Source organism: Trichomycterus rosablanca, chromosome 1, assembly GCF_030014385.1.
Source record: "Trichomycterus rosablanca isolate fTriRos1 chromosome 1, fTriRos1.hap1, whole genome shotgun sequence".
NCBI lineage: Eukaryota > Metazoa > Chordata > Actinopteri > Siluriformes > Trichomycteridae > Trichomycterus > Trichomycterus rosablanca.
Genome location: NC_085988.1, coordinates 71137959 through 71210047, shown reverse-complemented (window position 1 = coordinate 71210047; position 72089 = coordinate 71137959). Strand labels below are relative to the sequence as shown.

The following is a 72089-nucleotide window of genomic DNA, read 5'->3' as shown; positions in this document are numbered from 1 at the left end:
ACACCATTCCAGTGAGGTGTTTGGAAGTCTCTGGGATACTGGACCCCTCTGATCTATTTAATAATAGTGATGTCTGTTCAGATATTTCACACTTAAACAAAAAAGGAAAGATTCTTACACAACATGGCAAAAACAGTGGACTCAAGAATATATTTTAATGTGTTGCTGTCATACAGTCAGATTGCAGGAATTTGGAATTGGTCCCTCTTTGTTGCTGTAACAGTCTCTATATTTTAGGTAGAATTTTTAATAGATTTTGGAACATAGATGTAGGGATATAGGGCTGTAATGCCTGGCTTATTGGCTGTGCTTAAATCAATCCCAAAAGTGTTGTATTGTATTGAGGCAAGGTCAGTTCAGAACTTCTATGCCAAACTCACAAGTCATTTCATTATGGACCTCACTTTGCGTATGGCAGCATTATTGTGTTAGAATTACTGTGTTCAAGGCTTATGTGTGGCTGCTCAACAATGGAAACCCAATTCATGCAGCTCCTGACAATAATCTTGTGCTGATTTTGACAATTTGGCATTTGGCAGTAAGTCTTGCAACCCAGGACAGATGAGGCAAAATCGTGAACCTTGGTGCAGATTGCCGCTTTGCTCGGCGCTTGGCTTAAGCGTTGTGGTAAAACATCATCAAAGTGCATCACTACACGAATTCGCATTCATGTGGAATAACAGTCAAATTCACTCTGAAAGCTCCACATGTATCTGTGTTTAGTTGTATTTTCCTTATTGTTTCACTTTTAAACTTGCGTTTTATAGTTTGGGGTGCTGAGCGACACCGGAACTTCTCTTAATTATATCTTAATCATAAGTTCTCTCCACTAACTGAATTCCTCGGTCGTTGTTTTACTACAATAAGTCACGTGAAGTTTTGTTCATGTTAGGCATTGTTTATACAGCCTGAGTCGCTTTTACTACGTCATATCAAACAGTTCGTCTCATTGGAGACACTTTAAAAGGTCAGCAGCAAACTGGGTCAAAAATCAATCAGATGAGCGGCGCGATAAGTGCAAAAATCAGCAAGCTGAGCAGCACCACCACACTTCATAGGAAACAACGGCACAGCCAAAGCGGTTTTGCTGCTTTCACATGAATGCACCCTAAAACACATCTGGTAGATTTCTAATGCAACTGAAAACCATGACCACCAGGGTACAGTTAGAGGGGGCATGGTGGCACAGCAGGAAATATTGCTCGGTTTAGATTATGTCCTCCCTGTGCCTGTATAAGTTACATATGTGTAGGAGATTTGGTTACTCTATGTATGTGGTGCATTAGACCTGTCCTGTCCAGGGATTTGTACCCAGTACTTCTGAAATGGACCAGGGGCCCACTACAGCTCTGTGATGTGTTGTTTTAGCAGCGAAAAGATGATCTGGCTTTTCCTCTCTCAGACACTCATGTCAATTATGTCTGTAAAGTACCTGACCTGGCTGGTATTGAATTTGAGATTTGATGGACTTGATGGCCCAGCAGTGGTTGACTGCTGTACCAAACCGAACCTTAAACCTGGTAAATTGTAACTAATGAGGAAAATCAGCTGAAAATCTGGTTTTCACATTGACTAAGAAACTAGCTTAAAAAATAAATAAAATAAATCTGTCTGTCTGTAATACAATTAGCTTGAAATGGCAGACTATAAAGGTGCCTACAATTGTGAGGACAACATTGTATTACTGCAAGCTGTAAATACGCTAAATTAGATGCATTTAAAAGCTGCAGTACAAATATACATTGAAATATTATAGTTTAAGTAGAGCAGTTTGATATCTATCTGAGCTGCCTTTTGGTGCTCAGTGATAAACCAAAGATTGATGAAGGAGCTAGCAGCACAAATAACCCATCCTTGCCTCACCAGGCCAAGATTTATGTGGGCATGAAATTAAAAAATTTAAATAATGCCAGTGGCCTAAATAGAACCCCCCAGGGTACAGTGCAGAGGTAACCTGAAGCCCTTGCATCATGGTGCATGCCATGGGCAAATAAAGTTCACTCCCCTATATAGACTGCACTAGCCAGGCCCAGGCATGTGAGTCTATTTCAAAAGTTGTTAATTAACACTGACACCTGGGCCCGCACTCGTCTCTCCAGGTCCAGCCGTGAGAGAGGAGAGGGCATCAAGGCCATCGAGACTGTCATAGACACTAAGCAAGTGCACATGAACAAAAGACCCAGCATTACCACTACAATAGCAAAGTGTCAATGATTTGAAGATACAGTGCTTCATTAAAATACAACCCCAAATCAGGAGAAGTTAAGACAGCATGGAAAATGCAAATAATAAAAAAACACAAAGTTTCTTACATTGCAGGCAGGATGAACCTGAGATATTTCATGTTTTATCTGCTCACCTTCATTTCATTTATTAATAAACATCTATTCCTGCATTTCAGGCCTGCAACACATTCCAAAAAAAGGGACAGTAAAGCATTTACCACTTTGTAATGTTGCATCTCCTTTTCAACACTTAAAAGACGTTTTGGCACCAAGGATACCAAGTGATTTAGTGTTTCAGCTTTTATTTTGTCCCATTCTTCCTGCAAACACATCTTAAGATGTGCAACAGTACGGGGTCGTCGTCACATTTTTCGTTTCAAAATTCTTCACACATTCTCTATTAGGGACAGGTCAGGACTGCAGGCAGGCCAGTCCAGTACCCGTACCCTCTTCTTCTGCAGCCATGCCTTTGTAATGTGTGCAGCATGTGGTTTTGCATTGTCTTGTTGAAAAATGCACGGACGACCCTGGAAAAGATGACGTCTTGAAGGCAGCATATGTTGCTCTCAGATCTCAATGTACTTTTCTGCATTAATGCTGCCATCACAGAAGTGTAAATGACCTTTGCCAAGGGCACTGACACAGCCCCATACCATGACAGACCCTGGCTTTTAGACTGATAACAGTCTTGATGGACCTTTTCGTCTTTGGTCCAGAGCACACAGCGTCCATTTTTCCAAAAAAGACCTGGAATGCTGATTCATCTGACCACAATACATGTTGTCACTGTGTGATGGTCCATCCTAGATGCCTCCGAGCCCAGAGAAGTCGTTGCCGCTTCTGGACATGTTTAACATAAGGCTTCTTTTTTGTACAGTAAAGTTATAAGTGGCATTTGTGCATGTAACTCTGTATTGTAGAGCTTGAAAAAGGTTTGCCAAAGTAATCCCTCACCCATGTGGTTATATCAGCTATTGTTGAGTAGCGGTTCTTGATGCAGTGGGCGTTCAGCTTAAGCTTGCACCCTTGACCTTTACTCACTGAAATTCCTCCCGATTCCTTGAATGGTTTAATGATATTCTGCACTGTAGAGAGAGAAATATGCAAATCCCTTCCATCTGTCTTTGAGGTTCATTGTTTTTAAACATTTCATTCATTTTCTCACACATTTGTTGACAAACTGGAGATCCTCTGATCATCTTTGCTCATCTTTCCTGGATGCTGCTTTTGTACCAAACCATGATTACAATCACCTGTTGACATCACCCGTTTGGAATAACATCATTATTTAGTTTTTCCACCTCATTACTAGCCCTAAATTGCCCCCGTCCCAACTTTTCTTTTGGAATGTGTTGCAGGCCTGCAATGCAGGGATGGAGGTATATTAACAAATGAAATAAAGTTGAGCAAACAAAACATGAAATATCTTAGGTTCATCCTGTCTGCAATCAAATAAAAGTCAAAGTAAATGTAAGAAACACTGCATTTTTATTTTATTAGCATTTTCCATACTGTCCCAACTTTTTCTGATTTGTGGTTTGGAATTAATTAAACTTATGTTGGGATCTGACTACAGTCACATTTAGAGTAAATGATTGAATAAGTGAGAAATTGGCACCATGTCTAAGGTGCACTCCTGCCTTGAGCCTAGTGTTTCTGGGTGGCATCAGACCCTTTTGCAACCTTTTCTAACTATGGTTTGGAGTTACAGATCTTAAATATTAGTAAAATGCAAATCCAAACCAATCTGGTACATTTCAAGTGACTGGCATGTGAAAGGAAGAGAGGGTTATACAAGTACTGTAGACAGAGACAGTGGTAGAGATTAACAGATGACATAACAGACAGGAGGTTAACAGTGAGACAGATGGCACTGGGCAGCAGAAAGCATGAACATTAGTTGTCAAAAACCATAGTACAGCTAACCCACCACTTATGTGCCTGGATTTCCATTTTATCCTGATTTAGACACACACACACACACATGACATGTTTACACAGTCATCACATGAAGCAGACGTTCACGCTCTGTGTTCATAAGTGTTACTAGTGCATGAGCATTCAGGTGGGAGGATAAAATCTTGAAATATGCAGTGCAGCAGTTGTATTTCTAAATAATTCATAAATACAAGGAAGGATGTCAGCTAATGCAGCTTATCAAATGACTCCTACAAAGAAATTTTCCCTTGGTCGACCCTCTTTTCAAACCAAATCATAAAACAAATTCATCGGCTTATTGTGTGTTATATTCGAAACAGTGTAATTTGAATATTCTATTAAAATTGGTGCATCATGAAGAGGAGAATCTGACAGCAGAAGACTACAGCCTGTTGAGTAGTTTTCTAATCAAGCATTGGCAAAAATTACACTTGCAAAAATTGCAACAATTAGTATCATCAGTTCTGAAACGATTACAAAGTGGAATTAAAAGGAAAGGTGATGTAACACACAGGTAAACATTCATATGTGCCTTTTTTTGACTACATTTTAAATGTGATTATACTGTATAATAAATCAAGTTGGTCAAGAAGAATTTCTTGGTACTATTGTTAGTTAAACTTAGTTTAAAGAACATAACTAAATCCATATAAACCATATACAGTCAAGCCGGAAAGTCTGCACACCCCTTTCACCTTCTCCAGGTTTTATTATGTTACAGACTCATTCTATTATAGATTGAGTTCTTTTTTGCCTCAAACATCTACACACAATCACCAATAATTATGAAGTGAAAACAGGGTTTAGAAAATATTCAATTTTATTTTACTGACAAACATCATTTATTTGGGGTTACATATCTGCACACACCCTTAGCCTAATACTTGGTTGATGCATCTTTGGCAGCAATTACAGCTTAAAGGTGTCTTGGGAAAGAAGCTACGAACTTGGCACATCTGTTTCTGGAAATTTTTGCCCAATCCTCTTGCCATGTCCCTGCAAGCTGCAAGTTAGATGGGGAGCGTCGGTACACAGCCATTTTCAGCTCCTTCCACAGATGTATGATTGGATTCAGGTCTGGGCTCTGGCTGGGCCACTCAAGGACTTTCTCTGAAGTCACTCCTTTGTTCTCTTGGCTGTGTGCTTCGGGTCGTTGTCATGTTGGAAGGTAAACCTTTGCCCCAGTCTGAGGTCCAGAGAGCTCTGGAGCAGGTTTTCTTCAAGGATCTCGGTGTACTTAGCTGCATTAATTTTTTTTTCTATCAGGACTAGTCACCCCGGTCCCACTGCTAAAAAACATCCCCACATCATGATGCTGCCACCGCCATGCTTCATTGTAGGGATGGCATTAGCCAGGTGATGAGCGATGTCTGGTTTCCTCCAGACGTGACGCTTGGTATTCAGGCCAAAAATTCTTGTTTTATCAGACCAGAGAATCTCGTTTCTCATGGTTTGAGAGTCCTCTAGGTGCCTTTTGGCAAACTCCAAGCGGGCTGTCACGTGCCATCTGGCCACTCTACCATAAAGCCGTGATTTATGGAGTGCTGCCTGGATGGTTGATCTTCTGATAGGTTCTCCCATCTCCACAAGGACATGCTGGAGCTCTGTCAGAGTGACTGCTCACCTTCCTGGCCAAGGCCCGTCTTCCCCAATCGCTCAGTTTGGCCGGGGGGCCAGGTCTAGGAAAATTTTTGGTGGTTCCAAATGTCTTCCATTTATGAATGATGGTGGCCACTGTGCTCTTTGTGACCTGTAAAGCTGCAGCAATTTTTCTGTACCCTTCTCCAGATCTATGCCTTCATATAATCCTGTTCCTGAGGTCTGCAGATAATTCCTTTGACCCCATGTCTTTGGACTGTGGGAGGAAACCGGAGCTCCCGGAGGAAACCCACGCAGACACGGGGAGAACATGCAAACTCCACACAGAAAGGACCCGGACCGTCCCACCTGGGGATCGAACCCAGGACCTTCTTGCTTCTTATCCACCGTGCCGCCCCTACTACAAGTAAGCCATAGCAGAAACCCTTATCCAATGCAATCTACAATTGTAACCATATACAGTTCAAGCAATTGAGAGTTAAGAGCCTTGCTCAAGGGCCCATTGTTGGCAACTTGGCAAGGGTGGAACTTGAGCCAATGACCTTTTGAGTAGTCCAGTCTTCTAGCTACTACAATAGTCCTACTACAATTGGTTTCCTCAGTTCCCCAAAGATTACTGAATAATTGTTAAATGAAAAGGTGATATAGTCATTTTTTTTAACATCTTGCTTCCATCAACTTCTTCTTCTTCTTTCTTCTTTATTTCCTTTTATGTCTTAAGGTACATCAGCTAATGAGTGTCTTGATTGTAGTTGATCAGCCGCAACTGCCGCAACTTCCCTGGACCATTTGTTCTAGAGATTTTCTTATTATTCCATAGAAAGCTTGTTTCTTTGAGGCCGGATTGCAAGCCCAGCACCAAACACTTCCTCTTTTATATCCAGGCTTGTTTGCACTCTTATTAAATCTGTTATTAAATCCTACATTTGTCTGTATTTACTTACTTTTTTTTGGAATTAGGGATTCAGACTGCATGCCTTTTAGGCAAATATAATTCTGACATGAAACCACAGAGTATGTGTGCTTGGGAAGACATGGGGGAAGGGTCACAGGTGCTACAGGTAGCACAAATGGTCACTAATGTCTTTGATATTTTTGTTGTGCCTGTGAAACCTTGCTGTAAAAAAATGTCAACAAGTGGCAAAACCACTCTCAGGCACTTGGGCAGGGTTTGCTGATTCATAAACATCTCAGGTTTCCTAATCTACTCCTAAAACCAATAAAGCATACATAAACACACACACTCTCGATCAAGAGTGCATTGCACTGATTCCAGTAAATGAATGAGCAGTCTCTGTGCTAAGCCATTAAGAGCTGCCTGCAGTCCAAGTTACATGAGATAGAGTGTTGATAGCTGAGAGAGTGTAATAACAGCATTTTTAAATACACTAATCTTGTTCCTTCTTTATATTGTGTATCTGTGCACTTTGGGTATGAACAGATCATGGCTACTGGCTAAGTGCCAGATAAAAAACAATAAAGTGCATCTTAGATGGACCACCACAGAGCAGGTATTATTTAGGTGGTGGATCATTCTCAGCACTGCAGTGACACTGACATGGTGGTGGTGTGTTAGTGTGTGTTGTGCTGGTATGAGAGGATCAGGCACAGCAGCACTGCTGGAGTTTTTACATACCTTGTCCACTCTATTAGACACTCCTATGTAAGTCAGAGACAATCGCTAATCTATTGCTGTTGTTTGAGTTGGTCATCTTCTAGCTGGCTGTTGCACATCTTAAGACATGTTTGCAAGAAGAATGGGACAAAATAAAACATAACACATTAAATTGCTTGGTATCCTCTGTGCCAAAATCTCTTTTAAGTGTGGTGAAAAGGACTACACTTTTTGAAGGACATGAATTTCCATCTGACATTCTATAAAGCAAGTCCTGCACTAGTGCTGAAAATAATCACATTCTCTATTTTGGCTGTGTACTGAACCACATGCAAATGTACTGAATAGTATGTAAAATTAGTGCACAACATATTGCTCCTAGGTAATACAGAGTATGTAATTCATGACCAGACGGCAAGCTCTATTAGCAATTCAGTTGGGTAGAAATGCTATTTTACAAATATGGTCTAGAGTAAAGTAAAACAGATATTAGATGCCTTCAATTACTGTCTGTGAGAAGTTTTGCATTTCCGTGCTGCATCTGTTTTTCTTTTACCTCCTAAAACATGCCTGTAGCTGAACTGGCTGCCCCAAATTGCCCCTATGTATGAGTAAGTGAGCGGATGGATGGAGTTAGTGATGCACTAAAATATCCTGGCACCCTGTTCAAGGAGTATTCCTGACGTGAACCCAGTGTCCCCAGATAGACTTCAGACCCACCATGACCCTGGTTGTTGCACTTAGTTCATTATTATTTATTATTGTAATATTCTGTATTGTGAAATGTTCTTACCATGCCACTATATTTTTCCAATAACACCTACTACTAGTTACAATGTTTATTTAACATTTATTTATTTACATTCGTTTACCACTTTATTCTGACTAGGTTGCATTGGGTCTGGAGCCTTCCAGAAACATTAGGTATAATGTGGGAAATTACATGATGGACAGGATAATCATGGACATTATACACTTTACCTTTAAGAATAGTCAAATCACATTTTTGTGATTTGTTGTGGTATGAGCTGAATGGTCATGCGGTGATGTACAGGGAGACTGCTATTTGTCAGGATGTCACAGATGCTTTTTAATTAGCCCATGCTTTTTTATTAGTCACACAAGAAATTTACATTAATCAATAAGCACTCATCACTAATCAATAGTCAACTCAAATTTCAAAAAATAAACTTTATATACACACATAAACAAATAAATCACTAATTCAAGAGAATGCTCAGTCACATTAAGTCTATATATGCTCTTAACAACACACCAAAGCATAGACTAGTGCAAAACATCCCTTCAGTAGCCCCAAGCTGCCAGCAAGCCATCTTAAGCTTAACTAAAGCTGGTAATCTATCCTGTAGATTATTACCTAAAAAGAACAGAATACTACAAGAAACCTAAAAAAGCTTGTTCCCACAGACTGTAAGGATTGAACCTGGGTCACTGGAGGTGTTCCACACCAACACTACCTGCTGTGCCACTATGCTGCCCATTTCATAACTGCTATTATACAATGAACAATTGACCTTAAGCATGACCCTAAGCTGATTTAGTACTGGCTGTTCCATTGTGTGTAGTGCAGATCAACTAACCTTGAAGTTTACCAAATGCACTGCACTAGAACATCACCTAGGAAATGAGACATGGCTAAAAATAAAAGTATCATTCAGTGCAGGCCTTTGTACAGGGACAGCTGCGCTGTGTTTGTTCTAGAGAAGAAGGCAAATTCTACTTTGATTTTTAAAACCCCATCACCAAGGGGACTTTGTATCTGGCAAACCACCACAATCCAGCTGTGTTCTGAGGAACATGTCTACATGACTTCTCTTTAAAAACTTGAGACCATATGAGCTTGAATTTGAACATTTGAGACTAATATATACACAAGCCAGACAGTTTGATCCCTAATGTCAACTCACAGACCACAAGTTAAAACCCTTGACTTAGTGCATGTAGCATTGAACCACTGTGATTCTGTGGTACTGTATGTTAGTACACCGATCAGCTATAACATTAAAACCCCCTCCTTGTTTCTACACTCACTGTCCATTTTATCAGCTCCACTTACCCCACTTACCATATAGGAGCACTTTGTAGTTCTACAATTACTGACTGTAGTACATCTGTTTCTCAGCATGCTTTGTTAACCTAGGAATAAGTTTACCAACCTGAGAATAGTCCACCAACCAAAAACATTTAACCAACATCTTTTAGATAAAGGTCTAAAAGATAACCAACTCAAACAGCAGCAATAGATGAGCGATCGTCTCTGACTTTACATCTACAAGGTGGACCAACCAGGTAGGAGTGTCTAATAGAGTGGACAGTAAGTGGACACGGCATTTTAAAACTCCAGCAGCGCTGCTGTGTCTGATCCAATCATACCAGTATAACACACACTAACACACCACCATGTCATTGTCACTGCAGTGCTGAGAATCATCCTCCACCTAAATAGTACCTGCTGGGGGTCCTGACCATTGAAGAACAGGGTGAAAACAGTCTAAAAAGCATGCAGAGAAACAGATAGACTACCATCAGTAATTGTAGAACTACAAAGTGCTTCTATATGGTAAGTGGAGCTGAAATGGACAGTGAGTGTAGAAACAAGGAGGTGGTTTTAATGTTATGGCTGATCAGTGTACGTAGCAACAGTTGTTTCACTTGTTAATAATGCAATCTAAGACAGGTTTATTGTAACTGGGCTATTGCTGTGGTGTCCCATCCTGTAACATAATCAGCTAATCATGCAAAAGGATTGGTGTGTATATATATACAGTGTATCACAAAAGTGAGTACACCCCTCACATTTCTGCAAATATTTCATTATCATCTTTTCATGGGACAACACTATAGACATGAAACTTGGATATAACTTAGAGTAGTCAGTGTACAACTTGTATAGCAGTGTAGATTTACTGTCTTCTGAAAATAACTCAACACACAGCCATTCATGTCTAAATAGCTGGCAACATAAGTGAGTACACCCCACAGTGAACATGTCCAAATTGTGCCCAAATGTGTCGTTGTCCCTCCCTGGTGTCATGTGTCAAGGTCCCAGGTGTAAATGGGGAGCAGGGCTGTTAAATTTGGTGTTTTGGGTACAATTCTCTCATGCTGGCCACTGGATATTCAACATGGCACCTCATGGCAAAGAACTCTCTGAGGATGTGAGAAATAGAATTGTTGCTCTCCACAAAGATGGCCTGGGCTATAAGAAGATTGCTAACACCCTGAAACTGAGCTACAGCATGGTGGCCAAGGTCATACAGCGGTTTTCCAGAACAGGTTCCACTCGGAACAGGCTTCGCCAGGGTCGACCAAAGAAGTTGAGTCCACGTGTTCGGCGTCATATCCAGAGGTTGGCTTTAAAAAATAGACACATGAGTGCTGCCAGCATTGCTGCAGAGGTTGAAGACGTGGGAGGTTAGCCTGTCAGTGCTCAGACCATACGCCGCACACTGCATCAACTCGGTCTGCATGGTCGTCATCCCAGAAGGAAGCTGACGCACAAGAAAGCCCGCAAACAGTTTACTGAAGACAAGCAGTCCAAGAACATGGATTACTGGAATGCCCTGTGGTCTGACGAGACCAAGATAAACTTGTTTGGCTCAGATGGTGTCCAGCATGTGTGGCGGCGCCCTGGTGAGAAGTACCAAGACAACTGTATCTTGCCCACAGTCAAGCATGGTGGTGGTAGCATCATGGTCTTGGGCTGCATGAGTGTTGCTGGCACTGGGGAGCTGCAGTTCATTGAGGGAAACATGAATTCCAACATGTACTGTGACATTCTGAAACAGAGCATGATCCCCTCCCTTCGAAAACAGTTTTCCAACAGGATAACAACCCCAAACACAACCTCCAAGATGACAACTGCCTTGCTGAGGAAGCTGAAGGTAAAGGTGATGGACTAAACCCAATTGAGCACCTGTGGCGCATCCTCAAGTGGAAGGTGGAGGAGTTCAAGGTGTCTAACATCCACCAGCTCCGTGATGTCATCATGGAGGAGTGGAAGAGGATTCCAGTAGCAACCTGTGCAGCTCTGGTGAATTCCATGCCCAGGAGGGTTAAGGCAGTGCTGGATAATAATGGTGGTCATACAAAATATTGACACTTTGGGCACAATTTGGACATGTTCACTGTGGGGTGTACTCACTTATGTTGCCAGACATTTAGACATTAATGGCTGTGTGTTGAGTTATTTTCAGAAGACAGTAAATCTACACTGCTATACAAGTTGTACACTGACTACTCTAAGTTATATCCAAGTTTTATTTCTATAGTGTTGTCCCATGAAAAGATATAATAAAATATTTGCAGAAATGTGAGGGGTGTACTCACTTTTGTGATACACTGTATATATGTGAAAGAATATATATATATATATATATATATATATATATATATATATATATATATATATATATATATATATGTATATATATATATATATATATATATATATATGTATATATATACATACCACCCACGTGCAGCCCTTAGCTTTTTCACCTATGCACTCTGAACAGGCGCCTCTCTTTCTGCCAATCAGGGTCCTTACACAGCGTTTGAAAACCCCACCCACATACTCCAGTAATCCCGCCCTAGCAGAAACGTGTCAATTATGCCCGCTAGATGGCGCCCAGCCGATTGGTGGCAGCACTGAGTTTCGAGCCAAGGGGTTCAGAATCTCTGCACTGGTGTGCTAGCGGAATATCCCGCTGCGCCACCTGGGCACGGATTGGTATATTTTTGGTATATTTTTTTCATTTAAATTTGCCTTAAGTAGGTGATTAGGCACTTTTTACTTGGAAAGGTGACGTTATTTAGACTTGAAATGGTGAACAGTGTCACAGCTTTACTTTCCACAAGGTTTATAATTTTACACTGTGGTTGGGCATTGCTCTGTTTGATAAACTTTTACACTACAGCCGTATTAACAGGACAAATAAACAGAACATTGATGAATACTTAATCATTATAAAATATTTTACAACTTTCAAAAAGCATGATCTGTGGAGGTTATGTGACATGTTAACCGCACATGCTGTATTTTTAATGCTGCATTTAAGTTCCTTCATGCAGCTTGTCGGTCTGCATGTAAATAGAGTAAGCAAGTTGCAAGACATCTGATGACAGTCACAGAATGTTTACAAGAAATAGAAGCACTAAAATAATAATGGGTTGCAGTTTCTGCAGCTCATGTAAAGCAAATCTGTAGCACCTTTATCTGTCCACATTTTCCTCATGCTTGGGGGGAGTGAAAGTAATGGCAGGCTGCTGCACTTCTGAAGCAATTCCAGGTTAAGTGCTTTGCTCAGTGGCATAAAAGAACCTACGACAACCTTATCAAATTACAAAGCATTTGCTATGTGGTTGTTTATTATGTAACATATAATTTTATTCATGTATCCCATGACATTTGTATATTTAGATTTACATGTATGACATTTGGCAGACGCTCATATACAGAGGGACTAACAGAAGTGACTTACAGATATACTGTATTACTGTATAATAGTGCAGATCACCCACAATCTAAAGGTGAAAAGAGAAAAAGGAGTATCCAGCAAAAGGTGCAAAAGCCAATATCTCTAATGGTATGGGGGTACAGCAGTGTCCATGTCATAGGTGACTTGCAGCCACATTAAAATTCCACTGAAGCAGAGGCTTATATTTGGATTTTAGAGTAACATATGCAAAATATTTTCCAGGGATGCCCATATTTTTTCAGCAATATGATGGCTTCATAGACACCAAGTATGTGTGATTGACTGGCTTGCCTGCATTCCAGATCTGTCTCCTGATGAAAATATAGCTTAAGTCTTGTATATTAACTTAAGAATAAATGTAACTTGCAAAACTGCAACAATTAGTATCTGCAGTTCTGAAATGATTCAAAAGTGTAATAATTATGACAGGTAATATAATACAGTGGTGAGTTACTCTGTTGAAAGTCCTTTTTAATGTGTTACAAGCATCAAATTTAAAATTGGTCAATATTTACAAATACTGCTGAATTGGTCAGTGAAAGCATTGGAAATCTTTAAACTTTTATTGTTAAAATGTTTAAGAGAATCAACAAAATACAGACTCTTCTTTTTACTTCATTTTACAAAATATCACATTTCTGGAACTGTGTTAGGGCATCATTTTTCTAAGTGCTTAAAAATAGATTTAGGTCGGGGTTTAAAGATGCTCAGCTAAAAATCAGCCAAGGAAAAGTTCATTTTCTCCCAGGATGCCAGTACAAAAAGGTCTTGATACGTGTTTTGGAAGGTGGCATGTCAAGCCATGCCACACTTGTAGCTAAATAGGCTTAAGGCCTTTAGAGTTACAAAAACACATTAGGTTATTTAGGTTACAAAACACATTTATTTACATTTGAAGCGCTACATGATATAGCTCCAAGGTATCAGGGTGAATTAATTAGGCACTACAATAAGGCATGTTTATTTCATTTACACACAGAAGGCTCCTTTTAGTTTCTTAAATGTAAACGTTCTCATATGTGGCTTCACAGCTATGAAAGATAGGATTTATACACTTTCCATTTTCAAATCCACATTTCAAATGTAACTATTTACACAGGCTTATGAATAGTTCTTAGACCAGGGGAACATGCTCTCGTCCCAGGGGTCTGTGGTCTGTAGCAGTCTGATGCAAGCCTGTTAACTAAGCATTCGAGTTACATCTTGGGTCTTCAAGCTTTGCTGCAATTCTTTCTTAAACAAAGATGTAAAACATTGAACTCTTTTGCAGTAATCTAGTATTTTGAGTTGCTATCATTCTGCCTCACACATACAATCACTCAGGTTTGGTGGGAGAGGTGGATACTGATGTTTCTGTGGCTGTGTTATTTTCTGATTTTCCCTTTCAAATGTGTTGTTATGTTTAGTAGGTACCAGAGTTACATGGTGTACCATACTCAATGGTCTTCTGTTTGTTTAATTTGGACTGTGTTGTGCTTTTTGTAACTTCTTTTGGAGTTCTAATGTCTACCTTCCCACATACCTAATTCTAGACCCTTTGGAATTAAGGTTGCCATGCCACCAATGACATTCCTGCTAAACTTTTGAATAAAATGACCTTTGAAGTGATTGCACCCACTCTATAATGTGACCAAAAGTATGCAAACACCCCACCTAATTATATGCTTCAAACTTTGTAGCAACAGTTTGAGAAAAGACCATCCATCAAAAAGGGGCTGGCTATGGGGTATATTAATTATTTGAGTGGTGCTGAGATGGGCTTAGGTTCAGAGAACTTGGTGGCATTTCTGCATAGAATTAATAGCTTACTCTTTTTCTTGATGCAGTGGTGGACTGTATTAACTGACAATGCTTTTCTGAAGCACTTTTAGAGTATGTGGCAATACTTATTATAATTGCATGTCAGTTTCTCATGCAATGGCAACTGGGGGTAGAAAAAAAAATGCAAATACACCATTGGTTTCTGGCTTTGCCAAAAAATATTGCAACACAAATATCTTTTTTATCTAGACATAGTGGAACAATGCTTGTATTTTTTTTTTATCTCTTTCTTAGCACAGTTTATTAAGACCATGCACAGTCTATTAGAACAGTCTATTAGAGCAAATTAATTATATATGCTGCAGTACATTAGCTGCCTGTCCATGGTGTATTCTTGCCTTGCGCTGTGTTCTTGGGTGGCGCTGGATCCATCATGACCCTGACCAGAATAATGTGGTTAATGGAAATAACTGAATAAATTAACTAGTCATTCAAACTAGATATTTGTTAGCAGGTTCTCGCTGACTTTAAACATATTTGGATCAAAATCTTGGCTTGTATGCAGGTCCTCTGGTTTCCTGCTTTCTCGGGGGTGTAGGCTGGTTAAAAATACCTGCCTTCACTTGACAGACTTAGTAGTTCCTGCAAATCAAAGCAGCCCACAATCTTAGCCTCACACATTCCTAATATGGGGAGCGGCCTGGCCCAAGCCACTAGGTTCTCAATTTCTAGGAAGAGTTAATTATCCTTTCATCAGGCAACTCTAGTTATCTGGATTGATAGCAATCATCAGATCAGAAAAAAACACATTTCCAAATACCAGTTTGGTGTCACATTTATGAGCCTATTTTCATATGTCAGAGTGCATAATGTAAAGAAATGCCAAGACATATGTATATACCAAGTGTGTGTTTGATTTAACTTAAGTGAACCTTAAAACTAATAACCTAATGAGCCTCTTTATTGACTTAATAACCTAATGAGCCTCTTTATTGCCTTAATAACCTAATGAGCCCCTTATTGACTTAATATTCTAATGATCAACTTAATTGTCTAAACTACTGGTCTTCTCAACCACTTAACTGGTATACACATTTAGTCAAGTAATGACGAAGGCTGGGGCATTAATCAATGATTACCTGTGACATTTGTGGCTGGCATACAAAAATTTCATGAATTTCAAGAATGTATTAATGGCTTTTCCATTATGTCACTAAAGAACACAGATGAACATTTAAAGATCTACAGGCCTCAAAGGTCAATGTACACTATTCCACAATAAAAATACACTGGGCAAAAATGGCATGGAAACCACTGCTGACCACCCTCAGTTTTTGGTTAATATCCTGTGGACTTATGAGTGAAAGGTGATAGGAAATATTTTGGATGATGTGGGCCCTGTTACATCCAGTGTAAAGCTAAAACCACATTTCACCACATTCCACTATTAGAACATCATACCAAAAGTCAAACATGCTGGTCTGGGCCTGCTTTTCCCATTTAGATACTGTGGCAAGACCTTAAACCCCTTCAATGTAGCTAAATTAAAACAATTCAGCCAAGAACAGTGAGTCAAAATTCCTCTACAGCAATGTGCAAAACTCATCACAAGTTATAACAAACGTTTGGTAGCAGTTGCTGCCAATTGTGGCACCACCAGTTATTGGGTTAATAGAGCAGATTACTTTTTTACATGGGTGATAAAGATTTAGAATACAGTGGTACCTAACTCAACGTCCTTTAAACTCAAAATCTTTGAAACCCTTGAAGCCCTTCATTAAGAAATTTGTACCCTTAAACTCAACGTTTCCCTTAAACTCAACATGTTCAGTTTGTTGTTAAAATGTATTTATTAATTTCAAATTTACAATAAACACTCACTTTGTTCAGCGCTCGGCTTGAGCGGTGCAGTAAAATGTCATCAAAGTGTGAATATGAGACGAAACTGCATTTGTGTGGAATAACAGTCAGATTTACTCTGAAAGCTCCACATGTGTCTGTGTTTAGCTGGATTTTCCTCACTGTTTCACTTTTAAACTTGTGGTACAGCCTGGGGTTCTGAGAAATTGTAAGAATCAGCTTTTTATTTTAGTGTTTTATATTATATTTGTGTTATTTTCAGTGTATAAGTGTCAAAAACAACACCATTATTTTACATAAGCCTAAAATATATACAGTTCCACGGGACCATGGAATGCATTAACAGGTTTCCCAAACATCCTTATGGAAAAAAAATACCTTGAAACTCAACGTCTTTTAAACTCAAAGCCAGTCCCAGAACAGTTACCACTGTAATAATAAATGGAATGATAATTTAAAATCTGCATTTTGTGTCCAGTCGTGTTGTCTTTATCTTGTATTAAAATTGATTGAAATAACAGAAACCTCATGTGGAGGCAAATATTTTTCACAGCACTATAGGTACAAAAACCTACTAACAGTGACCTCATGCCAGAAGCCAAGTAGGTTGAGTTAGGCAAACCGTGCGAATGACATATGAATGTCCTTTCCTCTAGAGACCAGTACAGCTGTGTGTTTCATTCAATATGGCTTTAAGACTTGCTGCAGCAGATTTTATAGTGCACATAAGCACTACAGCTGACTGCAGCTACAATAGGTCAGGCGGCATTCATTACAGTCAGTACTTTGTGGCATCCACTCTCAGAATCATCACCCAGCTGACTTCTTAGAAAGCCTGCGACTTGTATAATGGAGTAAAACTGGGCCATGTGGTGGCACAGCCAACAAAGGCATTGGTGCTATTACTGTACTACAAACAAGGTAAGGGTCTGGTAAGCACCCTTTGCACTTGGTACATTGGTGCACTATGACATTTCTATTAATTTTGACAATGTTTTGAAAAGAATGTCTTTAATAAAGCATAACAGGATAGTGTGAAATTCTACTTAATGAATGTTATATTTGTTCTATGTACTAAATAATTTCTTAAGGCGTGTTCACACTGGCAGCGTCAGTCAACAAAGCAGTTGGATGTCATTCTTTTTTAATTAGAGCTGGTGATTTCCAGCAAGAGGAGGCAGCGCAAATGAAAAGTGGGTGGAGTCTGCAATGCAACAACATGACCAAAGCTTACCTTTATTTACATTAGAAGTGAAACGCTGTGCTGTTTACCAATAGAAATTAAACATTGAGCAGAGTGGTACATGCTTTAATGGCACTGTGAAACGGCACGCTCCTTTTTTGGTTCCTAGATAATTGTTCCTAGTAGAGATAAAACACAAACTCCTTGTTGCGGTGTCCAACCTTCTCAGTTTTAATTTTTTAGCAGGAACACATCCGATTTGTGATGAAAACTGGGTGGGAAAGTACCTGATTTGTTGATTTTTTCCATTTTTTCCACAAATGATTCTGATTCAGTTGTTTATGTGGATTCCACTGACGGAGACCCAGGTGAGGAAGTTCCTACCACCACTGGACCAGAAGTAAACTACATTAACCAAAATCAGAAAATATCAAGATATACACCTGCTTAATGAGTTCATCAAATTTCCCAAGAGCAAAAAGGCTAGTAACCTTTTAACTGAAAACAATTTCTTTTCGTCACCCTACGCTAGTAGCGTAGGAATAATGTCATATCCCGTGGCAAGGGGGTAAAGGAAATATTTTGAACACACGGGGTGTTGTTGAGAACCTTACATTTTCACCAAAATGTGGGTGTTTAGAGAGTTATCTCAGAATAGTGTTTGGAATGCCAGTCCCAAGGCTTGACGGCAGGTGGCCAAAACAACCCAACACAATATCGGAACAGTTCTGCCGACCATAACGGGCATTTATGGCAAGAAATGCTTAAGGAAAGCTCTCAGCATTGTCAGAGACCCCACACACCCCAACCACCACCTGTTTACTATTCTACTGTCTGGGAGGAGGTGCTGAACTATTTAGTCATACACATCCAGATTAAAGAACTATTTTCCCACCAGTGTTATTAAGTTACTGGTTCCCATTTACACACATAATAATAATTATGACAATAAAAATAAAAAGAAGAAGAATTAATTGAATAATGTTTTTTTACCTTCCTTACATTAAGGCACACTTACATCATATTTATATCATGAATCTGAGTGCATGTACCTTTTTCCATTTAAGTGTTGTTTATTTATTTCGTTTGTAACCATTACAATTATTATTTCATTTGAAATCTTCCCAACCACTGGCAACCTTCAAAACAAAAACAGGTGCAATTTTTAAAGGAACATTTTAATTTATAAACACAAAATCAACTGACATTGTTTTTATATTTTTAGGCGGCACGGTGGCTAAGTGGGTAGCACTGTCGCCTCACAGCAAGAAGGTCCTGGGTTCGATCCGGGTCTTTCGGTTCGGTCTGGGTCTTTTCTGTGTGGAGTTTGCATGTTGTCCCCATGTCCGCGTGGGTTTCCTCCGGGTGCTCCGGTTTCCTCCCACAGTCCAAAGACATGCAAGTGAGGTGAATTGGAGATTCAAAATTGTCAATGACTGTGTTCGATATAACCTTGTGAACTGATGAATCTTGTGTAATGAGTAACTACCGTTCCTGTCATGAATGTAACCAAAGTGTAAAACATGACATTAAAATCCTAATAAACAAACAAACAATTTCATATTTTCATGTACAATAAATCCATTTGTCAGTTACTTTATTTTGTATTAATTTAAGCACATTATTATAGACCTGTGATTTTACCTTGCAGCCCAGAGGCATGCTGTTATACAGTATTATTCTGATATCATCAAAACTTGGAATTCAGCAGTATTATTTGAATCTGAAGTGAATACATTATATGAATGAACTGTAGTAAAAAAGTGGCTAAACATGTTTTATACTGCACTGAATGCTGTACTATTTTTGCATGCTTACATACAGGTTTTAAATAGTAGGTTTCAAATGAATAAGGAAACAGTAAGTGACCTGACTTGGTTTTGGGGAATACCTCTGTTTCCATGGCAGCATTCCACTGTAATGATCTGTGTCAGTGCGTTTCAGTGCAACATCATCACCAGCTCGGATTGTTTACAGAGACCTACCACACTGGCATTTCCCCGCCACCCGTGTTTAACCTAAACAGCAAAACGGCAAAAAGAAAAGCAATTATACTGCTGTTACATACATGACCCAATATTAAAAAATACGAATGACTTATATTTATTATGATAATATTTTACTTTTTATATACTATGGATATTTTTAAGCATTTACTATCCCATATTTCTTGGTCTTCATTACTGCAGAAACAAAAATATAGGCTAAGCCTAAATAGTTTTAATTACACCATGATGCTGCTGAATTCCCAATTCTGATGATACCAGAATAATATAACAGCATGCCTCTGGGCTGCAAGGTAAATCATATGTTTAATGCTTGTTACTAAACCAATATAAACTAACTGACATGAATTTATTGTACATAAAATGTATAAACCCGATATCAATGTCTATATGTTACCTGAAACATACAGCAAAACAACACTGGACTGGCCACTGAAAGGTGAAGTGAATGACACTGATTATCTCATCACAGCACCTGTTAGTGGGTGGGATATATTAGGCAGCAAGTGAACATTTTATCCTCGAAGTTGATGTGTTAGAAGCAGGAAAAATGGGCAGCATAAGGATTTGAGCGAGTTTGACAAGGACCAAATTATGATGGCTAGACGACTGAGTCAAAGTCTCTTTAAAACTGCAGCTCTTGTGGGGTGTTCCCAGTCTGCAGTGGTCAGTATCTATCAAAACTGGTCCAAGGAAGGAACAGTGGTAAACCTGTGACAGGGTCATGGGCGGCCAAGGCTCATTGATGAGCATGGGAAGCAAAGGCTGGCCTGTGTGGTCTGATCCAACAGACGAGCTACTGTAACTTAAATAGCTAAAGAAGTTAATGGAAACCGTATTCCCTGATGGCTGTGGCCTCTATCAGCAGGATAATGCGCCCTGCCACAAAGCAAAAACGCTTCAGTAACGGTTTGAGGAGCACAACAACAAGTTTGAGGTGTTGACTTGGCCTCCAAATTCCCCAGATCTCAATCCAATCGAGCATTTGTGGGATGTGCTGGAAAAACAAGTCCAATCCATGGAGGCCCCACCTCACAACCTACAGGATGTAAAGGATCTGCTGCTAACATCTTGGTGCCAGATACCACAGCACATCTTCAGGGGTCTAGTGGAGTCCATGCCTCAATGGGTCAGGGCTATTTTGGCAGACCAACACAATATTAGGAAGGTGGTCATAATGTTATGCCTAATCGGTATATACGTATATATTATATACGGTATATAATATATATACTTATATATACTTTCTGTGTGGGTTTCCTCCAGGTGCTTCAGTTTTCTCCCACAGACCAAAGACATGCAGTCAGGTTAACTGGGGCTACTAAATATTGTTGTGTGTGAGTGTGTAACCTGTCTGGGGTGTTTCCTACCATTTGCCCTGTGAATTGTACCCACCTTTAACCACATTTTAACTTTCTTAATGATTGAATCATTAATAAGCCAATTATTTGTATGGCCATTAGTTATAACTTTATAAATGTGACAGGTCAGTCATAGTTCTAATCTAATCCTGTAACTTATTTTATAGCTTAAAACACAAAAGGTCTTACAAAAGTCACCATGTTTGATTTTCATAAACAGACTTCCTGTATGTTCACAGGTATTAAATCAAAGGCCATCACGAGATTGAAAACCAAACTGACTTACTAAACCTGTCCATACAGGCAAATCTTGTTTTTGATTACACTTCAGTCACTCTGGTTTGTATATACGGCTGTCAGAACCAAACACACCCAAAAAAAGTACCCAGACTTTCACTAATAGATTAAGAATAAAACAGCTGAAGTGGTTTATAAGCTTGAAATGTTGTTTTTCTCTAAAGCAATCTTTCTGTAGCTCAAAGGTTCGTGAATGCAAAATACCAGTGCTGAGAACCTTTTGACCTATAGGGCTGCTTACATACCCAGAAGCTCTCCGTTTTCATATCTGTATCTGTACACAAACATTCATGTGCTAAGATAAGGATTAAGTTCATCTGCCTTCAAGCTGCCTTTAAACCTTTATGTTGTTTATATACACCGATCAGCCATAACATTAAAACCACCTCCTTGTTTCAACACGTACTGTCCCCATTTTATCAGCTCCACTTACCATATAGAAGCACTTTGTAGTTCTACAATTACTGACTGTAATCCATCTGTTTCTCTGCATGCTTTGTTACCCCCTTTCATGCTGTTCTTCAATGGTCAGGACTCTCCCAGGACCACCACAGAATAGGTGTTATTTGGGTGGTGGATCATTCTCAGCACTGCAGTGACACTGACATGGTGGTGGTGTGTTAGTGTGTGTTGTGCTGGTATGAGTAGATCTGACACAGCAGTGCTTATAGAGTTTAAACACCTCACTGTCACTGCTGGACTGAGAATAGTCCACCAACCAAAAATATCCAGCCAACAGTGCCCCATGAGCCCCAAGTGCCCTGTGACCACTGTTGAAGGTCTAGAAGATGACCTCTACAAGGTGGACCAACTAGGTAGGAGTGTCTAAGAGTGGACAGGGTATTTAAAAACTCCAGGAGCGCAGCTGTGTCAGATCCGCTCATACCAGCACAACACACACTAACACACCACCACCATGTCAGTGTCACTGCAGTGCTAAGAATGACCCACCACCAAAATAATAGTGGTGGTCCTGGGAGAGTCCTGACCATTGAAGAACAGCATGAAAGGGGGTAACAAAGCATGCAGAGAAACAGATGGACTACAGTCAGTAATTGTAGAACTACAAAGTGCTCCTATATGGTAAGTGGAGCTGGTAAAATGGAGTGTGTGTAAAAACAAGGAGGTGGTTTTAATGTTATGGCTGATCAGTGTATGTTCTTTATCTTTGACGACAAGTAATTATCAACACAAAAGGTTTGTAAAGATCAACATTAAAATTTTATTAATAATATTTTCTGGCCACAACAATCAAATTTAACAAATGATCACTAGAAAAAAGTTGACTTCCATCAGCTGTACAATACATACAGTATCATAAAACTGGCCGCCAAGAATAAAATCCACTACAGAACTGATGTAGTGTTTGTCATCAGCAGCATTTCACAAAAACATTATGTATATGTACACTTCCACGTTGAATGCTTTGTAAAGTTTACATATGTACAGTACATTTCTATGGTTGGATATAAACAAATGTCAAATTTCAAGCTTCAAAACTCAAGCTCCTATGATAACAGTTTGATAAGAAGTATCAAAAAGTTCCTTCCTTTCGAAATGCAACACTCGGCCATTTAAACTGCCGCAATGACACCATCACTGTATTGCACATTGGGCTGAATTGTGACTTGCTTTACGTACTGATACATTCCACCAACCACGTCGTGCAACAGACATGGTGGGTGGGACAAGGTGGTGTGCCGCAAGCCTTTCTTTTAAACCATTCCTTCTAGACTGGACTGAAGATAAGCTTTTTTTAAAAAGAAGATATGGCCCTTGAGTAGTGAAAGTGGCTCGAGAGTAAAATTTCTCAACGTTAAAGAGAAAATCTGGCTTTTTAACCCTCCAAGCCACAAATATAGAAAGGAATGCACTTTGGTATATACCAAATGCCCTGGGATCATAAATTACAAGAATATCACAACAGTCAGAGGTAAAACAGTGAAATGTGTTATTTATAGATACACAATGAAGCAAATGTAACCCCTTGAGTTTAAGACCACATGGATGCAGTAGAAAAAGAGCTGTTTTTGCACTCTGTAAGAAATGTGTCTTCTTTTTTATTTGTTAAGAAAGCCCTGTTGGGATTGGGGCCTGAGTTTTTACCTCAACACATTAGATAGAAATCGAGCACGTCTAAACTGCATATAAAATTTTAACTATACAGCCACTTTCCTTCCAAAGCCCACTTTATGGGTTCTGGAAGGATCTTTGGGCGCTGCTCAGACAAGTGCAAGAGGATCACCGTTACAAAGAAAATCTTTATCATTTCTGAGAACCGAACAGCACACGAGTGGGATGGTGGACATCACTGTTGGACAAAAAAAATGAATGGCATTTGATAATCAAAGGCACATTGTATTAAACCTAAGGGCACAATTATTTGCCACCACTGTTATTCTACAAAACAGCAAAAATAAAACATACAAAGTACATCATAAACTACCTGCTGAGATAGACAGGAATCCTGTGCATTAGCAAATGTACTGTAAAGAAGACCGGGCAGTGTGCAGCAGCCTGGGTGCCATGCCAACCAGTAGCATGGGCATAAAAACCCACAGCTTTGCTTTAGCGTTTAGCGCCCAAGCGCCCGACCCCTTTCCCAACCCCCCCGACTGGCAAAGAGCAAACTCGATTGCATTTTTCCTGTGAGAAGGATCTCAACGTTGTAGCAGAGTGAATTCTTGTGCAATACATCCTAATATACTTCACTGATATCAAGCCAACAGTACATCATGTTCTGGAAACTGCTTCCGTTTATATTAGCTCTTTTTATAAGAAACTAGAACAAGAAATAAATAAATTAAATGTTTACAAAGCTTTCAGACCAAAGTTAAGGTAATTTCATCTTACTATTCTTTTTTTAAAATGCTACAAAAATGACCAGACGTGAAACATTCATAAAATATTTTTCCTGTTTGGGGTACACATGCAAATTCATTGCAAAGAAGGGAACAAGCTTTTAAGAATTTAAACTCTGGCCACATACTAGTGAGTCCACACTAGAAAGCTAAATATAGAAAGTGATATGGATTCCGGAGGGTGAAATTTGATTACAGATGACAGCCGGATGAGACCTCTGCTCTCGTTCATAGTGTCCCTAACTGCTGTAGTTTTTCCATGATAGTGTTGATATGACGGTGTTGATATGATAGTGTTAATACTGGCTCAGTTTCACACAAATCTGCCAATAAATGATTAGCACATAGCTTTCTAATTCCCTGTAAAAGCAGCAGTCTACAGAATGGAGGATTACAGAGTCTTGACCTTCAGAGCTATTGCTGTAACTGCTTATGTTAACAAAGTAGTTCCACAATCATTTTAATCCATTAGCACAGGCATTAAGTAGTAAAAAATACCTCTTTCATTTAAATAAAAAAGGTAAAGCACCAAAGGTTTCCCCTAAAGGGTACAACACTGTGTTCCCAGAAGCTCTCCTAAAGAATAGCTTATAGTTAAATACACATGATCCTGTGCGAAACTGTCGAGAACAGCTTCGTCTCAAACTGAGTAAATTCCTTTGCTTGCCCGCAGTCTGTTTCTAAACACAGACTACCCTGAAGTCTCTCTTTTCCTTGAGTTTATGTTATAAGGAATGTCAGAGCTTTTAGGCACATACCAAGTCGGTCATGTAAACATTGTTTTTCTACCTTCTACTTCATAACATACTCGTTCCTCCATGAATTCTCTTACCAAAGTCGTCTTCTCCTAATCTTTCATCCATGAAACGCATGACTGCTTCAAACAGCCATCTACAGATTCGCTACAGAACTGCACTTAGCATAGCTTTTAGCTTTAAAATGCATATAAAATTCTCCTTCATCAAGCACTGCTGACCTAACAGAGGTAGGGATCTGAACATCAGTGAGGACACAAAATGACTTGAATGTTGCAAGCTGGTTTATTCCCTCACTACTAAATGTGCGTTAAAATAAATGAGGATCTCATTAGTACTAGGCCAGATTGCTTGAACGCTGGCTGCAGCATCCCACACAGTCCTGAGATAAAAACTTAAAAGTACTGTTCCCTCTTTCTTGGCTAATTTAGTATTTCTTTAAAAAGTGTTTCCAACAAAAAGGTGCTACACAGCTTTAAATAGGTGAACGGCATTCAAAACTAGATTTCTAAAACATCTCACTTGTGGATTCTCGCCTCTCCACAATCTTAAATATCACCATTTGAAGAAAAAAAGAGGTCCGAAGAAAGGATTAGAATTTAACTGACTAGTTTTGGCAACACTGTCCTTTGCTGTATATTCCCATTGGCATCAGTCAACTGTGCCAGGTTAGTCCTTAGTTTTGAGGCTGAGCTTGATGTGGGAGGTAATTTGGAGATAGAGGTTATAGCACCTGTGCCCTCAGTGATTCGCTTTACGGTCGTTTTGTCTCCAGTGGGAGGTTTTGGCAAGCGCCTTCTTAGCCACGGGTGGCGAAGAGCCTGACTAGGGGTCATACGCAAGGCCGGGTCCCACTCCAGGCACTGCTTGAGGAAGTCCAGAAAGAGCAGATCGTCACAGCCTTTCAGTGCCGTTACCCAGTCCTTGCTTCCCGGCGGACCCCGAAGCTTGCCCCTGCGTGACCGTCCACCATTGAGTGCCACCGTTCCATCTGGCAAGGTGGTGACTGTGCAGTAACGTGGGTAACCTTTTGAGCTGATAAAATTTTTGGCTCTCTTAGATGAATCCAACAGCTTCTGAGAGGGCATTCCCAGTAGTTCTATGACACATGCTAGTTGGTCTCCTTCATCTTCCCCGGGCAAAAGAGGGTACCCTGTTAGTAATTCCGCCAAGATACAACCCAAGCTCCACATGTCAATTGGCATTCCATAGCGAGAGCCCAGAATGACCTCTGGTGCCCTGTAGAAGCGCGACTGGATGTAAGTGTAGACCCGCTGGTGTTCAAAGCAGCTGGAGCCGAAGTCGATGACTTTTATTCCGCTGCGCCCCTGCTGCTTCAGTAGGATGTTCTCGGGTTTGAGGTCGCAATGAATGATCCTGTTTTTGTGCAGAGAGTCCAGGCACTGCAGAATGGAGTGCGCGAACTTGCGCACCAATGGCAAACTGAAGCCCTGAAACTTGTTTTTCTTTATGAGCTCGTAAAGGTTCATGCTAAGTAGCTCGAATGTCATGCAGATGTGGTTGCGGAATGTGAAGTGCTCCAGCATGTGGATGACATTCATTGTAGAGTCTTTGTCCTGCTTCCGCAAGTGCTCTAAGATCCGAATCTCCTCAGCTGCTTGGCGGTGAAAGCGCTTCTCATTGCGTACCATTTTCAAGGCCACGTGCTGGTGGGCTTTGTGGTCGTAGGCCTTTACTACTTGTCCGAAACTGCCCTTGCCAATGACCTTTAGGACTTCGTACCTGTAGGCTATGTGGTCATGAGGTACATGGATATATGAGCCCTGATCGTCATCGTAACCTGCGTTGTTGGAGCCCCCGACCACACCTTGCCGTTTCTTCGCATTTGGTCCCACGAAGTAGATTTCAGAGTAGCTGTAGATCTCTTGGTGCTCAAATGCTGTCAGTTTGGACACATACTGCTTCATGGCCTGCTCGGGAGTCAGAGGGACTAGCTTGGGCTTGCTGTCGGTTGATTTGTTGGAGATGGAACTTCCATCTCGACCCGGGGAGCTTTCTTGTTGATGCTCTGGCAAGGGCAAGCCTGTTCTGCTTACTGGCGACAACCCATTTGGCTGTGTCGTCAGCACTGTCCGCTTATTGCTGTTTTCCTCAAACAGCTGCTGAACGTGGATCTGCTGGTGGTTCCCGACGTGCAGATGGTCGTTCATGGTGTTCTTATTGCCACCAAGCTACCAAAAGAATAAACACAAAATATATTAGAACGTTGTTAGAGTACAAAACATACACTGATCAGGCATAACATTATGACCACCTTCCAAATATTGTCTTGGTCCCCCTTTTGCTGCTCTATACGCAACAAACTGTGATGCACTGTGTATTCTGACACCTTTCTATCAGAACCAGCATTAACTTCTTCAGCAATTTAAGCTAGATCGGACCACACGGGCCAGCCTTCCCTTCCCATGTGCGCTTCAATGAGCCATGACCCTGTCGCCGGTTTACCACTGTTCCTTCCTTGGACCACTTTTATCATATACTGACCACTGCAGACTGGGAACACCCCACAAGAGCTGCTTTGGAGATGCTCTGACCCAGTCGTCTAGCCATCACAATTTGGCCCTTGTCAAACTCGCTCAAATCTAATATATCCCACCCACTAACAGGTGCTGTGATGAAGAGGTAATCAGTGTTATTGACTTCACCTGTCAGTGGTCATAATGATATGCCTGGGCGGTGTAGAATACAATAAACAAGTCTCTGATATGTGGCAAATGAACAAGCCCAAAATGGTCTTTTTGCTTTAGAGAACTTAATGTTCTCTGTGGACACATTTTCACTGTCTTTGGTCCATCTGAAGTGAGCTCGAGCCCAGGGAACTCTGCTTGTGTTTCTGCATAGACTTGAGCTATGGCTTTCTCTTATGTCATAGGGTTTCAAGTTGCATTTTCTAATGCAGTGGCAATCAAGAAAAATCTCCCAAACCTATGTGGCTATATTTATCACAGTAGTATGATGATTTCTCATGCAATAGCATCTAAAAGGTTAATGGTCAGGCACATTTAGTTTCCAACCTGGCAGTACATAACCTTTGGTGTTTTCAGATCCCCAAATCTTTTCACAATATTGGGTGTGTTCGAAAACCTAGTAAGCTACCTTGCTGTCTTACTGCCTACCTTGTTTACTCTGGTGAGTTATTTTCAAGGCAGGACCGGTTTTTCATATGAAAACTTTGTATTAATTCAGTGACTTATTTGGTTTATAAGCAAGTCTACTGCCTACATAGGCAGCTGCCTAAGTAGAGAGGATTCTAAAAAGTGATTGACTTATAAGGAAGGTTTATTTAAACGCACTACTTACACAGAGATTCCATCGGTTTTCGCTTACTAAGCTTACACAGTTAGCATCATGCCATTTAAACCAATGGGATGGGGTGGCACAACACGCTAGCATGTCAACTAACATCTCCCTTCGTGTACCGAAAATGGTTAAATTCGCTGACAAACCCGAATTTGCAAATAAAAACACTTGTACACGTTTATACAAATTAAACATTTTATGTTTGAAAATAACCGTCCGCCATGTTTTTTATTTTTCTATGAGAAAAGCCACACAGAATGCTGGGATTGGATCGGATGCTCACTCGTTCTTGAGTCAAAATGGCATTGAAATTTTGAGATATCTTACTAGTGAGGATATTAAGGCATCTAGGATTTCGAACAGCCTCCTTCTCGGGAGCACGCGTACGATGATGTAAAATGCTGCCTATGTAGAGAGCTCACTAGGTTTTAGAACACACCCATAATGTACGGTTGATGGTGAAAGACCTAAATTATTAGCAATCCTGTCTTAATTTAAGAAATGCTTTTGAGCTGATTAACAATTCTCTAAGGACAACTGGCACAAAGTGGTATTCCACAGCCCATCCTTGCTTGCAAAGATTAAGCAAAGCGGAATTTGTACTTCTAGCACATGATTGACAGTTTAACATATTACAAACAACTGCATAAAAATTGAAATCAAGCCGCTCAGGTGGTGCAGCGGTAAAACACACGCTGTTCACCAGAGCTGAGATCTCAAATACATCGTATCGAATCTCGGCTCTGCCTTGCCGGCCAGGGCCGAGTAGCTACATGAACAACGATTGGCCTGTTGTTCAGGTAAGGGGCGGGACTAAAGTCGGATGGGGACTCTCTCTCAGACTAGTGCGATTAAGACCTTTGCTGGCTGGTTGGTGGCGCCTGAACGGAGATGGGGAAGGAGTGCGGTAGGGGGTGTGGCCCTCCGTGCACAGTGCTGTACCACACTGCGCTCATCAAGTGTAGGTGATAAGATGTTCGATTGCTGTGCACATGTCAGAGGGGGCCTGGAGCAGCCTCGTCCTCCTCAATCAGGAGCAGGGACCAGCATTAGTGAGAGGATGATTGACGGGTAGAAGTTAAAGTGGGAGAAAAAGGGATCAAAAAATTGAAATCAATAGTAAAACTAAAGCTTTAGTCAAAATAACACACATTCACATTATAAAATACTCTGAGCCCCAACATGGACCACATTTGGCCAACCCCCAAATATGTCCTGTTTCAGATCCAGACTATATTCTACAGTGTTTCCTTTCTGGATCAGTTAGATCCTTTTGTTTATGCTGTGCCCCTTGTAGCTTTTTAGTCTTTACAGGTACAGCACTATAGTGACTATTAAAGAGGATCTTCTTGAAGTCTGCTTAATTTGGAGAAGGAATTCATTTACACTTTAATCCATTCTCAAGCTGGCCACACTCAGGAACTTAATCGTCCTTGTCTGTTTTAGCACAAACAAAGATGTCTGATCCACATTCTCTGAAGAAGCACAAAGACACTGCCTGGAAAGGAAAATATCAGCAGATCAGCAGATCGCGGAACAATCATCTTAAACTGGCTATGCAAACAGACAATGTACGTGTATAAAGTTTTTCTTAGTGCGCTTAACATTGAGATATCCTCTTAAAAGCACAACTTTGTTTCTCAAAACATGAGGCATGTATTTCCTGCTTTCATAAAGATCTATCTGCAAATTATGCTTGAAGATCTGACTGTCTGCAACTTGTTTTCACAATGATATCCTGTTTCTGAAGTTAGAAGAATTCCTCTGTCTACATACAAAAAGGGTCCCATCCATTCTAGAGTCCAATCCAGCCAAAACAGGTTAATGTCTTATGTCTAAACAACTGATATGTGTTTTGTTAAAATAAGACAGGCAATGTTGGTTATGTTACTTATTAAAAATGTAGACAATTTATTTTCACTTCAAAAGTTCTTTATCCTTGACCGGGTTGTGGTGGTTCTAGATGCAATATAATTTAATTTTATAATTGTAATGTTTGCACACATTTAGGAAGGCTTAACCCTGTTGATGTTTCCTTTTAAAGTTACATTTGAAACTTCATTTTTTTGGTTTGTTTGTTTATTAGGATTTTAACGTCATGTTTTACACTTTGGTTACATTCATGACATGAACGGTAGATACTCATTACACAAGATTCACCAGTTCACGAAGTTATATCAAACCCAGTCTTGGACAATTTTGTGTCTCTAATTCACCTCACTTGCATGTCTTTGGACTGTAGGAGGAAACCGAAGTATCCGACGGAAACCCACACGGACATGTGGAGAACATGCAAACTCCACACAGAAAGGACCCGGACCGCCCAACCTGGGGATCGAACCCAGACCTTCTTGCTGTGAGGCGACAGTGCTACACACTTAGCCACCGTGCCGCCCCTAGTTTTTTGGTAATATGAAGCATTTACGTGTTTGATATTGCGATCTTCATCATTATAAGCTTGGATCAAACAGGCCTTGATCCAAGCTCATAATGAATTTGAAAGGAACCTTGCACCATTTCATTTCCCCTTTTGTTTTGGGCCCCTCTGTAGTTTATTCAAAATCTGGACAGGTGGAGAAAAAAAAAAGGGGGGGGGGGGGGGGGGTCATGGGAAGGGCTGTGTACAGACAGCTGCAGAGGACACACAACTGGAGCCAAACAAAAACACAGTACCTGAGGTTCTTCAATCATTTTAATGCGTCATACAAATCCATCCATAATAGTTTATAACTAATAGTAAATAAAACTTGTACTTATTTATTTGGTTTACACTCATTTTGATGTCTTGATTTAATAGGATATCCATATTAGGGCTGATAAGTGGCATTAAATGCTGAACTGGTATCAGATCTTGTCAAATTTGAGATAGAATCTGTTTGCTGAGAGTCTGCTCATCCACTGTTAGGATGTCAGTATCTGATCTGTAAGAGATTAAACTCAGGCCTTTCATGCTGGTAGAAAATGACCAGGACACCACTGATATTAAATTATCATGATATTAAATTGTTATTAATCTCACTTATAATGCTTTTATTTAAACAGAATGTGAATTTTTATTTTTATTTTTTTTATTATTAGGATTTTAACTTTGTTTTACACACTTTGGTTACATTCATGACAGGACAGGTAGTTAGTTACACAAATTCATCAGTTCAAGTTTAATGTCAAACACAGTCATGGACAATTTTGTAACTCCAATTAACCTGACTGCATGTATTCGGACTGTGGGAGAAAACCGGAGCTCCCAGAGGAAACCCACACAGACACGGAGGGAACGTGCAAACTCCACACAGTAAGGACCCGGACTTCTCCGCCTAGGAATCGAACCCAGGACCTCCTTGCTGTGAGGCGACAGTGCTACCCACAGAGCCACCGTGCGCCAAATGTAAATTTTGAACCAGAAAATGATTAAAGTTTTGAACAATCATGTCTGTTATGCTAAGAAATAACTTCACCTACTTCCATGTTGTGAGGAGAATTTATTCCAAATAAACTGTATTTAAATCCCAAACGTTAATCCAATCCTAGATTAACTAAGTTAACTACTCTTTTAAAAAATGAACAAGCACCTTTAGTAACAATTTCAGAGGCACATAATAAACATAGAAAATCTTTTTTTGTGTGTTTTAGTACGAGTTCACCCTAGATGAAAGTCATCAGGTCAGTTAAAGAGTTGAGTTGTTAATCTGGCTGATGTTTCTGTTATGGTATGACCGCTGAATTAAAACAAAATCCAACACTTCTTGCTTAAATACATCAGTTCTTTCAGAAACAATACAGTACTGATACAATATACAATGCATTTAAAAGCATTGACTTATTAGAGATTTCTGTGCATGTTGTTTCCTATAAACAAACAGACCAGTAACCCACACCCAAGCCTGTAATGGTTCAGGCGGTTCTCTCCCCATCCCCCATTAACATCCAGCTCCACAGCTTTGCACACAATACACTAAGCCAGACCTAATTATGTCCCTCACCTTCATTTACGACAGCAAACAAGACCAACACTCACATCTGTTTTGGGGAATAGAGTCATTTTATTTTTTTGGTAGAACTTTTGACTCTAAAATTTTTATTTTTAATTCTTAAAGACTATACTGAACCAATTATTTTAAGCCAGAGAAATATTGTTCAAGCTATACCTGTTGATTTTAATTTATTAGATTGTAATTATTATTATGTCATTAGTTGATTCTGACTCCTGGTGACTATTTCATCAGTTTGTCTTATTGATGATAATAGCCTGCCTTCAGCTGAACAATGTTAAAACTGACAATGAATAAATAAACTACATACAGATAAAATATTTAATTTCTAAATCAGTCTCAAGCACCACTTCATCCTGACCGGGATCATGACGAGTTTGATTTCTGGTCAGGCGACTTCGTTTTTCTTCAGTCATTCTGGTGTGGAGTGTCTTGGCATCAGAGATTTGCGACAAGAAAAAACAAAGACAAAAACCAGGATGTTGGGGAAGGAAGAGTAACTGAGGCTGGAGTAAAACATGAAAAGCCGTTCTTTGTTCTTGTTGACTTGTCAAATACTATTATAACTGTTGTTTTTAATGTCTGCTTTAAAGACATGTACTATCTGTTTATTTGTTTGATTCTTTATGCCATGTTAGCCGCTATGGTTATTATCATGGCTAAATAATAGGTCAAAATGGGGGTTAATTCACAGATGTTATATAAGGCTGCCGCAATTGGTCGACCTAGTCGATGACGTCGATGCTAAAAATGCTGATCAATATTTTAAGTCGATGCATCGTTTTTAAAACTATGTTTATAAATTATCCTTTTTAATTTCTACAATGTTTCCATTCATATAAGCATTTATATGATTTCCCTCAGCACTACTTGATGCGTGCATGACCCGAGTCGAATTTGATGCAGTCACTGGTCAGAAGCCGATAGTAAAGAGCTTTCAAAGAAAGGCTAAAAGTTTTCCAAGACTCAAATCATCAAAAGTTTGGGAATACTTAAAACTGGCACAAAACAAAAATGTGGTTTGTACACTGTGCAAAGCTTTGATGGTACCACAGTAGCACCAGCGCCGTGTTGCACGTCTATATTGTTTCAACTTCTTAATCATGGAGATCCTAGAATACTGTATTCCTTAGCAAGTTCAGTTAGGGCGCATTAAGCTTTTTAATCGCGAAGATTTTGGAATACCGTATTTCTTAGCCGAGTTCAGCTAGACCGCCGTGCACTTTGCTGTGTTGGGCTCACGATTTTTGCGATTGCCGCAGCAATCAAAGCGCAAAAAGCTTCTCATGTGAAACACTTACCACTTTGTTTACATGGCTTTGAATTTGAAGTAAGTTTTGAGTGAATGTGTAGGTTAGAATCTGGGCTCATTCTGTCGTTACTGTACGTTGGACTTAATTAGACGAGGCTACCTCTAACTATTTAATTTCTGCTCTAAGTTTAAGCACTTTGCTTTGTGTACAGAATGCCATAAACACATGCTGCACTTTGTTTAATATGGAGCACTTGAGAATTTGATAATACGGACATAAACCCTGTTTACATTTAGTTTTGTGCCATATTTTGTGCCATACAGTTTGTTGTTGAAATAAAAGAAGCGTAAATGAGATTCTGGATTACATGTTTTGAAGGAAAATGAATCGTTAGATTAATCAACTAATTGATAAAAAATAGTCTATAAATTAATCGATAGAAAAAGAGTCGTGGCATTTTAAGTCCTACTGCTTCTAAAAAATTAAGCACTTTTTGGCAGAACTGATGTGAACATTTTCTTGTAGATGTTTGTATTTTAAATATTTAAGTGTTGTCCATCTTGTGACAATCATACAGGATGTGTTTAATACAGGGGGCAAGTGCGAGCCTGGTATGAGTAAGTCTGGTATGTCTTATGCGACATACGATTGTTCCAATCGTTTTTTAGGGTATTGAGGGTCTGTTTTAAATAGGGTCTGTTTTATAGTGGGATGGATCATTAAAATCTAGCTTTCCATACCATATTTAGTTTTGAAGCAGATTACTTAGCTCATCTTTACCACTGCAAGCTGTGATTAAATGTGATTACAATCCAAACAAAAAGCTCATTTGAAATGTAAATTAAATTTGCTGTGCAGTGCAGTGCAAACAAAGACCTTCTATCCCAAACTGGTTGTTCTGCATTTGACAAGTAAACAGACTGTGTGTTCCAACAACTAGGTGGCATGTGGAGTACTGTTTAAACCATGTGTTAAAATACACATGGAATTAAGTGGAATCCTATTTCAGTCCAACTGGCCCTTTAAGGTCACTCCTGACAAGCCTGTAAATGGTTGATCAGCCAACAGGTTTCAAAATCTAGTTAAAGAACTGAGACAGTTTTCTGTGTGTAAAAAAAGGACTGAATCCATGTACATGGATTTTAGTGTAAAATTTTGTTATATTCAAATATTCAACAAGAATCATTTAAGATTATATAAAACACATGTAAGACGGAGAAGCACAAATACACGAATGTAAACTGATTGAAACTGACTAAAGTAAAGCACTTTGTATTAAAATATGAACCACATCCTACACCTAAGACTAGTCTACAGCATAACCACGATATACACCTAAAACTAGTCTACAGCATAGTCAAAATCTACGCCTAAAAGTAGTCTACACCATAACTAACATACACGTATTGCTCTTCAAAAGTTTGCTTTAATAACCATAATCAAAACATAAACTTAAGACTAGTCTGCAGTAAAATCCTGACAAACACCTAAGACTAATCTAGAGCATAATCGTGACATACACCTAAGACTAGTCTAGAGCATAACAATGACACACATTAAGACTACTCCAGAGCATAACCGTGACATACACCTAAGACAAGTCTAGAGCATAATCATGACATACATTAGGACTAGTCTAGAGCATAATCGCAACATACACATAAGACTATTCCAGAGCATAATCGTAAATCATTAAGACTAGTCTAGTGCATAATCGCGACATACACTTAAGATTAGTCTACAGCAAAGTCTTGACATCCATTAAGACTAGTCTATAGCATAATTGTGACATACACCAAAACTAATCTACAGTATAATCACGACATACAACTAAGACTAGTCTAGAGGATAATCGCGATACACCTAAGACTAATCTGCAGCAATCACAACGTACACCTAAGACTAGTCTACAGTATAAACACGACATTCATTAAGACTACTCCAAAGCATAATCGTGACATTCATTAGGACTTGTCTAGAGCATAATCATGACATACACCTAAGACTAGTCTAAAGCACAATCGTGACATACACCTAAGATTAGTCTAGAGCATAATCTTGACATCCATTTAAACTAGTCTAGAGCATAATCGCAAAAATACACCTAAGACCAGTCAACAGTATATTCATGACATACACCTAGGACTAGTCTAGAGCATAATCATGACATATATTGGGACTTGTATAAAGCATAACCATGACATACACCTAGGACAAGTCTAGAGCATAATCTTGACATATATTGGGACTTGTATAAAGCATAACCATGACATACACCTAGGACAAGTCTAGAGCATAATCTTGACATATATTGGGACTTGTATAAAGCATAACCATGACATACACCTAGGACAAGTCTAGAGCATAATCTTGACATACATTAAGTATAACCATGTTATACAACTAGGACTAGTCTAGACCATAATCGCAACATACACCTATGACTAGTCTACATTATAATCACAACATACACCAAAACTAGTCTACAGTATAACCATGATATACAACTAGGACTAGTCTAGAGCATAATCGCAACATACACCTAAGACTAGTCTACAGTACAATCACAACATACACCAAGACTAGTCTTCAGTATAACCATGATATACAACTAGGACTAGTCTAGAGCATAATCGCAACATACACCTAAGACTAGTCTACATTATAATCACAACATACACCAAGACTAGTCCACAGTATAACCATGATATACAACTAGGACTAGTCTAGAGCATAATCGCAACATACACCTAAGACTAGTCTACATTATAATCACAACATACACCAAGACTAGTCTACAGTATAACCATGATATACAACTAGGACTAGTCTAGAGCATAATCACAACATACACCAAGACTAGTCCACAGTATAACCATGATATACAACTAGGACTAGTCTAGAGCATAATCGCAACATACACCTAAGACTAGTCTACAGTACAATCACAACATACACCAAGACTAGTCCACAGTATAACCATGATATACAACTAGGACTAGTCTAGAGCATAATCGCAACATACACCTAAGACTAGTCTACAGTACAATCACAACATACACCAAGACTAGTCTACAGTATAACCATGATATACAACTAGGACTAGTCTAGAGCATAATCGCAACATACACCTATGGCTAGTCTACATTATAATCACAACATACACCAAGACTAGTCTCCAGTGTAACCATGATATACAACTAGGACTAGTCTAGAGCATAATCGCAACATACACCTAAGAGTAGTCTACAGTACAATCACAACATACACCTAAGACTAGTCTACAGTATAACCATGATATACAACTAGGACTAGTCTAGAGCATAATCACAACATACACCAAGACTAGTCTACAGTATAACCATGATATACAACTAGGACTAGTCTAGAGCATAATCACAACATACACCTAAGACTAGTCTACAGTATAACCATGATATACAACTAGGACTAGTCTAGAGCATAATCGCAACATATACCTAAGACTAGTCTACATTATAATCACAACATACACCAAGACTAGTCTACAGTATAACCATGATATACCACTAGGACTAGTCTAGAGCATAATCGCAACATACACCTAAGACTAGTCTACAGTATAACCATGATATACAACTAGGACTAGTCTAGAGCATAATCGCAACATACACCTAAGACTAGTCTACAGTATAACCATGATATACAACTAGGACTAGTCTAGAGCATAATCGCAACATACACCTAAGACTAGTCTACAGTATAACCATGATATACAACTAGGACTAGTCTAGAGCATAATCACAACATACACCTAAGACTAGTCTACAGTATAACCATGATATACAACTAGGACTAGTCTAGAGCATAATCGCAACATACACCTAAGACTAGTCTACAGTATAACCATGATACACAACTAGGACTAGTCTAGAGCATAATCGCAACATACACCTAAGAGTAGTCTACAGTACAATCACAACATACACCTAAGACTAGTCTACAGTATAACCATGATATACAACTAGGACTAGTCTAGAGCATAATCACAACATACACCAAGACTAGTCTACAGTATAACCATGATATACAACTAGGACTAGTCTAGAGCATAATCGCAACATACACCTAAGACTAGTCTACAGTATAATCACAACATACACCAAACTAGTCTACAGTGTAACCATGACATAAAACTAAGACTAGGTAGAAACAATTACATATACTATGATGTTTTGGGCCTGTCGCCCCAAAAAATTCGAATGCCCTTACTTTGCATTATTTAAAAAACAAAAACCAACTACATCCAAAGAACTCCTGATGAACCCTTGTGTGCTACATTACTCAGTAGAAGGTTAAAGTAGTAAAGAACGAGGTCTAGCTGTAGGTACTATGCAGTAATGTAGTATGTAGTGTTAGAATCAGGCCGTGTGGTAATACGCTTACCGTGAGTGAGTTTCCGTTCCTGAGAGGCGGCAGTGTGACAGGCGATGGCGGCTCGCTTCCTGCTCCAGACCGGAGAGCCCCGGTGCAAAGCTCACCCCCTTTACCTGAGTACCATTAAAAAACATATATTCACTATTACAAATGTTAATAGAATCAGGCTAGAAGGCTAATTACACTACAGCACGTCTGACAGAAAATACTGCTGCTAGCGTACATGGTGTTCATGAGCTAGTCGCTTACTGTACTACTGTGTTACTAACCTCTGCACCGGTTTTACCCTAAAACACAAGTTTTAGATACACCGACACGGAGTCAAATCAGCAATTTATCTAAAAAACGAGAAGTGCAACATTTACGGAGGATACAAATTCATCTAAATACACAAAAACTACACGTTAGGACGTCGAGGCGAAGCTAAGCGTACAAGTAAACCATGTAACAGGCTATCTGTGACTTTAGATCAAAACACTCAGGCAGAAATAAACACGATCATTAAAATCATCCAGAAATAAAGCAAAAATAATCTTTAGCTTAATGGAAAGCAGGTCGATTTTAGGTACCTTCATTCCCAGCAGAAAACCAAAAGAGCTTTAAAGCTTTGTCTAACCACACTGCATTTTTCAAATAAATCGGATAAACACATCGATATTCCAGCGTCCAACGCGGCGTACAAGTGAAAGCATTTAGCAAAGTAGCGCCCGTCCCCAGGTTTTGAAATCAGACTTTAGGCTTTCTTACCAGTCGGGTAGACAGCAGCGCAGGGTTTCTTGGTTAACATGGCCGCTGGAGAATCACACACACGCACGGAGAGAGAAAAAAACACCCCCACTCCAGTCCAGAATCTCCCCTCCTCCCCCTGTCGGCTGCGCGATCACCACCAGCGACTCCAATCAAACAGCTACATCCAGCATGCTCCACGTTACTGCCGCACACACTACTGCTAGCTCTACAGCAGCTACCCGTGTCTCAGCCCGCACCGAGGAAGCTAGCAGCATCGCCTAGAAACCCGACCAGCAAACAAAACAGACGCGAGCCCGATCCACACGCTTCCACGCTGAATGTCGCGTTTCGAGAGTTCCGGTGTTTGCATGGTAATACACGCTGCTCCCCCACTCGCTCAGAAAAGCCTACACTGACGGGATGAGTCGCTATGGGTGTTGCCAGGTTTATCTAGCGTCCTCCGTCTGACTCCACCACTCTCACCCCCCCCCCCCTCAGTGCTCAACATACCTGGTTGGCTCTGCTGGGAAATAACTTTAGCCAGCTTAATTAGCCCAGTGTATCATGTATCCCAATGCTTAATTCTTCTCTAGAGAACAAAGTGATCATGCACTGAATGCACCCACTGCACCAAAATGATGTATCGCATTAATCTAAACCTATTCTTACCCATCAAATCAAACTCAAATCAAATCAAAACTATTTACATGAAGACATAGCATTATTAGCATTTTGTGGGAATTCTCCAACCCGCCTTATGTATGTTTTTTATTAATCTGTCGTTCCAGCCTCATTCAATGATGTTTTTGACCCTCTAAAATGCATAAGGTTCATTTTAGTGTAGACATGGGGAAAAAACTAGCGTTTGAAATAGCATTATTAGCATTTTGACTTGTCCTGAAGCAAACAAAACACTAAATTTCCCCCATTTGTGGAAATACTCAAACCTCCCTTGTATGTTTTTTTTTTTTATATTTTTGTCACTCCATCCTTACTAAATGATGTTTTGACCCCTAAAAGCATGAAGTTTATTTTAGGTAATTAGAATCGCAAATAGCATTAAAAGCATTTAGACAAAACAAAACACTACAGTGCTTATAGCGCCCTTTTGTGGGGAAACTCTAACCTGCCTTTTATGGTTTTTATTAATCTGTCGTTTTATCCTCACTAAATGTTGTTTCTGACCCCCAAAATGCAAAAAGTTCATTTTAGTGTAGATATGGAAAACGACTAGCATCTGAAATAGCATTAATATCCTTTTAACTTGTCCTGAAGCAAACAAAACACTACAGTGCTTGTTGTGCCCATTTGTGGGGAAAGTTCAACCCGCCTTATGTATGTTTTGATTTATCTGTCGTTTCAGCCTCACTAAATGATGTTTTTGACCCCCTAAAATGCGTAAAGTTCATTTTAGTGTACATATGAAAAGAAGTTAGCGATTGAAATAGCATTATTAGCATTTTGACTTGTCCTAAAGCAAACAAAACACTACAGTGCCTTATGTATGTTTTATTAATCTGTCATTCTATCCTCACTAAATGATGTTTTGACCCCCTAAATTGCATAAAGTTCATTTTAGTGTAGATATGGAAAACGACAAGCATATGAAATCGCATTAATAGCCTTTTAACTTGTCCTGAAGCAAACTAAATGCTACAGTTCATTTTAGTGTGAATATGGAAAAAATAGCATTTAAAAATAGCATTAATAGCATTTTGACTTGTTCTGTAGCAAACAAAACACTACAGTGCTTGTAGCGCCCTTTTGTGGGGACATTCCAACCCGCCTTATGTATGTTTTGATTTATCTGTCGTTCCAGCCTCACTAAATGATGTTTTTGACCCCCTAAATTGCGTAAAGTTTATTTTAGTGTAGATATGGAAAACAACTAGCATTTGAAATAGCATTTATAGCATTTTAACTTGTCCTGAAGCAAACAAAATGCTACAGTGCTTGTAGCACCCATTTCCAACCTGCCTTATGTATGTTTTTATTAATCTGTCATTCCAGCCTCACTAAATGATGTTTTTGACCCCCTAAAATACATAAAGTTTATGTATTAGTGTTTATGTAAATAGGGGAAAACTAGCAATTGAAATAGCATTAAAAGCATTTTGCTTTGTCATGAAGCAAACAAAAACATATTGCTAGTAGCACCCACATATGGAAAAACTTCAACCTGCCTTATGTATGTTTTTATTAATTTGGCGTTCCATCCTTCCAAATGATTTTTTGACCCCCTAAAATACATGAAGTTTATTTAATGTAAATACGGGAAAAACTATCATTTTAAATAGCATTAAAATCATTTTGCTTTGTCCTGAAGCAAACAAAAACACATTGCTAGTAGCACCAATATGTGGGGAAACTCCAACCTGCCACATGTATGCCTTTTTATTACTCTGTTCTTACACCTCCAATTAATGGTATTTTGGACCCCCTAAATACATAAAGTTCATTTTAGAGTAAATAGTGAGAAAAAAAATAAGCATCTGGTCTTAGTCTATGTTCTTCTACAAATATGTTCTACAGTGACATTTTAAACTGAGAGGTTCTCAAATCACATACAGTGTAATATGTTTTAATGCCCAATGAGCAACTAAAACACATCTAAACTGTTATCTTAATAAATTTGAATAAAACATGTAATAAATCTTAAATCTGTGTATGTTTAAGTAGGTTTTTATTTCACTGACACTTCCCAAAACATACCAGTAAAAGAAATAGCTTCTCATATTTTATCTCATATAGGGGTTATGGTCAGTATTACAATAAATTAACTAAGTTTAATAGCTTGCTCAGCATCTTAGCATATGTTATGATCATTATGTCATCCTTTAATAATATGCACATTGTACCAAATGTAATCTTACACAAACATTCTAACTATGTGTAAACAGTGTGGGAGCCTTCTCCACCTAGCTAGTTGGTTCCACTGCTTTCCTATCACAGTCCACAGTAATGCATGTTTGCATTTGCAGTCATGTTCTCTGTTTCCATAGAGTTTAAACAAGGATAACAGTTTTACATCCACACCCATGCAGTTAAAGTTGTACTCTCTATCCACTAGAGGGTGGAGTAAAACATCTGACCTGCCCGAGGCCAATCAAGGCTTCAGGGCAAAAAAATGAACCATATATGTTTATATAGTCAAACACCACACACAAACACCATATACATCTCTGTTATTTTAATATTTTAATTTTATTATACATGCTATCTGGGGCATACACGTATCTGGAACCTGTAAAAATGCAGTCTCTGTGGCCCCACCTCATCTCTTTTTATTCCAAGCACTTTAAGGGTTCGACTGTCCCCTCCACTGTGACACACCTGTTAACAGACATGTGTATTTAGGTTTGTAACAGTGCATCTCCATGTTTATAGCATGTACTATAGTTCTATGTACTATCACTGTGTCCTCAAGGGTGGAATAAACAGTAGGCCTGCTTCCTTTGACAGGCTTGGATTGACTGCCCATTAAGGGCCTGAACAGTGCATATAGTTCACCCATGTGCTGTCACATGTTAGCTGGCACGTATGCTTTCAAGTGACTGCAGCTGCTCTCTCAAAGTGTGATATGATTTGTCTGTGTGAATGGGCTGTCTACTTGCCTATAATAATATGCCCAGCATTTTTAAGGGCATTACTTTCTGGGGCATTCCTATTACCCATAAAATTCCACAATTATTATGTAAAGCCATCAAATACCAGTGAGCGAATTATGAGAGAATTTTTGCATAATGTATCACCTGTAATGGCTGCACAATTTGATGTAAGCTTTGCACGACAGCTATATACAATGGGGTCAAAAAGTATTTAGTCAGCCACTGATTGTGCAGGTTCTCCTACTTCGAAAGATGAGAGAGGTCTGTAATTTTCATCATAGGTACACTTCAACTATGAGAGACAAAATGAGAAAAAAAAATCCAGGAAATCACATTGTAGGATTTTTAAAGAATTTATTCGTAAATTATGGTGGAAAATAAGTATTTGGTCAATAACAAACAAGCAAGATTTCTGGCTTTCACAGACCTGTAACTTATTCTTTAAGAGGCTCTTCTGGCACCTGTTTGACCTCGTTATCTGTATAAAAGACACCTGTCCACAGCCTCAAACAGTCAGACTCCAAACTCAACCATGGCCAAGACCAAAGAGCTGTCGAAGGACACCAGGAAGAAAATTGTAGACCTGCACCAGGCTGGGAAGAGTAAATCTACAATAGGCAAGCAGGTTGGTGTGAATAAATCAACTGTGGGAACAATTGTAAGAAAATGGAAGACATACAAGACCATTGATAATCTCCCTTGGGGTCAATATCTACCCATGGGGTCAAAATGATCATGAGAACGGTGAGCAAAAATCCCAGAACTACACGGAGGGACCTGATGAATGACCTGCAGAGAGCTGGGACCAAAGTAACAAAGGCTACCATCAGTAACACACTACACCGAGAGGGACTCAAATCCTGCAGTGCCAGGCGTGTCCCCCTGCTTAAGCCAGTACATGTCCAGGCCCGTCTGAAGTTTGCCAGAGAGCATATGGATGATCCAGAAGAGGATTGGGAGAATATCATGTGGTCAGATGAAACCAAAATGGAACTTTTTGGTAAAAACTCAACTCGTCGTGTTTGGAGGAAGAAGAAAAACCCAAGAACACCACTGTGAAGCATGGGGGTGGCAACATCATGCTTTGGGGCTGTTTTTCTGCAAAGGGGACAGGACAACTGATCCGTGTTAAGGGAAGAATGAACGGGGCCATGTATCGTGCGATTTTAAGCCAAAACCTCCTTCCATCAGTGAGAGCATTGAAGATGGAACGTGGCTGGGTCTTCCAGCATGACAATGATCCCAAACACACCGCTCGGGCAACGAAGGAGTGGCTCCGTAAAAAGCATTTCAAGGTCCTGGAGTGGCCTAGCCAGTCTCCAGACCTCAACCCCATAGAAAATTTGTGGAGTCCGTGTTGCCCAGCGACAGCCCCAAAACATCACTGCTCTAGAGGAGATCTGCATGGAGGAATGGGCCAAAATACCAGCTACAGTGTGTGCAAACCTGGTGAAGACTTACAGGAAACGTTTGACCTCTGTCATTGCCAACAAAGGTTATGTTACAAAGTATTGAGTTGAACTTTTGTTATTGACCAAATACTTATTTTCCATCATAATTTACAAATAAATTCTTTAAAAATCCTACAATGTGATTTCCTGGATTTTTTTTTCTCATTTTGTCTCTCATAGTTGAAGTGTACCTATGATGAAAATTACAGACCTCTCTCATCTTTCTAAGTAGGAGAACCTGCACAATCAGTGGCTGACTAAATACTTTTTGGCCCCACTGTAAATCTGCCAGTTTAGTGATTAAATAAACAAGCTCAATGAATAAACATTAATAAATCATGCAGTTACTAGATAGATAGATAGATAGATAGATAGATAGATAGATAGATAGATAGATAGATAGATAGATAGATAGATAGATAGATAGATAGATAGATAGATAGATAGATACTTTATTAATCCCGAAGGAAATTAAATTAACTATAAACAGTTCTTTATTTATATGAGAATGTTTCCCTTAAAATAGTCTTGTATCATAATACATGCATAACATTTTATAACTAAAGTTAATAAAGGGAACAAGATGATATGAACAATCTGTGTATATAATAATCTAATTTACTCAAAGCATTAACATCTGATCCAACTTCAATTTCATTACTGCCCAACCATGCATATATTTATTTATACAAGCAGCCTCTTTATCTTATACATTAAATTAAATATAAAATATATAGGCTGGTCATTTTTTTGTTTGTTTAATAGCAAAATCAACCAGATAACCTTGTAAATGTTTTAGACCTAGTCCTGGTCTGGGTTGCAGTGGCTCTAGCCTCCCCAGAATTACTGGACTCAATGCATTAACACACCCCGAACAAGCCACCAATCCAACACAGGGCCTTTCAGACATACAGACATAGCGTGTCAGTATGTAGACGTTTGACTTTAGCACAATAAAATCTTAATCCTAATTCTCTCTAGATATTAGTGGACAGCATTTAAATGAACAGTTTGCCATTGTTTTCCCCTGATTTCTGTGTTGGGTAGACAGAGGCTCACACTGGTCAGCTGAACTTATCCTAAAGTTACAGTGTATCACAAAAGTGAGTACACCCCTCACATTTCTGCAAATATTTTATTATATCTTTTCATGGGACAACACTATAGACATGAAACTTGGATATAACTTAGAGTAGTCAGTGTACAACTTGTATAGCAGTGTAGATTTACTGTCTTCTGAAAATAACTCAACACACAGCCATTAATGTCTAAATGGCTGGCAACATAAGTGAGTACACCCCACAGTGAACATGTCCAAATTGTGCCCAAAGTGTTAATATTTTGTGTGACCACCATTATTATCCAGCACTGCCTTAACCCTCCTGGGCATGGAATTCACCAGAGCTGCACAGGTTGCTACTGGAATCCTCTTCCACTCCTCCATGATGACATCACGGAGCTGGTGGATGTTAGACACCTTGAACTCCTCCAACTTCCACTTGAGGATGCGCCACAGGTGCTCAATTGGGTTTAGTCCATCACCTTTACCTTCAGCTTCCTCAGCAAGGCAGTTGTCATCTTGGAGGTTGTGTTTGGGGTCGTTATCCTGTTGGAAAACTCAGTTTCAGCCCAGTTTTCGAAGGGAGGGGATCATGCTCTGTTTCAGAATGTCACAGTACATGTTGGAATTCATGTTTCCCTCAATGAACTGCAGCTCCCCAGTGCCAGCAACACTCATGCAGCCCAAGACCATGATGCTACCACCACCATGCTTGACTGTAGGCAAGATACAGTTGTCTTGGTACTTCTCACCAGGGCGCCGCCACACATGCTGGACACCATCTGAGCCAAACAAGTTTATCTTGGTCTCGTCAGACCACAGGGCATTCCAGTAATCCATGTTCTTGGACTGCTTGTCTTCAGCAAACTGTTTGCAGGCTTTCTTGTGCGTCAGCTTCCTTCTGGGATGACGACCATGCAGACCGAGTTGATGCAGTGTGCGGCGTATGGTCTGAGCACTGACAGGCTGACCTCCCACGTCTTCAACCTCTGCAGCAATGCTGGCAGCACTCATGTGTCTATTTTTTAAAGCCAACCTCTGGATATGACGTCGAACACGTGGACTCAACTTCTTTGGTCGACCCTGGCGAAGCCTGTTCCGAGTGGAACCTGTCCTGGAAAACCGCTGTATGACCTTGGCCACCATGCTGTAGCTCAGTTTCAGGGTGTTAGCAATCTTCTTATAGCCCAGGCCATCTTTGTGGAGAGCAACAATTTTATTTCTCACATCCTCAGAGAGTTCTTTGCCATGAGGTGCCATGTTGAATATCCAGTGGCCAGTATGAGAGAATTGTACCCAAAACACCAAATTTAACAGCCCTGCTCCGCATTTACACCTGGGACCTTGACACATGACACCAGGGAGGGACAACGACACATTTGGGCACAATTTGGACATGTTCACTGTGGGGTGTACTCACTTATGTTGCCAGCTATTTAGACATTAATGGCTGTGTGTTGAGTTATTTTCAGAAGACAGTAAATCTACACTGCTATACAAGCTGTACACTGACTACTCTAAGTTATATCCAAGTTTCATGTTTATAGTGTTGTCCCATGAAAAGATATAATGAAATATTTGCAGAAATGTGAGGGGTGTACTCACTTTTGTGATACACTGTAAATCCTAACGCCCATGTCTGTGAACAAATGAAACTGTAGAACTCATAACATGTAACACAATTTCATATACGCCACATATATGACTGATGCACAGAAATACCGTTGATGGTGATGAAGTAGTGATAAACATTACACTACACATAAAGACATTTGCATTCAATGTTTGTTAATCAAGCAGTGATTAATTGGCCTTTCATGTTTTTGGTTAAATGTAAAAAGACTGTACTGATTAATAGGTCGAGACTATGTGTAAAACATTTAACCATAACAATCTATGCTCTGAGAGTGATAGTTTCCAATTCAGGATAAAAATAAATCCAAATTATTGTAAGTTTAAGGAGCAGTTTTCACTTTACTGCTTAAAAATAATTATAAAAAGTATAAATCAAACAAACGAAAACCTTCATCACACTTTGTTAATCAAAATGTCAGTATAATGTCTCTAAAAACGCTTTTTATCTTTTTTATTAAGATTGGAGAGTTGGCATTTTGTATAAAATAAAAAATCTAGGACCAATATAAAATTGTTAGTTCCTCTGGGTTTTCTATTGGTATGTGTTTAGGTAAAATAAAGGTAAAATTGAGTTTTATTCTATAGTTTTAGGACAGTTGGTTAAAATTATACAATGTTTCCAGACCTTGAAAAGTTCTATATTACTTTTCAATATTACTCAAAAGTTCATATTAATTATTAAAACCGCAATACTAATGCTTTAACTTGGGTGACTTTATGTCACTCCAGGCACAAATATTCACACAGCTCGACTTTGTTTAAAGGCTTGTGACCATCCATCTTCCTCCTGATCACATTTTGTGAGGTTTTTAGTGGGGTTCAAGTATGGAGAATGGCACGGCCAATGACAGGTCTTCATCTGGTGGTCCTCCATCCACACCTTGATTGACCTGGTAATGTGGGATGGAGCATTGCCCTATTGGAAAAATCAAATCCTTAGAGTTAGAAACATTGTCAAGTTCAGTCAGTGGAAGCTTGTGTGGGGCTGGATTCCTTCTCCAAGTCAGTTTTGCCAGATTTCAGCCTTGCTAAAGCACCCCTGGTTGTTCATTGATCCACCACCAAATTTTAAAGTGGGTGCAAGAGACTGTGGCTTGTAAGCCTCTCAGGCTCTCCATCTAACCATTGGATGACAAGGTGTTGGGCCAAGCAGAAAATTTGACTCAGAGTCAAACCTCTTCCTTGACCCTTATTAAGAAAGAGCCTTTTTCTAGCTTTGCATGACATTTGCTCTGCCTCGAGGTGGCTGTTGTGAACCGTCCTTCCTGTGCACTTTACAGAAGCTGCCATTTGTAATTCCTATTGCAGGTCACTTCATGTCATCTTATGATTGTTGAGTGACATTCAAATGAGTTGGCAGTCATCCTGGTCAGTAGAGAGTCATTTGTTGTCCCCATGTGCTGTTTGATCTTCTTCTTAATAATGGTCGTCTATGAAATTATGAGAGTGAAAGCAACTTGATGCCCTCTGCCAGTAAAGGCAAAATAAAACCCTTCTTTTCCTTACTCAAAACTTTTTTCACTCTTTTGGAATGATCAATAGTTATTTTTTTATTCCAGTTACTTTTGAGGTACTACTAGCACAGTTTTTGTCGCTCGGCTGGTCCGATTGCAGGAGGGTGACGACAGGACCAGTAATTACTTGTTACACAAGATTCATCAGTTCAAGTTTAATGTCAAATGTCATGTTAATGGAAAATTTTGTATCTCCAATTCACCTCACTTGCACGTCTTTGGACTGTGGGAGGAAATCGGAGCTCCCGGACGAAACTTATGCAGACACGGGGAGAACATGCAAACTTCACATCGAAAGGACCCGGGCCGCTTCACCTGGAGATCGAACCCAGGCAACACTGCTACGCACCAAGCCACCATGCAACCTGAATCTCTACCATACATGTAGAGATGCTAATTTAAAAAAAGAAATTGGAATGGTCTCTTAATTTTTCCCACATTTTGCAACTTTAATCAATCATTGTCACTAACTAGAAATTAAGCCATGTCACAAAGTTAAATGAAACCGAAGAACTTACCACATCACTAATTTATTAATTAAAATAAAAAATAACATATGTATTTAATGAAAAAAATTCAAGAGCCGTGGTCCAGCAGGTCAGGCGTTGATCTATATTTAGTTTACGTTTGGGTATTTTATCCCCCCTCACCTCTTATTTATTTATGAATTTATTAAGATTTTAATGTCATGTTTTACACACTTTGGTTACATTCATGACAGGACAGGTAATTTGCACATCTTTGGACTGTGGGAGGAAACCGGAGCTCCCAGAGGAAACCCACGCAGACACGGGGAGAACATGCAAACTCCACACAGAAAAGATCCGGACCGCACCACCTGGGGATCGAACACAGGACCTTCTTGCTGTGAGGCGACAGTGCTACCCAATGAGCCACCATGCCACTCCCTCACCTTTTAAAGGCCGCCAGAAAAAGGCTAATCTAAATTATTAAAGTTGTCGTGCCCTGGTATGATTTGTCAACCCATAAAAGATGCATTACTGTCTAGTGTCTAGTGTTTTGAGGTTGAATTGAACCCACCATGACCCTAATCAGGATGAATAAATAAACACAAGTAAACAAATAAAGGCATGAGCTAATAATAAACCCTGTCAAGGAATGGTGGATATGAATCTGTGCTTAGCGAGTATCTAAGATTAGGGGTGTGAATGCTTATGTGCTCATGTCTACTGCTAATTTTAAGAGTATTAATTAGCATGTATTAAGCCATCATTCTAGTGACATCATTGGCATCATACTGCCGAAAGTTTATCTTTAAAACAGAGTAGCAAGTACACTGTTGTGTGAAGGTAACAACAGCCTGTAGTGTGGTAATACTGTCAAGTACAGCTACAGTGCTTCCTCTTTAAAGTGCCATGCAGCAGGCTGTGCTTATTAGGGAGACAAGCGTTACTGGAAAACCTCAGTCAGCACTATGTGAAGAACTGTGACACTGATAGCAACGTAATTTTGTTTTCACCGATGCATATAAACAGGGTTAACACAGAGCTGATATCAGTCACACCTCATTGTCTAGTAGTTTGTGATAGTGGGCTATCAATTAGGACTGATAACTTATTTACAATGGCACAATGGTAGGAAGTATTAAACTAATATATGCTAAAGCCCTGAAGAGGCTTATGGGTCATTCTACAAAAAAAGGTGGAAACAGGGTGACACAAATCTGCTAAAATTTAAATCTTCCAACGTACCCTAAACTTTTTTAATTACATTATTTAACCCCTAAACTTGATGAATCCACAAAAAGTCAACCTTAATCTATTTTAATTATTTTTATTTTTATAAAGAATCTATGAGCTGTTTATTTGTCATTGGTGTTACCAAAAAATCAACCAACATTGATGTTAATTTTTTAAAAGACAACACCAGGGACAGTAACACCAATGACAATTTTGAAAAAAATAGTCAATTTTAACAAAATGGCCACCATTTTTCAGACCACATGTCATCATAAATATTAAAATTACTAAAATTATTTAATATAATGCATTTTCATGTGAAAATTCTCACACCCTCAGCTATAAAATGAGTAACTCCAAAGTCTCACAAACCTTATGCTCTTGTCCATTGCACTTCTTCCACTGACCTATTCAATATTGTATGCATTTTATGTAATGTTAACAGTAAATATAAATGAGATTTTATTTAATAAAAAATATATTTAAATAAAAAATACAAAGCTCATCACCCTTGTACGATCTAAGGGACAAGGTACTTTCTTGATCTAGGCATTTTATATAAATGGTTAAACAGTGAAGATTACAAAAATAAACTTTGTTTCATTACTACAGGGACAGTCCATATTTATTACATATATACAATTAATGTGATAACTTGATCTAATCTTATGTTTTAGCAGGCTGAAAAAGTTAGGGACATGCATTTCCACCATTTCTGTAGAATGACCCTTATAGGTTTTATAAAGACATATATGTATTTGGTAACAGGAAATACAGAATTTACTCAATAATAACTTTGCTTGATCATTGTAAAATTCTGCATTATCAGCAGACTTGCTTTGTTTATTGTTTATTGCTGACTCCATTTTTTGCTCAGCAAAATACGTCAATTTTGCTGTTTGTTTCCACTGCCTTGCTGCTCTAAGGGAACATCTGATCTTCGGGGAATGAGTCAGCGACTGTCTGAGAAGCTCCAAACACAGACTGTGTTGTTTTTTTTCTTGCCTTCAGCTAACATTTCCGTTTGTCATCATTATAGAGAGGACTAACCTTTTTTTTTTTTAGACCTCCATGTGTTACAAAAAACACAGGCTATGATATTATTCTTACACTTTCAGCAAGGATGACAAAAGGTTTTGTGTTCTTGCTCATGGGAAATTTGATGAATCCACGATAAAGGTGAATATCTTGGTATTTTCTGATTTTGTTTGATGTGGGTTTATTTCTAGTGAACTGGTAGTGGGAGCTTCCTCACCTTGGTCTGTATCTACAACAAAATCTGAATCTTTTGTGATCGCCGCTCATTGACCTTTGCACATTTGTGGTGGGCAAATCAAATTTGTCTATTTTGTCTAAATTTGTCTAAGACCCAGTGTAGGCAATGTAGACAGCTTAATATAGATTTATATGACATTACAAGGAATCTCACATAAGCCAGTAGCCTGTAGACTTTCCTGTCCCGTCATGTATAATTCTTTTTTATTCTTCTCAATTAAATGCAACAAGACTCCCTCTAGGCTCACTGAGGCCCAACCTCGGCCCCCTGGTTGAGAACCACTGACATAAGGCACACATTTCGTTGGGTAGATTTTAGGTAACTGGCATGGACAACATGAGAAAGTTTAATCATTATCAGGTTAAGTTGCTCAACATATCTCAGTTAAATTATCAGGTCCTATGAGTAACCTTAGTTGAGGTTGCCAGTATCCTTGAATTGACTGTGCCTGTAATCAACCAATAAGAAAGTAAGAATTATATACACTGACTGGCCACTATATTAGGAACACGTGTAAGCCTGCATATTTAACATGTTAGCATTAATTAATTGTTATATCAAACATCAGAAAGGAAAAATGTAGTGTAAGAGTCTTTGACTGGGGCATGGTCATTGGTATGGAATAGTTTACTTATTAAAGACTACTGATCTAATTTCTATGAACATCAATCATTTGGTGTAAAATTGTTCATAAAAACAAATAAAAAGGTATTTTTAGTAGTTTAGACTACTACTTTAGTAGTCTTAAAAACTATGCACCACACAAATGTACCAATAGGTTTGTTGTTGTCTCTACCAACAAAGATAGTGTATCCAACATAGTGTTATTAAAGTGTTCTTAATTCTTACTGTCACCTCACAGCAAGACGGTCCTAGGTTTGATTCCCAGGTGGAGCGGTCCAGGTCCTTTCTGTATGGAGTTTGCATGTTCTCCCCGTGTCTGCGTGGGTTTCCTCCGGGAGCTCTGGTTTCCTCCCACAGTCCAAAGACATGCAAGTGAGGTAAGTTGGAGATACAAAATTGTTCATGACTGTGTTTGATATTGAACTTGTGAACTGATGAATCTTGTGTAATTACCTGTCCTGTCATAAATGTAAGCAAAGTGTATAAAACATGATGTTAAATAAATAAATAGCATGTCAGAGAGTGGTCCACTTTTATCTATTAAAAAAATATGTAGTCAGTTGTTGTCCTTTGGTAGTCACTTTTTAATGATGTATGGAGTACTAAGTGGCAGACACAGCATAGCAACAGATGGACTCTATAAAATCGATTGTTGTACACTGATACCACTACTACAGTCCAGAATCCCACTACAAATCATGATGTCCTCTTATAAAGTGTGTCTTTTGGTGACTTTAAAATGCAACTATAATGCTCAGTCAGCAAAAACATGATGATGTATAATCAGGTATTTGGAACAGTGCTAGAGATGATCAAACACCAAGATCTGCACTGGCGTTCAAACACCTACCCATTATGTTGTGCAACCAATAAATATATTAACTGACTGGAGTGTGTTGTGTTTAAAAATACAGATCAATTAATAAAAGAAATATTCAATAAAGAGCAGGTTCCTGCTGAATGACTGAATTAAATGTCGACTAGACATTAACAAATAAAAACTTACCCAAGACAAAAATCAAAATGTTGTGGGCTATCTGTCTATACCTGGTATGGACAAATTACAATGCAGAGAGGAATGCAGGTGTTGGTCTATATTTAGATGTAGAGTTTTTTTAAATGCTGTAGCTTTAAGGCATCAGAATGAAAATGGAAGAACTCAGTGGTTCCAGCCTGCATGTAATTACATTCCGCTTAGCAACAGCATTCAAATGTAGTGACAGAATTGTTATTGAAACATAACAAAAAATTGAACACCAATGTCATTTCACTGATTTTTTCATTAACTTTAATAAATTATTCCTTGATATTTCTAAAACAGTTGTTTTTAAACTATTCAATGTATTGTATATTGTTTGGGATAATGAAATAAAAATTGAATATATGATTTAACCTACAAAACCCATTTCCATAAATTTCCATAAGTTTAGACATTTTCTCAAATAATTTAAATGTTCTGACAAACTTAAGCGTGAAAGGTTTATAGTATTCAAGTTATATCATTATGAAACAATAAGCAGTAAGCAGGTGAATTGGTAACATGTAAGAGTATCATGACTAGGAATATGGATGGATGATCCACCAAAAGGCTCAGTCTAAGCAAGCAAATATGGGTAATGGCTAATTACTTTGTGCTAGAATTCTCATGAGACAATTGTCAATCAAATAAAAAAAAAATTCTCAAAGAAAGATTACCATCTACCATACATAAAATTATGAAAAGATTGCCGCTCAGGTGGCACAGCAGTAAAAAACACACACTGTTCACCAGAGCTGAGATCTCGAATACATCATATCGAATCTCGGCTCTGCCTGCCGTCTGAGGCTGAGCGGCTACATGAACAACGATTGGCCTGTTAGGGCCGGAATTAAGCCGGATGGGGACTCTATCTCAGACTAGTGCGATTACGACCTCTGCTGGCTGGTCGGTGGTGCCTGCACGGAGATGGGAAAGGGGTGCGGTAGAGGGTGTGGCTCTCTGTACACAGCGCTGTGCTGCGCTGCACTCGTCAAGTGTGGGTGATAAGATGTTCGATTGCTGTGCATGTGTTGGAGGGGGCGTGGAGCAGCCTCGTCCTCCCCAATCAGGAGCAGGGACCAGCATTAGTAAGAGGATGATTGATGGGCAGAAATTGGATGCGCTAAAAGTGGGAGAAAAAGGGGGAAAAAAATTATGAAATTATTCAGCGAATGAGCAGAAATCATAGTCCTTGTAGAGCAAGCCAGAAAACACTGTTGAATACGCATTGCATGAGAAATCTTTTTGCTACTGTGGTAAATATAGCCTCATGGGCTCAAGAGCACTTTGGTAAATCGTTACTTTACACAGTCTGAGTCTGGCTCTACATCAATTCTAGGCTGAAACACTATCAGGTTTATCTCATATGGACTGGAAGACAGTGAAAATGTGTGCTGTTTTTAGATGAATCCACATTTCAGCTAATTTGGGATAAACTCACACTGAGTTCTCCATGCTAAAAGACCAAAGGGACCATCCAGACTGTTATATGTGAGAGATGAAAAAGCCAACATTTGTCATTGTGCAAGGGTGCATCAGAGACCATGGAATGTGTGACTTGCATATGTGTGACGAATTGTAGAGGCATATGCTGCTATCAAGGCAGATGTTTTTGCTTGGAAAGCCAATTGTTATTTCAGCAAGACAATGCCCAGCCTTATTCTGCATATGCTACAAAAAATGGCTTCACAGAATGTGTGTGTATGTGTGCTTGACTGGCCTGCCTGCAGTCCAAATCTGTATCCTATTAAACTGAAACTTTTTTGTGTGTGTTGTGCTGTGGTTTTATATTATCTACAACTGTGTACAAAAACCCACTTGTGTGAAATTACTTTGAGGTTATTTAGGGCAATGTTGAACACTGGGCAGAAAACACTGTTGAATTGTTAATTTCACACAAGTGGGTTTTTGTACACAGTTGTAGATAATATATATTTTGACGACTGATGATCAAGGTCTAAATTTGCACAACTGTTATTACACATCTCTTTGTCTACTTCAATGTTCAGCACATTATGAAAACACCCAGAAGCTTAGACATAAACCAGATGCTCCACCCTTTAGCCCATTGTTCTCTTGCTGCAGTTTGAAAGCTAAAATGAACTTTAATTATCCTTACAACATGTTCTTAAAACCTAACCCCTGATGATTAATTAACCGGGCTGCTGCAACAATAATGAAGCAGCACAATAAATCGACTCATCCTGACCCCCAGAGACAAGATAAAGCCCCACCTGAGTCCTTTTGGCATACAGACAGCTGATACTAATACAAGTATGTCTGTTACAGTTCATGATGCATTACAGTTCTGTAGTACTATCATTTCCTTTCTATGCGACACACAAAATGGACAAAATAACAGAAACTCATAAAGATATACACCGATCAGTCATAACAATTAAACCACCTCCTTGTTTCTGCAGTGACACTGACATGGTGGTGGTGTGTTAGTGTGTGTTGTGCTGGTATGAGTGGATCAGACACAGCAGCGCTGATGGAGTTTTTAAACACCTCACTTACACACCACCACCAAGTCATTGTCACTGCAGGGCTGAGAATGATCCAACACCCAAATAATACCTACTCTGTAGTGGTCCTGGGAGAGTTCTGACCATTGAAAAACAGCATGAAAGGGGGCTAACAAAGCATGCAGAGAAACAGATGGACTACAGTCAGTAATTGTAGAAGCACAAAGTGCTTCTATATGGTAAGTGGAGCTGATAAAATGGACAGTGAGTGTAGAAACAAGGGTTTTAATGTTATGGCTGATCGGTGTATTAACATTAAGAACCGAATAGGTCGTCTTGTAGCATTTTTGTACAAGTCCTGAATGGGTTTCTGTGGGGTGTAAAATTTACTTTAGTTCTCTGACTGATGAATGAGTTGGAGATTCACTTCATACAGTATCTGCTTCTGTGTGCCAGATTTTCACATAAACGTTGATGATTCTGTTTGTCAAACCACTCTTAAATAGTGTTAGCAAGACGTATTGTGTTTCTTGAATAATGGAAACATCACTGGATCACTGACTCTAATAACTTTTATGACATAGCTTTCCATACCTCCGTGCATTTCCAGCCTTAATTAACAGTTGGCAGCAGGCATAGTGGCATAAATGCATGTCTTGGCTTCCCATCAAACAAAAATATATCTAGATGTAGAAAATATGGTAAAAGTTCACTCAAAAGCTCATTTTAAATAATAACATCTTCCAACAAATATATACAGTATATATATATTTATATATATATATATATATTATATATATATATATATATATTTGGCTGTGACTGACTCATAAAGTAGTTCAGTCAATTTTGTGTTTATTTTCGTGGCTGTATAAATTGCTCATGCCATTAGTCCATGCCTGGCATTTGCTACATTGGCTTTTAAGACCACAGTTGTGACTAATGCACCTACAATCTCAGTCCATTCAATTTCAGTTTAATTTAAAATCACTGAAATAGAGCTCTCCCTGCAATGTGACGTAAGCAACAAGGTCTCTCCATGCAGCACAGGACAACGTGATCATGGGAAATGCAGAAAGAGATTTCTGTGATGGTTATGAAGCTATTTCTAAGGCTCTGGGATTTCATTGATCCACAGTGGGAGTTTTTATCTCCAAATGGAGAAAACCTGTAACAGTCAATTTAACAGTACTGACATTTCTTAAAAGTGGACAGCCTACCAAAATTCTCCCAACAGCGTAGTGGGTCAACAATCACAGAAAAGTAGTTACTTTTTTGGCATTTAGCAGATGCCTGTATCCAAAGCGACTTACAGTACTGGGACAGCGTACAGGCTAAGCAATTAAGGGTTGAGGGCCTTGCTCAAAGGCCCAACAGCAGCAACCTGGCAGTGGTGGGGCTTGAACCAGCCACCTTCTGATTACTGCCCCTTCTGTAGGGGCAGTGGTAGCTCAGTGGTTAAAGAACAGGACTAGTAACTGGAAGGTCACTGGTTCAAGCCCCACCACTGCCACTGTTGGGCCTTTGAGCAAGGCCCCTAACCCTCAGTTGCTTGCAATATATACAGTCTCAATTGTAAGGGCTTTGGATACAGGCGTCTGCTAAAGGCTGAAAATGTAAATATTAATTACTAGTCCAGTACCTTAACCACCGAGCTACAACTGCCTCTACAGTTAAATATTCAACAAACTGTAGGCTTCATGTCAGTAACACCTACATTTCACTTTTCTGATATACCACTGACCTGTTTTTTTTTTTTTTTTTTTAATTCAACAATCTGATAAATTGCCTCTCAACAAAAGTTGACTGTTCAAGACTGTAAGGTGATTAGAAATGTACAGCTCTTTTTTATTCTAAAGCTTATGGTTTAGTCTAATCAGTGTAATCAAATTGGTCCTATATATGTTCGCAGAGGAGTCACATTCTGTACTTATTCACTAAAACAAAATTAGGGATATGCAACAACGTTAACTGCAATCCTAGAACTTTCTATACCAATTAATTTATTATCCATGTCCCCACAGGACCATCACAGAGCAGGTATTATTTGGGTGGTGGATCATTCCCAGCACTGCAGTGACACTGACATGGTGGTGGTGTGTTAGTGTGTGTTGTGCTGGTATAAGTGGATCAGACACAGCACCGCTGCTGGAGTTTTTAAATACCGTGTCCACTCACTGTCCACTCTATTAGACACTCCTACCTAGTTGGTCCACCTTGTAGATGTAAAGTCAGAGACGATCGCTCATCTATTGCTGCTGTTTGAGTTGGTCATCTCCTAGACCTTCATCAGTGGTCACAGGACGCTGCCAATTGGGAGCTGTTTGCTGGATATTTTTGGTTGGTGGACTCAGTCCAGCAGTGACAGTGAGGTGTTTAAAAACTCTATTAGCGCTGCTGTGTCTTATCCACTCATACCAGCACAACACACACTTACACACCACCACCATGTCAGTGTCACTGCAGTGCTGAGAATGACCCACCACCCAAATAATACCTGCTCTGTAGTGGTCCTGGGAGAGTCCTGACCATTGAAGAACAGCATAAAAAGGGGCTAATAAAGCATGCAGAGAAACAGATGGACTGCAGTAAGTAATTGTAGAACTACAAAGTGCTTCTATATGGCTGATAAAATGAACTGTGAGTGTAGAAACAAGTAGGTGGTTTTAATGTTATGGCTGATCAGTGTATGTAAAAGGTGAGTAGTATTCATTGGGTTCATTCAGAGGTCAGATTTTTAGAGGCAGACTTTGTGCTACCTGATCATGTGATCCAGTATCAATCTTGATCCATCACAGGGAAAAATCAATATTCATCCATCTGGAGAGCCTGGATGAAAATCAACACCACTGTCACAAATGACGAAAGTGGTGCATGATAACGCAATAACTGATTCATGTTCACTGGAGAATGCAGGCTGCACACTGCCTCCACAACCAACCTGGACTAACATAAATATACTTATACACACATACAGACAAGGGCAAGCATCTAATTATTACCGTGGAAAGTGTAAGTAGGAAACAGTGGGAGGTGGGAAATTCTGAGTGATATTGATGTTTCCTTACATGGAGCTGTGTTTTACGTAGAAAGTTTGTCTTGTACATTAAGTATCAATGTTCTTGCCATCCACAATATCAGCACCAGGTATTTTGTTTAACAAATACCAACTAGTGCAAATCCATCCAAGTACAATGTGTTGTTCTTAGGTCATATTACATTATAAGAATTATTCACTAAATGCATTACATGAATAAACTGACCTAAAAGAATGAATAGTGCAGTTTTTTCCAAAGCACTTATTTTAGAACTGACTGGCATATTTATGTCTGGGTTTTTTGGCATTCCCTCACCCACACACTACATATTTAGCATGGTTTATTTTCGTAGCCATCTGGTGGGAACTTGTGGAAATGCTCAGAAACCCCACTGGAAACATTACTGCTGACTATTTATGGAAACAGGGATATGATTCAAGCATCTCCCGAGTGATTCTTTTATGTCTGAAGAAGGAAGAATTATGCTGCTCTGACTGTAGGAACTGCAGCATCTATGCCACTAAGGAAGCTTCTATGTTTAACAAGCTACAACAACAAGGTATTTTAAAATTGAGTAGAGAACAATAAGAAATGCAGATGCATCCAGACATACACCAATCAGACATAACATTAAAACCACCTCCTTGTTTCTACAAATCATCAGCTCCACTTACCATAAAGAGGCACTTTGTAGTTCTCTGCTTGCTCTGTTAGCCCCCTTTCATGCTGTTCTTCAATGGTCAGGACTCTCCCAGGACCACTACAGAGCAGGTATTATTTGGGTGGTGGGTCATTCTCAGCAATGCAGTGACACTGACATGGTGGTGGTGTGTTAGTGTGTGTTGTGCTGGTATGAGTAGATAAGACAGCAGCGCTGCTGGAGTTTTTAAACACCTCACTGTCACTGCTGAACTGAGAATAGTCCACCAACCAAAAATATATCCAGCCAGCAGGTCCACTGATGAAGATCTCAACGATGACCAACTCAAACAGCGGCAATAGATGAGAGATCGTCTCTGACTTTACATCTACAAGGTAGACCAACTAGGTAGGAGTGTCTAATAGTGGACAGTGAGTGGACATGGTATTTAAACCATTGTCTGATCCACTTATACCAGCACAACACACACTAACACACCACCACCATGTTATTGTCACTGCAGTGCTGAGTATGATCCACCACCTAAATAATACCTGTTCTGTGGTGGTCTTGTGGGGGTCCTGACCATTGAAGAACAGCATGAAAGGGGGCTAACAAAGCATGCAGAGAAACAGATGGACTACAGTCAGTAATTGTAGAACTACAAAGTGTTTCTATATGGTAAGTGGAGCTGATAAAATGGACAGTGAGTGTAGAAACAAGGAGGTAGTTTTAATTCTACGGCTGATCAGTGTACATACTAAAATTAGCCCAATATTTAATGTCACTGGCTGTGACATGCACAATTGTTATGAAATAGGCACTGCCATGCACATTTTTGTAAGGGGGTCCTAATATTTTGCCTCATTGATGTGTATTTTAGTGTTCTATTCCTGGTGCAGTTTCAGAGACTTGTAGAATTGATGCTAAGGTGCATTAAGGATGTGTGTACATTCTGACATGGTTCATATTGACACATTTCCTGAGCTGTTTTGATATGATATGCTGTTATCTCACAAAACAGTAATGCCTTCTATTAACAAGCATTTTCAAAAGATACTCAGGTATTAAATTGGACTTTGCATGGTGAGCTAGGCAGGTAACATCCTGGAAGGGGGTTTATAGGTCTTTATATTATAAATATTCAGAGCTCATGGCCTGCAGCATTAGTTACACTTGAGTGATTTAGAGCCTGAGGCTAGTCATGGAGTATGTGTGGTGGTTTCCTTTTCTATCCCTGTCTATTCCACTCACTCACATAGATTCACATCTCTTACAGCCAGACCCTTGACCACAAACATCTCATGTACAACAACAAGAAGCCAGTTGTGCCTGGCAAATTTTCATGCAGGGAAACCCTTGTGCCCACAGGCATGAGGTTGAATTTAGAAAGCTGGGTACTGCAGCAACAGAAAAGACCTGTAGACATGTTTACTGTTGTCGCAACTTGATCCAAAAATTCCTCCTCTTATATTTTGATTTCCAGCCTAATAGTAAGTAAATGGAAGACTGTTCGTTCAAAAGATTTTTTTCCTTTGGTGGTGTTTTAATGACGTCCCTATTTATACCCAATTTGGTTAAAGTTTATGGTTTTAGGAATTTAAATGATTTGCATAATCATCAACTAGTTAGTGACTAATTGCCTTGTATATAGGGGCATTGTCATCTTAGATGAGACCACTTTTTTTCTATTTATTTATGCATTTTCTCCCATTTTTCTCCCAATTTAGCATAGTCAATTTGTTTGAAGACCCCACCCACATAGTCCGGTCATCCCGCCCTAGCAGACACGGTAGCCAATTAGTGTCTGCTGCAGGCACTGCCAATTATGCCCGCTAGATGGCGCCCAGTTGACCAGTGGCAACGGCAAGTTTTGAACCAAGAAGTTCAGAATCGATGCTGGTGTGCTAGCGGAATATCCCGCTGCGCCACCTGGGCACCAGATGAGACCACTTTTATTAGGATAGAAATTATCCAATATATTGATCAGGTGTTGATTTAAAGTGACCCTTGCCCTTAAGGAGACAAGCTGACCCAAACCATGGGAGCCAAAACGTCCCATGCAGAATCTGCGCTCAGCAAACTAACTTAAAGAACCAAAATGAAATCACATAAAAACACTACATTAATATTAGCTACCTTTCTAACTACTAGCTTTTCTTTTTTTTTTTTCTTTTTTTTTTTGCATTTTCTCCCTTTTTCTCCCAATTTTTAGCGCGTCCAATTTTTACCCATTTGCGCTATGCTTCCTCTCTACTGGAGCTGACCCCCGCCCCGATTGAGGAGAGCGAGACTGTCACACATTTTTTCACCTGCACGAGGCGAGTTCATATGCCGATCAGCTCTGTGCACGGAGAGCCACACCCTGAGCAGCATTATTCTTCAACTCTGTGCAGACGCCATCAACTAGCCAGCACAGGTCGTAATTTGCTCAGTTATAAGGAACCCGGTCCGGCTCATCCTACCCTATGAACAACAGCCAATCATTGTTTATGCAGCTGCCCAACCCAGCCGGATGGCAGAGCTGAGATTCTATACGATGTATTTGAAATTCCACTACTAGCTTTTCTTATGATTGTTTCCTAATTAATTCTATTTAGTAGCTGGAAATGCGGTTTTATAATATGGACCAAGATTTCTGACACTGAAAAAATATTATTATAAGCTTTGCAAAGTGACTAATGACAGCTTTAGGTTTATTTCACTGTGCGTTAAAGTTTTTTTTGGGTAACTGCAGGTTTTATCCAAACCTTTTTCTTTTATATCTGGTTTCCTCGACTGCTCCCTTATAATGTAACCATGTAACCAAAACAAACACATTGTGAGCCAGTGTAAGGTTCTGTTCCATTCATGCACGTAATAAATGGTGTTTTCAAATCAATGTGGCAAGATACTAGAACTAAATCCAACCCAACCTCTGTGTTACACAAATAATCTGTTGCCTGGCAACCACCAAATCTCCTTTATCAGCTGAGACAGATTTAGATGTAGAGTAGCTGAGCAAGAGTTTTAACACAGCAGCACTACTCGTCTACAAAAAGAGAAACTCAAATTGGTTCAATTAATTTGAACATATTTAGCCAACGAATGTACTCATTTTACCAGAAGAACAGCTGCTACAAGAAAAAGCTGATCTAATGCTTGGTCTTTGCTTTTGGTTGATTAGATGCAGGGGTCAGTTTTTAGTAATCTGCCTTCAAACAAGTGTAACTACAGAGCCATCAACAAATGATTACTGATTAGTAGATTGATAGAAATGGCATGCAATCCAATCAGGCATTGAAGGCAGATGAGCTTCCATTGTAAGAGTAAAAGACCCCCAGTGGTGGAAACATTATCACTTTCAAACCTCCCCCGCACTGGCCATCTGTCACTTCAGAGCTACGAACTACAGATGGGACATCCTCCTGACAATCCTGACAAAATGTTACATTAATAAACGATTGTTTTTTATTTTATTTTTTATTTACATTTTTATTGTTAAAATGTTATAAAAGCAGGGATGCCATTGACAATACACAGGTTTTTAATATTTTGTCCTTATCATTTTAAAATATCAAACGCTGTTTCAAGACAATTTATTTAGAATAACAAAGCAAACCTACACTTATAACTTTTTTAGCAATTAATTGATTTATTTATACAATGGATTCAGAAAGTATTCAGACCCCTTGACCTTTTTTTACACCTGATTGTGTTGTGGATTTGAATTTGAATACGTATTGCTGTTGGGTAGCACTGTCGCCTCACAGTAAGAAGGTCCTGGGTTTGATCCCCAGGCGGGTCGGTCTGGGTACGTTCTGTGTGGAGTTTGCATGTTCTCCCTGTGTCTGTGTAGATTTCCTCCGGGAGCTCCAGTTTCCTCCCACAGTCCAAAAGACATGCAGTCAGTTTAACTGGAGACACTGAATTGCCCTATAGGTGAATGGGTGGGTGTGTGTCTGCTCTACGATGGACTGGCACCCCGTTCAGGGTGTTACTGTGTGCCTTGCGCCCATTGAAAAGCTGGGATAGGCTCCAGCACCCTGCGACCCTGATTGGATAAGTGGTTAAGAAAGTGAGTGAGAGTGAGTGAGTGTTTTTCCCCACCAATCTACAGCTATACACATAATGATTACCTGTAAACGTTTCCTTCGGGTTCTTCAAAAATTTCTTATAAAATATAAACTAAAATATCTTATTTACAAAAGTATTAAGACCCTTTTGTTTAAGTCCCATGGCAGTTCCTTTCAAACTCAACTGGATGGTGAGAGGCTAAAAACTGCCATCCTTGAGTCTCTAAATGGGATTTATGTCTAGACTTTGGCTGGACCACTTAAGGACATTCCACTTCAGTGTTGTTTTGGCTGTATACTTCGAGTCACTGTCAAGTTGGAAGGTAAAGTGTCACCCCAGCATAAATGAGTGCACTCTCTGGAAGATGTTTCTGTGTTCGCTGCATTCATCTGTCCCTTAGTTCTTACTCATCTCCCTGTCCCTGCCACTGAAAAGCACCAGTATGATATGATGCTGCCCTAGGTAAAGCTAATTCTAAACAAGCGACTATGTCTGATTATAAAAATTTCATTCGCTGTCTCAGTGTCAGGAAGACTTTCAATGTTTAAGGTTATCACATTGAAATAATTATTGTTTTTGAGAAAATGATTCAGTGGCCAGTCAGTGCACCAAATTTAAAGGACAATCAGTATGTACCATTTTAATTGTTACTATAGAGCAAATAAAGTGGTAGTCTAGTAGAGCTTTGGACTATTAATTGTAAGGTTGAGAGTTTAAAACCCAGCTCTACCATGCAACCACTGTTGGGCCCTTGAGCAAGGCCCTTAACCCTCTCTGCTTCAGAGGCGCTGTACAATGGCTGACCCTGCGCTCTGACCCCAGCTTCCAAACAAGGAAAGACAAGGTAAGAATTTCATTTTACTGTACACATGTACAGGTCCTTCTCAAAAAATTAGCATATTGTGATAAAGTTCATTATTTTCCATAATGTAATGATAAAAATTAAACTTTCATATATTTTAGATTCATTGCACACCAACTGAAATATTTCAGGTCTTTTATTGTTTTAATACTGATGATTTTGGCATACAGCTCATGAAAACCCAAAATTCCTATCTCAAAAAATTAGCATATTTCATCCGACCAATAAAAGAAAAGTGTTTTTAATACAAAAAAAGTCAACCTTCAAATAATTATGTTCAGTTATGCACTCAATACTTGGTCGGGAATCCTTTTCCAGAAATGACTGCTTCAATGCGGCGTGGCATGGAGGCAATCAGCCTGTGGCACTGCTGAGGTGTTATGGAGGCCCAGGATGCTTCGATAGCGGCCTTAAGCTCATCCAGAGTGTTGGGTCTTGTGTCTCTCAACTTTCTCTTCACAATATCCCACAGATTCTCTATGGGGTTCAGGTCAGGAGAGTTGGCAGGCCAATTGAGCACAGTAATACCATGGTCAGTAAACCATTCACCAGTGGTTTTGGCACTGTGAGCAGGTGCCAGGTCGTGCTGAAAAATGAAATCTTCATCTCCATAAAGCTTTTCAGCAGATGGAAGCATGAAGTGCTCCAAAATCTCCTGATAGCTAGCTGCATTGACCCTGCCCTTGATAAAACACAGTGGACCAACACCAGCAGCTGACATGGCACCCCAGACCATCACTGACTGTGGGTACTTGACACTGGACTTCAGGCATTTTGGCATTTCCTTCTCCCCAGTCTTCCTCCAGACTCTGGCACCTTCATTTCCGAAAACAGTACTTTGGACCACTGAGCAACAGTCCAGTGCTGCTTCTCTGTAGCCCAGGTCAGGCGCTTCTGCCGCTGTTTCTGGTTCAAAAGTGGCTTGACCTGGGGAATGCGGCACCTGTAGCCCATTTCCTGCACACGCCTGTGCACGGTGGCTCTGGATGTTTCTACTCCAGACTCAGTCCACTGCTTCCGCAGGTCCCCCAAGGTCTGGAATCGGCCCTTCTCCACAATCTTCCTCAGGGTCCGGTCACCTCTTCTCGTTGTGCAGCGTTTTCTGCCACACTTTTTCCTTCCCACAGACTTCCCACTGAGGTGCCTTGATACAGCACTCTGGGAACAGCCTATTCGTTCAGAAATTTCTTTCTGTGTCTTACCCTCTTGCTTGAGGGTGTCAATGATGGCCTTCTGGACAGCAGTCAGGTCGGCAGTCTTACCCATGATTGCAGTTTTGAGTAATGAACCAGGCTGGGAGTTTTTAAAAGCCTCAGGAATCTTTTGCAGGTGTTTAGAGTTAATTCGTTGATTCAGATGATTAGGTTAATAGCTCGTTTAGAGAACCTTTTCATGATATGCTAATTTTTTGAGATAGGAATTTTGGGTTTTCATGAGCTGTATGCCAAAATCATCAGTTTTAAAACAATAAAAGACCTGAAATATTTCAGTTGGTGTGCAATGAATCTAAAATATATGAAAGTTTAATTTGTATCATTACATTATGGAAAATAATGAACTTTATCACAATATGCTAATTTTTTGAGAAGGACCTGTATATGTATATATGACAAATAAAGGCTTTCTATAAATAAAATGTTCATCACATAATCCACATGATCTATTCCTGAAACATAATTCAGCAAATTTTTTCAGCCCAAATGCAGGACGATTCATCTATCCGTTTACACAAATACGACACACTGGCCAGTCATTAGCTTTGACTAACAAACAAGCTGGATAGTGTCAGTAGTGGAGGAACAATGTGTACATTTCACTTTCTCCATCAACGTATTTTCTTTTTCTTCCTTTCTATTCTCCACCACACAGATCTGTATAATTCTGGTGTGAGAATGGTATTTTTGGTCGCAGCTCAAAAATGATCACCTTGAATCATGTAATCAGCTAAACTTAAAGAGGGGGTGTGGTGTTCTTTCGGCTCACCGAATGTTTACTCAGAGGGCGGTGTCTCTCTTAGAGGGTTTAACAATTATACCAGGCAATGTTCCCTTTTTAACTTTTGGGTCTCATCATTTTGTATTTAAAAAAAAAATACCACCATGATTTTCTAGTCTTTAAACAGGAATTATGCTCATTTGAGCCTTAAATGGAAATTCAGCATAAAATGTTCTCATTTCATTGTTAAGAACATTGTTAATTCTTCCAGAACTACACTATATGACTAAACATACAGTATGTGACACCCTCCTAATTATTAAGTTCAGGTGTTTTAACAACTCCTATTGCTAACTGGTGTATAAAACCAATTAAAGTGAAAAAAAATTATACACTTTCAGCTTTTTAACAAGATTCTGGTGAACACCCTCTTCTGTTCTAGCATGACTATGCCCCTGTGCACAAGTGAGGTCTATAAAGTCATCTTTTGATTAATTTGCTGTGGAGGAAATCAAGTGGCCTGCCCAGAGCTCAGACTTAAACCCCACTAATTTTACTTGAGAGCCAGGTCTGTACGGCCAATATCTACGATGGAATGGGCACGAATACCCAAATACACACTTTCCACTTCTGGTGGAAAGCCTTCCCAAAAGAGTAGAGACTGTTAACCTCAAAGGAGTAACAACTCCCAATTATTAAATATTAGAGCTGGCTGGCACTTTTTATGTCGATACCGATACCGCAAATTGAGTATCTGAGTATCGATACCGATACCAATCTGATATCGTCATTTCGCCTCTCTAACAACTAAGCAGTAATAATACATGTCTCAATGCACCATGGTTAAACTAGCTATCTAAATAACAATGCTCAGACTGTGAAACAAATATTCTGAAGAAATAAATACAGAACCTACAACATCACACTTATGCAAAACTGCTGTTTTTATTTTAACTTTTGCACACAGAATATTTAGCAGCATTTTTGGCTTGTTTAACAGAAGTGTCTACAATTGGAAGATGTGGATGTCAATCAAACTCGATGGACCAATTAGAATTGAAGCAGAGTTGAGTTGTTTCGTTAAAGTTCTGTCACATTTTTAGACTATTAAAAACCAAAGCCACTTATTAAATAACCCTGCTGGATTTTGAAGAGGAAAACGGGAAACAGTGTAGTTTGTTTTATTTCATAACACTAATGGATTAATCGTTGAGGATGTGAGATATCTCCAAGCCGGGACAAGATTTCTTCATCTCAGGTGAGCGATTTATCATTTCTATCATTTATAAAGCAATTTTTATTGTGTTTAAACAGTGTTTTTAGATGTGGCAGTAGTAGATGATTTTTTAAAATGCTAAAAGTTTAAGTAGATCAGTGTGTTTTCATTTCTGAATGGCTGTTGCGGATGAGTTGTAGATCAGTAGTACATGTTAATGATGTCATTAAGAGTGAGTGGCAATAAACAGCACTCTGTTGAAACATATCTTAGTGTGTTATTTGCTATACACACAAACAATGGCCTTATTTACCTTAAGTGTTATTTAAATTAAGTGTTATTTACATTAAGCAACAGTATCGGATCAGAATACACGTTTTTTTCCTTCCGATGTCCGATCCAATGATTTGGGCCAATATCGGACCGATACCGATACAGAGTATCAGATCAGTGCCAGCCCTAATTAATATAAATGGTTTTGATATGTTATGTCCAACAAACCCATGGTCAGTTGACACATACTTCTGGCCATCCAGTGCATATTGTATTGATTTATTTATAAAGCCTATTTCTTGGCGCTCAGTTGGAGCAGCGGTAAAATACGAGCTCTCAAATTACACAGACACTCGATTTGCTGTATGACTGTAATGGGCGGGACAATGGCTGAACAGGGTGTTCTCATAAATGTGGCAAAAATGGCCATTGAGTTCTCCTTGCCAGAGACCATTCAGACTGTAATCAGCAAAGGGTGCAAAATAAAGAAATGTTGTCAATTTCTTTTAACCGATAACTGACAGTCATTAGTCGACAAGCGCATTGTGCACTATATTCTAATCATATCAGGTTTCTTCTAAATTAAGTCCCTAAAACACAGTGAGCAGAACCAGTAGATTTTCAATAGTAGCTGTTAGTGAACAGTTTATTTTCAAGTAAAAATGATAATCATAATTATTAATGATGTAGTCAATACAGTAAAACGTTTCCATAAAATGTTAGAGTAGTAGTTTGTTGATAGTAAGCAGTTTTACGTTTTAACTGAGACATGATGCAAAATATCAACATCATTTCTGTAAAAAATACTTATATTACACAGAGATCGATCCGCATGTGCAAGGTTTAACATGTTAACAGACTCCATACTGACACAAAACTTCCAAAGCATGACGTTCATGGCTAAAATAATATAAGTGCATAAAAAATTATTAGAATGGCAGCGCACTCTGAAAGAAACATGCACTCAGGGCGAGACTAAACTCAGGGGTCTGAGCTCTAGTGTGTGTAGAGATCTTTACATCCAATCTCAATTTAAATCAAGCATCAAATAATTTAAATGACCTTTTTAACCAACAACATAAATTGAACAGTGACTTCCTTGTCAGTTATTGGTTAACCAGTTAATAATTAACATCCCTAGTGCAAAAGCTAACATCTGTTATGGTATGGGTTGCATCAGTGCCCTTGGCATGAGTGATTTGCATATGTGTGACGGGGCCATTACGACAGGAAGTGTATATTGAGATACGCTGCCATTAAGGTGATGTTTTTTGCCAGGATGTCCATGGTTATTTTTAGAAAGACCTCATTTGCACAAACAACAATAGCGTAGCTTTGTAGATAGTGTGTGTGTGCGTGCTTTACTGGCCTGCCTGCAGACCAAATCTGTGTTCTAATGAAAGTATCTGGAGCATCATGAAGAGGAGAATCAGACCACGGTGACCACAGACTGCTGAGCAGCAGAGGTCTCAAATGAAGCAAGAATGGGCAAAAATTTCACCTGCTAAACTGCAATAATTAGTGTCCTCAGTTCCCAAACAGGGCGGCACGGAGGCTCGGTGGGTAGCCCTGTCGCCTTACAGCAAGAAGGTTGTGGGTTTGATCCCCAGACAGGGCGGTCCAGGTCCTATCTGTGTGGAGTTTGCATGTTCTCCCCATGGCTGCGTAAAGCAGGAGCTGCGGTTTCCTCCCACAGTCCAAAAACATGCAGTCAGGCTAATTGGAGACACTGAATTGCCCTATAGGTGAATGGGTGTGTGTATGTGTGTGTGTATGTGTGTTTGCCCTGCGATGGACTGGCGCCCCGTCCAGGGTGTTACTGTGTGCCTTGCGCCCATTGAAAAGCTGGGATAGGCTCCAGTGACCCTAACTGGATAAGCGGTTAAGAAAGTGAGTGAGTGAGTTCCTAAACGATTAAATAGTGTAATTAACAGAATAGGTGATGGAACACAGGGGTAATCTCTGTCCAAACATTTTGAGCATGTTGTAGCCATCAAATGTACATTACATTTATTTATATCTACAAAATAAAATTAAGCTGGTCAGTGAAAACACTGGAAATCTTTTCTTTGGTTGGTTTAATAAAGGTTTAGGAAAATGAACAAAGGACAGATTCTTGTTTTTATTCCATTTTACAAAGCTTCCAAATGTATGGAAATTGGTCTGTATTTATTTCTTCTTGTGCACCCAAGTGATGTCGCATTAATAAAGTCTTATAATACATATGAATATTTTGGGTTTCCATCATTCCTTTGTTACACATAATTGATAAATAATTCTTTCTTACCTCAGCTTGAGATCTGCACCTTCTGAAGATCTTTCTGTTTGTTTAATTATAAAAACTCGAGTAGGCAGAAACAAAACTTTAAATTAACACCCATTAACATCCTTAACATCCAGTTTTTTTATGTTTTTATCCACCATGCAAAATATACTGTCATGAAAGAGTACAGAGCCTAGGAAAGCGGTCATTCATTAACTGTTTTCTCTCTCCTTTGGCAGTAATTGGGGAGTGTCTATAACATATAATCTTCCAAACAGCCTCTTGTTTAGACTACTTCTAAAGTCATCTCAGCTTGCTATAGACCAAGCCTCTAAGAAAAGGCATCAGTACAGAGTTAATGTGTGACCAAGCAACATGTAATATGGCACCATTTAATTATTAATTAGTTTGAAAGAGTAATTGAGTTGTGTGTCACCACAGTTCTGCCCTGTAAAGTAATTGTAATACATCTACATAGTAGATAACTTGTTTCAAGCTTCAAGCTCTTTAAGCCTTTAAGGTCACTCTAGACTGTCTTCATTCATGATTAAAACAAACATGGTTCCTTACAGTATTAGTCATATAGGAAAAATAGAATTCAGTTTATTTAAGAGAACTGTTGTGTGAGTACATGCTTTTGGCCAGGGCTTGTATCTAAGGTGAGCCAGGACACACGTGGGTCACTTATATACAGTCAAGCCGGAAAGTCTGCACACCCCTTTCACTTTCTCCACGTTTTATTACAATACAGACTTGTTCTATAATAGATTGAGTTCTTTTTTGCTTTAAACATCTACACACAATCACCAATAATTACGAAGTAAAAACAGGGTTTAGAAAATATGCAATTTTATTTGACTGACAAACATGATTTATTTAGGGATTACATATCTGTACACACCCTTAGCCTAATACTTGGTTGGTGCACCTTTGGCAGCAATTACAGCTTCAATGTATCTTAGGAAAGAAGCTACAAGCTTGGCACACTTGTTTCTGGACATTTTTGCCCATTCCTCTTGGCATATCCTTGCAAGCTCCGTCAGGTTGGATGGGGAGCGTCGGTACACAGCCATTTTCAGCTCCTTCCACAGATGTTCGATTGGATTCTGGTCTGGGCTTTGGCTTGGCCACTCAAGGACATTCACAGACTTTCTCTGAAGCCACTCCTTTGTTCTCTTGGCTGTGTGCTTCGGGTCATTGTCATGTTGGAAGGTAAACCTTCACCCCAGTCTGAGGTCCAGAGCGCTCTGGAGTAGGTTATCGTCAAGGATCTCGGTGTACTTAGCTGCATTCATCTTTCCCTCTATCAGGACTAGTCGCCCGGTCCCGCTGCTGAAAAACATGCAGTGTATCACAAAAGTGAGTACACCCCTCACATTTCTGCAGATATTTAAGTATATCTTTTCATGGGACAACACTGACAAAATGACACTTTGACACAATGAAAAGTAGTCTGTGTGCAGCTTATATAACAGTGTAAATTTATTCTTCCCTCAAAATAACTCAATATACAGCCATTAATGTCTAAACCACCGGCAACAAAAGTGAGTACACCCCTAAGAGACTACACCCCTAAATGTCCAAATTGAGCACTGCTTGTAATTTTCCCTCCAAAATGTCATGTGACTCGTTAGTGTTACTAGGTCTCAGGTGTGCATAGGGAGCAGGTGTGTTCAATTTAGTAGTACAGCTCTCACACTCTCTCATACTGGTCACTGAAAGTTCCAACATGGCACCTCATGGCAAAGAACTCTCTGAGGATCTTAAAAGACGAATTGTTGCGCTACATGAAGATGGCCAAGGCTACAAGAAGATTGCCAACACCCTAAAACTGAGCTGCAGCACAGTGGCCAAGATCATCCAGCGTTTTAAAAGAGCAGGGTCCACTCAGAACAGACCTCGCGTTGGTCGTCCAAAGAAGCTGAGTGCACGTGCTCAGCGTCACATCCAACTGCTGTCTTTGAAAGATAGGCGCAGGAGTGCTGTCAGCATTGCTGCAGAGATTGAAAAGGTGGGGGGTCAGCCTGTCAGTGCTCAGACCATACGCCGCACACTACATCAAATTGGTCTGCATGGCTGTCACCCCAGAAGGAAGCCTCTTCTGAAGTCTCTACACAAGAAAGCCCTCAAACAGTTTGCTGAAGACATGTCAACAAAGGACATGGATTACTGGAACCATGTCCTATGGTCTGATGAGACCAAGATTAATTTGTTTGGTTCAGATGGTCTCAAGCATGTGTGGCAGCAATCAGGTGAGAAGTACAAAGATAAGTGTGTCATGCCTACAGTCAAGCATGGTGGTGGGAATGCCATGGTCTGGGGCTGCATGAGTGCAGCAGGTGTTGGGGAGTTACATTTTATTGAGGGACACATGAACTCCAATATGTACTGTGAAATACTGAAGCAGAGCATGATCCCCTCCCTCCGGAAACTGGGTCGCAGGGCAGTGTTCCAGCATGATAATGACCCCAAACACACCTCTAAGACGACCACTGCTTTATTGAAGAGGCTGAGGGTAAAGGTGATGGACTGGCCAAGCATGTCTCCAGACCTAAACCCAATAGAACTTTTTGGGGGCATCCTCAAGCGGAAGGTGGAGGAGCGCAAAGTCTCGAATATCCGCCAGCTCCGTGATGTCGTCATGGAGGAGTGGAAAAGCATTCCAGTGGCAACCTGTGAAGCTCTGGTAAACTCCATGCCCAGGAGAGTTAAGGCAGTTCTGGGAAATAATGGTGGCCACACAAAATATTGACACTTCAGGAACTTTCACTAAGGGGTGTAC

The 72089-nt window shown here is 39.5% G+C and overlaps 1 protein-coding gene across 1 annotated transcript; it reads right to left on the bottom strand.

Moving 5' to 3' along the window:
• Positions 1 to 25228: 25228 nt before the first annotated feature.
• On the bottom strand, positions 25229 to 38913 carry dyrk2 (dual-specificity tyrosine-(Y)-phosphorylation regulated kinase 2). The gene is made up of 3 exons (XM_062995959.1): positions 38689 to 38913; positions 37951 to 38054; positions 25229 to 27154 (listed from the first exon to the last, which is right to left on the bottom strand). Exons 1-3 carry the CDS (start codon positions 38726 to 38728, stop codon positions 25562 to 25564), a joined length of 1737 nt encoding a protein of 578 aa, XP_062852029.1. The 5' UTR covers positions 38729 to 38913; the 3' UTR covers positions 25229 to 25561.
• Positions 38914 to 72089: the final 33176 nt, after the last annotated feature.

What these genes read in the sequence shown, in the direction of transcription:
- dyrk2 (XM_062995959.1), bottom strand. Translation starts at nt 38,728, where the DNA reads ATGTTAACCAAGAAACCCTGCGCTGCTGTCTACCCGACTG. An exon ending in CGCTGCTGTCTACCCGACTG is followed by an intron (nt 38,055 to 38,688) that starts GTAAGAAAGCCT and finishes AATGGTACTCAG; the next exon opens with GTAAAGGGGGTGAGCTTTGC. An exon ending in GGAACGGAAACTCACTCACG is followed by an intron (nt 27,155 to 37,950) that starts GTAAGCGTATTA and finishes TTCTTTTGGTAG; the next exon opens with CTTGGTGGCAATAAGAACAC.